At 43.7% G+C, this 67,310-nt stretch overlaps 2 protein-coding genes across 5 annotated transcripts in view; one reads left to right on the plus strand and one right to left on the minus strand.

Annotated features, from left to right (window-relative positions):
• lrrc75a (leucine rich repeat containing 75A) overlaps window positions 1-15,836 on the minus strand; it is a 31,917-nt gene extending 16,081 nt beyond the window's left edge. The window contains exons 1-2 of one of the 2 annotated variants that reach the window (XM_069911681.1): window positions 14,898-15,836; window positions 1-79 (exon numbers count right to left, since the gene is read on the minus strand). The exon at window positions 1-79 is cut by the window's left edge and continues 50 nt beyond it. In XM_069911681.1, coding sequence (XP_069767782.1) covers window positions 1-79; window positions 14,898-15,140 — 322 coding nt within the window. In that variant the 5' untranslated portion in view covers window positions 15,141-15,836. The remainder of the gene's footprint in view (window positions 80-14,897) is intronic. The other variant, XM_069911680.1, reaches the window with a different exon arrangement.
• A 17,121-nt stretch (window positions 15,837-32,957) lies between these two features.
• Window positions 32,958-60,456, plus strand: crk (v-crk avian sarcoma virus CT10 oncogene homolog). 3 transcript variants are annotated; one of them, XM_069911684.1, is made up of 3 exons: window positions 32,958-34,007; window positions 58,023-58,116; window positions 60,292-60,380. In XM_069911684.1, exons 1-2 carry the CDS (start codon window positions 33,237-33,239, stop codon window positions 58,080-58,082), a joined length of 831 nt encoding a protein of 276 aa, XP_069767785.1. In that variant the 5' UTR covers window positions 32,958-33,236; the 3' UTR covers window positions 58,083-58,116; window positions 60,292-60,380. The 3 variants fall into 3 exon arrangements, with proteins under 3 accessions (XP_069767785.1, XP_069767783.1, XP_069767784.1); XM_069911682.1 differs by lacking the exon at window positions 58,023-58,116 and having other exon boundaries at window positions 60,292-60,456; XM_069911683.1 differs by lacking the exons at window positions 58,023-58,116; window positions 60,292-60,380 and adding an exon at window positions 49,360-50,410.
• Window positions 60,457-67,310: the final 6,854 nt, after the last annotated feature.

A 67,310-nucleotide genomic window follows, 5' to 3' on the forward strand; every position in this document is an offset into this window, starting at 1 on the left:
TGATGGGGTCCACCAGGTTACGGAAGCTGGCGTATCGGCACAGTACGTCGTCCAGAGAGGTTGTCTCCATCCCAAGATCCTGCAACAAGTCAACAGTAGCTTGTGGACTGGGAAAGTCACGCAAGAAACAATCAGAACAGGCATGGATTCTTTGGTCCCTCAATGCTAACCCACTGTGGCTGATCGCTCCCCAGGCCTCTCTGCCAGATGCCCACAAGGCAAGCACCTCTGGGTCCCAGGCCCACGGCAGGAGGCCCACAAACATCCCAGGCTGCTGGGATGGAGCACTCCCACATTCCCTGTGGAAATTTTGCACCCGGCCAAGTGGCAGGGAAATGCTGCCTTGGGACTGGGGACCAGCCCTGACATTCCCAGGAATTCCAGAGGTCATACAGGGTGAGGTATGTTCGGGGTGAGAGGGGGGGGAATTACACCATGGATATCAGGTGAATGAGGGGGGGACAGTTTTCATTGAAACATTTTGAATGTTGAAAGGCGTGGACAGAGTCGATGTAGAAAGGTTGTTTTCAACGGTGGAAGAGTCTAGGACAAGAGGGCACAACTTCAGGATTGAAGGGAGATACGGAGGAATTTCTTCAACCAGATGGTGGTGAATTTGTTACCACAGCAGGTTGTGGAGGTTGGGTCATTGGGTGTATTTAAGGCAGAGAATGACAGGTTCTTGATTCGCCATGGAATCAAAGGTGATAGAAAGAAGTCCAGGCAGTGGGGCTGTATGGGAAAATGGATTAGCTGATAATTGAATGGTGGGGCAGGATGGATGGGCTGAATAGCCTATTTCTGCTCCTGTCTTATGAGATGGATGGGTTGTGCACATGTGGCGGACTGGGCATTAAAACAAGTCTATTCAGCCCATTGAGATCATGCCAGCTCTCTCTCGTGACCCAGTTGCCCCATTCCTCACCTTCTCCACTGCTGCAGATGTACTGCCTCCTTCCCCTTCACCCCACCCAGTGCTGATCCAATCTAATTTCATTTTGCCATCACTGACCACCTGATTCCACCTCCCTCCCCACCCCAACCCCCATGGGCAGTGAGTTCAGGGGATGACCCCTACCATGTTTACTCCCCTCGTTATACCTTGCAGTGAGGAGGGTTCTTCCGCAAGCAGTCTAACTGGTTAATTCTCAGCATTCATACAGCTGTGATTTACACAATTGGGTTGATCAAATAGCACCGAGCAGGGGCAGCACAAGGGTGCTATTGTGGGGTTCATTCAAGAGCCTGAAAGGCTGCAACGAAGTAAGCTATCTTTAAGGAGAGAGAATTCAGTTAGGAGTCACGTGATGGAGTAGTGGCCAATCGGGGAACTCCAGTCCTCTCCAGAAAAGTAAAAAAAGATAGAGAAAAACAAAGGCACAAACACAAAAACCAAAATAAAGTGAAAGTAAAAGTGTGGATAAAATGGCAGTGAAGAAAGAAAAGCCAAAAGCAACGGGAAGAAGAGAAGAAGAAAGGTCGTCGGAAGAAGAAGGTGAAGGCCTTACCTGTCCGAGAAGGCCCGCTGCAGAGAGAAAAGCCCGCTCCCTAAGGTCAGTTGAAGCCCCGAACTCCGGACTACAAAAATGGCTCACGGAGCCAAACAAAAGTGCGCAACCGCGCAAGACAAAAATAACACTGACGGGAGGGGGAACCAGCTGAGGAGTCGATCTCCACAGCTGAAATTGACAACCACAACAGAGCAGCAAGAGGAAAACACAGAAAATAACGAGAGCAAGAAAGAGAGTAAAAAGAAATCAAAGAAACAATAGACGACCAACCCAGAGGAAGAAGACCAGTGGCAAGACACTTCTAATAAAAATAAGAAGAACAAAAATACCCAACAAAATAAAACAAACAAACCAACAAGAAAACCAGAAGAGACAGAGGTAAAGGACACAGATCCTGGAGTGGACTCAGAAGAAGAGGAAGAACACAGAGAAATGGAAGTTAAAGAATATATGGAATCAGTAAAAGAATGGCAGTCACAAGAATTCAGTGAAATAAAAAGAAGAGTAAAAAGTACAGAAGAAAAAATGAATAGATTAGAGATGATCATGTCAGATATAGGAAAAAGAGTGGACAAGGTGGAAGAACGAGAAACAGCCGTAGAAATGGAAGTAGAGGACTTAAAAAAGAAATTGGAAGAATCTGATAAAAAAGTTAAAGAGACAAGAGCTGTTAGCTCAGAAGATAGATACAAAAAGGAGAGAGAATTCACCCCCTTCTGCAGCTTCTTCCAATCTGGAGCAGAGGAGCTCCCGTCCTTCACTGAAATTCATCCAGTATAGAAGTCCATCCACCATATTCCTAGAGTAGACCTTTAAAACTGCCCACAGTCCTTGTTCAGGGATCTCCTAGTGGCCAACGATTTAAATTCTGTGCCCCATTCCCACGCTGACATGTCTGTCCATGACCTAATGCATTGTCAAACCTAAACTCCCCGTAAATTGGAAGAGCAACATCTAATATTCCGTCGGGGCAATCTCCAAATGGGCGGCATTAACATCAACTTCTCCTGTTCCTGCTGGCCCACTCCTCGTTCTCCCTCCCTTCCCTCTGTCTCCTCTCCTCCAGCTCTCCACGCCCTTCCCTCTCCATTCACAGAGACATCCCCCTGCCCCTCCCACCATTTAGTTTGGACACCTGTTGACATTTTGCTCATACCTTGATACAAGAAAGCTATTGATAAGATAGAGGGCAGAGAAGATGTTGCCTGGGGACTTAACATAACAATTACAGCACGGAAACAGGCCATTAGGCCCTTCTAGTCCACACCGAACCAAACAGCCCTTTCTAGTCCCACCTCCCTGCACAATGCCCATAACCCTCCATCTTCTTCTCATCCATATACCTGTCCAACCTTTTCTTAAATAATACAATTGACTCCGCCGCCACTATTTCTCCCGGAAGCTCATTCCACACGGCTACCACTCTCTGAGTAAAGAAGTTCCCCCTCATGTTACCTCTAAACCTCTGCCCCTTAATTCTTAACTCATGTCCTCTTGTTTTAATCTTTCCTCCTCTTAACGGAAATAGTCTATCCACATCCACTCCTGTAACGGAGTTACAGGGAAAGGTTAAACAGGTTAGGACTTTACTCCCCGGAGCTTAGAAGAACAAGGGAGGTTTGATAGTAGTTCAAATTATGAGGGTTCCAGACAGATGCAATTTGGTTTTTTCTACTGAGGGTTGGTGAGATACAAACCAGAGGACATCGGTTAAGGGTCAAAGGGGAAAAGTTTAAGGGGAACTGCTTCACACAGAGAGTGGTGGGAGTGTGGAATGAGCTGAAGTGGTGAACGTGGGCTCAATTTTAACATTTAAGAAGTATTTGGATAGGTCCATGGATGGGAGGAGTATGGAGGGCTATGGGATTGGTGATCAGTGGAGCAAGGCAGAATAATTGTTCAGCACAGACTGGAAGGGCCAAAGGACCTGCTATAATGTTCTATGATTCTATATGTGGGAAGTAAAGGGTAATCAATATTTTGGGCCCAAGTCCTGCTTCAAGTATGAGCCAAAACAGGCAGGCGGATGAATAAAATGATGAGGGAAGGGGGAAGGGGGAGGAGCACAGGGCAACAAAGAAGTGGATACAGGGCTGGGAAAGGTTTGCATTTGCCCACCTGAAACCATTCCAGAAAGGTGGCCAAGTCCATGGGCCAGTCTGCATGATCAGTCCTGGCTAAATGCAGGAAGGCAAGAAAATAATAACAGGGTTGGGGAGCATTGACGTGGCCTTGTACATGGGGAAATCACGGCTGATTAATGGATCGTTTAGAAAAGTGTGAGTAGCAGGTAGCCTGGGAGGCTGTGCATTTAGAGCAAGATCTCCTATGATTCTGTACCCCACAAGATATTCTAAAACAAGGTTAAAGTGACTGGTTTGGGGCATTAAATACCCCTGTGGACTGACAACTGATTGACAGATGGAAAACAGAACAAGTCATTTTTGGGTCAGAAAGCAATGACAGTTGAGTTGCTCCAGAGATCAGCCCTGGGCCCCTGCTGTTCACAACCCCCTCACCAAGTCACTGGCATAGTATAGTAATACTGCCAATACAAAACAAGACATTGACTGGCTTGGGGAACAGGCTCAGATGCATGTAGCAGATGCAACGATGCAGAAAGAGGAAAGGTCATCGACTCGAGAGGAAAGTGTTGAGAGGCGGAGATTTAAAGCAAAGAGAGGTGCTGGTGCTCAGAGGGTCCTTGCACACAAACCACTGGAAGTTATTCTTGAGGCAAATGGGATATCAGCCATCATCGTGAGGAATGGAGTATAGGTGCCCTGGAGTAATGTGTGGAGGTGAAGAACACAAAATAGTGGAGAAACTCAGGTCAGGCAGCATCCACGGAAGGCAAAGGATCGCCTATGTTTTAAGCCCTATCCCCTCCAGCATCAGCCCCTTATTTACATCACGTGATGACCTCTAGCTCCTTGGGAAGGTGGGTTTGACCCACGTAGATAAGTTAAGTAGAACAGGAGCTGAGAAGATCTCACCAACACTTTAGAGCTGAATGGTGGTCACAGGGATGATGTTTCCCCTGGCTGGGTCATCGAGAACTGGGTCTTACTTTCAAAAATAAGGGATTGTCATTCAGGGCTGAGACAAGAAGAAATATCTTTTTCAATTATAAATTATTAAATTTTAATTTTAGCACAACTCTGTTCCAGCGCCAGCGATCGGGACCAGTGTTCGAATCCAGCGCTGACTATAAGGAGTTTGTACATTCTCTCTGTGTCTGCGTGGGTTTTCCCCGAGGGCTTCAGTTTCTTCCCACTGTTCAAAACTTACTAGGGTTATAGGTTAATGGAGAGTAAATTGGGTAGCACAGGCTCATGGGCCAGAATAACATGTTACCTGTATGTCGACATTTAAATTTACATACAGCGCGGTAACAGGCCCTTTCGGCCCATGAGCCCGTGCCACCCAATTAACATACAACCGCCAGTATGTTTTTTGAACGGTGGGAGGAAACCTAAGAGTCTCATACCTCAGACTATCTGCTGAGTGACAGACAAATGCAGGACAGCTGGTGGCAAGGAGGGGAGCAGAGGAAGAGGCCATCCTCGCACCACCCATCCTGGGGAAAGATCCCAGAATGAGGAGTTTCTGCCCCCATCAAACATTAAAATCCCAAATCAGGCCTTTGCACAGAGCTCACCCTGCCCAATATACATAGCATGGCAAAGTGGACGGGGGGGGGCGGGGGGGGGAGGGGGGTGGTGCGGTGGGTCAGTTCTATAAACCCCCCTCTACCAGGAGCACCCCTCCATTGGAGGGGAAATCTATTTTGAGCTTTGGACCGAGGAGAAGCAGCAGGAGCCGTCTGTAGAAATTTGAGTGCTTTGTGATAAATTGTGGTAAATTGGATCAGAAAGTTTGCAGATGACACTAAGATTGGGGGCGTTGTGGACAATGAGGAAGATTTTCAAAGGGATCTGGACCAGCTGGAAAAATGGGCTGAAAAATGGCAGATGGAATTTAATGCAGACAAGTGTGAGGTGATGCATTTTGGAAGGACAAACCAAGAAAGGACGTACACAGTGAATAGTAGGGCACTGAGGAGTGGGGTAGAACAGAGGGACCTGGGAATATGATGCATAATTCCCCGAAAATGGCATCACAGGTAGACAGGATTTTAAAGAGAGCTTTTGGCATATTGGACTATATAAATCAAAGTGTTGACTACAGGAATTGGGATGTTATGGTAAAGTTGCACAAGACATCGGCGAGGCCAAATTGGGAGAATTGTGTGCAGTTTTGGTTATCTAACTATGGGAAAGATATCAATAAGATAGAAAAAGTGCAGAGAAGATGACCACTGTCTGCAGAAGACTTCATGAACAGAAATACAGAGGCTACACTGCAAGATACCTGCCTCCTGAAGAGCGTTTCATCTGTCAGACATACGTCTGGGGATTTTTCTTCATTATGATGAGAATTACTCGGACTTCAGGAACTGAGTTACAGGGAAAGGTTAAACAGGTTAGGACTTTATTCCCTGGAGCGTAGAAGAACAAGGGGAGATTTGATAAGAGATATTTAAAATTATGAGGGGAATAGACAGAGTAATTTTCCCCACTGAGGGTAGGTGAGATGCAAACCAGAGGACACAAGTTAAGGGGGAACTTCTTCCCACAGAGAGTGGTGGGGGTGTGGAACGAGCTGCCAGTTGAAGTGGTGAATGTGAACTCAATTTTAACATTTAAGAAGAATTTGGACAGGTCCATTGATGGGAGGGATACGGAGGACAGATCAGTGGGACTAGACAGAATAATTTGGCACAGACTAGAAGGCCCTGTTTTCTATTTTGTAATGACTTATGGTTCTATCCAAATATATTCCATCTACCTCTTCCTCAAAAAATTCAAATAAATAGAAGCCACGTGGACTCTGCTCAATTGGAGTATGACTTCTCTCAACTGTTGATGCTAAAATCTTTCCAATAAAAGACAGGAGTAACCTGCCCAGAATCACATCTGATTGGCTGAGGAACTACAACCACAGAGTGGGGATAAGGGGTCATTTTCAGGTTGGCAACCTGCTACCATTGCAGCCAGATTTGATACAAGAACCAGTGGGAAAATAAACCACTATTGACATGGAGGAAGACAGCAGTGCTCAGGGACATGGGGTTCCCTATGCACTGAGTAAAACACCTCCCACACCTCCATTTTGTTTGGAATGCTTGCCGACATTTCGCTCATACCTTGATGAGGGGCTCAAGCCCGAAATGTCGGTTATGTACTCTCTAATATAAAGTACACGGTTTGATCTGCTGGGATTCTCCAACATTGTGGGGTTTTTTTTCCAAAACAAGCACCCACGTGTGCCAGGCATGCGGAAGGTGAAAGTGGAAACTCCACGAGGTCAGGCTGCAGCTGTGGAGGTAGCGGGATGGGGGACATTTCGGGTCAGGACCATGCCTCAGGAAGGAGGGTGGTCATCCATCAGGTGAGATATTAATCTGCAGCTTCACCTGTTGGCAGTAGCTCCCCAAAGCTGTTTGGAGCCCAGGCTGGTATGTCCTGGCAACACTCAGCCCTGGGGCACACACACTCTGTACCCAGTGCAGTGTACCAATGGCTGGCTGCTTTTCCAGCACCTGGGTCAGTAAAAGACCTCCCTCCCACTGTAGCACTGCAGACACATTTGACCCACATTATAATGAAACTGCAGAGTCTGCAGAAATGTCTGGAAGTCATGATTTATAAGGAGATGGCCGAGATCACGCAGTATCATGCCCTCTCTCCCCAGAGATTTTCTCGAGATCTCAGCTGCATCATGAGCCATCTCAGTCAAGGTGACCCGAGGTTTGCAGTCAGGAGCCCAGAGGGCAGTGGGCAATGGAGCAGAAACTGCAGGCAGCGCGATCCTCGGGGTCAGATCCCAAGGTCAGCCCATGGTGCTGCAGATGAGAGACACTGGTCAGAGCGGAGAACTGTGACATTGTTTCTCTGGGCTAGAGGTGGCGAGGGGAGAGTAAACACTGTGTGTAACTCAAAGCTCTGACGTTCGCCCAGGCTTCTGTGATCCTTGGGGATTAACTGTTAATGTCCTGATGTACAAATCAGCATGTCGTAGAGCACAAAACTAAGCAGTTGAAATGGGAGATCAGTGGAAAGGGTTTAGTGGGGGATACGTGTCTCTGAACACGTTGGAGCGGAGTGCCTGCATTTTCAATCCACCATGTCTTTGAAATCTGCGCTGACTTTCCCTTTGTGAGGAGCTCATTAATGCGCGGATCCTCCTGCGGTTCCACCAGCTACAGCGTTCATGGATGGGCAATAATGCCAGAAGCTACAGGACCCGGGTCTGGAAGGTCACCGTGAAGTTCGCACTCCACTGAGCATTTCAGCACTTATCGTGGAGTTATCACCTTAACATGCACACACAGCCATCACCCCAGCCAGGTCAGCAGGTGAAGTTCATCGTTAGGAAAGTGAGCACCAAGAATGCAACTACACCATGCAGGAGGGGGATGGTGGCCAACAGTGCCCCAGATCTGGGGCCTGGGGGAGGGAGGGAGACTATCATGCACAATGCATCTGGGCACATGTAGAAAGGTTGTTGCCCACGGTGGGAGAAACCAGTCAACGTCCACTCACTACCAGGGACAGGAAGGCAGTCAAACTAGCTCATAGGGCAATCATTCCACATCCCGAGACAGGATGAGGACACAATAAGAGCAGATTAGCAGTGAAGCTGAGCAGATCAAAACAGCTTCAATCCAACAGGGTTCCTGTCTCGATATCAAGATAAGGCAGCTTCATGAAATTGGATCCATTCCTCTACTGCTGGAGTTGTTCAGCAAGTGTGCCAGGACACACACTGTCCACTACAACATCTGTGCAGAGACCAGCTCTGCTCATCTTTAAACCAAGCACTCAGGGGATTAAGGCTAATCCACACAGATCCTCAGCTAGTCCACTGAACAGCTCTGGTATCGGTAGTATGAAAAACATTCTCAGCATAGAGCATCAGAGAGCTAAGAACCTTTAGCTGTGGCCTTTGACCTCTGGGAGACAGGCAGCTGAACACTGACAGGAAAAAGCAAGTCCTAGTTTGCACTCTCCTCCTTACTCTCCTTTATCCAATCTCCCATAGATTGAAACTCAAAAGTCTGCAGACGCTGTGATTGTAGTCAAGAACTGGAGGAACTCAGCCAGTCTCACAGTGCCCAAAGGAGACAAGACATTTCAGGCCTGGGCCTTTCCTCAATTCTATGGGGGGGATTGAATCTGTTCCCTTAATCTGCAAGGGGGTGTGGAAGTGAAGTGGCTGGACATTGGGAGGTATAAAGGCAGTGGGCAGAAATATAGAGATCCAGAGCAGGCAGATGGCCAAAATGAGATATCCAAGTGGAGGAAACAAAGCAGGAGAAGTGCTGAGAGAGAGGTGGAGGATCCTTGATGAAGTATGAACATAGAACACAACACAGTACAGGCCCCATACATTCCTTCAACCCCAGAACCCTCTATTTTCCTTCCATGTCTCTAAGAATCTCTTAAATGCCTCTACCACCATCCCTGGCAAGGCATTCCAGGCACCCACAACTCTCTGTCTAAAAAAAACTACCCCTGATGTCTCCCCTAAAATTTCCTCCCCTCACCTTGTACACACGTCCTCTGGTGTTTGCTGATCCTACCCTGGGAAACAGGTGCTGGCCGTCCACCCTATCTATGCCTCTCAGAATCTTGTAAACTTCTATTAAGTCTCTTCTCATCCTTCTTCACTCCAAAGAGAAAAGTCCCAGCTCCGCTAACCTTGCTTCATAAGACTTGTTTCCCAATCCAGGCAACATCCTGGTAAATCTCTGCACCCTCTCCACAGCTTCCACATCCTTCCTGTAATGAGGTGACCAGAACTGAACACAATACTCTAAGTGAGAGTCCACTCATCAGAGATTTGTAGAACTGTAACATGATCTCTCGACTCTTAAACTCAATCCCCCTATTAATGAAGCCCAGCATCCCATAGGCCTTAACTATCTTAACTGTGCGGCGACCTTGAGGGATGTATGGATTTGGACCCCAAGGTCCCTCTGTTCATCCACACTCTTAAGTAACTGACCATTAACCCTGTACTCAGCCTTCTGGTTTTTCCTTCCAAAATGCATCACCTCGCATTTATCCAGATTGAACTCCATTTGCTACTTCTCTGCCCAACTCTGCAACTTGTCTATATCCTCTTGTAATCTTTGACAACCTTCAGCTCCATCCACAACTCCTCCAACCTTCGTATCATCCATAAACTTACTGACCCATCCTTCCGCCTCTTCATCCAGATCATTTATAAAAATCACAAAGGGCAGGGCCCCCAGAGCAGATCCCTGCGGAACTCCACTAGTCACCGACCTCCAGCATGTTCTGTCTACTACTATTCTCTGCTTTCTACATGCAAACCAATTCTGAATCCACACAGCCAAGGTTCCAGGGGCTTCCTGAATGAGTCTCTCATGGGGGACCTTGTCAAATGCCTAACTAAAATCCATGTAGACAAAATCTACCGCGCTACCCTCATCAATTTCTTTAGTTACCTCCTCAAAAAACTCAATTAGACTCATGAGGCACAACCTTCTCTTCATGAAGCCATGCTGAGTAGACTATACTTCTCCAAATGCTCATAGACCTTATCCTTAAGAATCCTGTCTATTAATTTGACGCAAGACTCACTGGTCCAGAATTCCCAGGGATTTGCCCTATTACCTTTTTTAAACAAGGGAACCACTTGGTATGTTTAGAGACTAAATTATTTCCTTATTCCAGTATAATCTCTCCTGTCTATCTGGAAGGAATCCACATTAACATCTGCCAAGGATAAAGCAAAAATGCTGGCGACAGGAGGTCTGGCCCTGGATTCAGCCTTTCATCCACACCATCACTCTCTTCCCTTCATCCATGACTTCTCCCACCTGCCAAGGACCCAGACATCCTTTCCAGGTAAAGCAGTGATTCACCTGCACCTCTTTACTCCATTCAATGGTTACTGGAGGACCCAAAACGGTCAGGTGCTCACTGTGCTGAGCACCTCTGCTCAGTTCACAAGGGTCACAAGTCACATCCAGTGTCTGTGAACTATGGCATCCTTCCATCAAAGCTCAGTTAGGAACAGCATCTCATCTTCCAATCAACCCATTTCATCAATACAGCGTCAGATTCCCAGCCTCTCCAGTTCATGTCAGAATGTATCACTTCACAGATGCCATCCAACAAGCTGAATATTTCCAGCATTGTCCCTTTTAGTGATCACTGAAATGCTGGAGGATCTCAGCAGGTCTCACAGCATCCATAGGAGATGAAGATGCATAACCAGCGAGGGACTCGGCTCCGAAATGTCGGTAATATTATCTCTCTCCTAAGGACACTGCGAGACCAGCGAAGCTCCTCCAGCATTTCTGTGTTTTCACTACAATCACAGTGTCTGCAGACTTTCAGGTTTCACCTCTTGTCCCTTTCATTTCAGGTTTGATGTCTTCTCAATCTCAATTCCAGCCCTGTTTATCTCTCTCCCTGCATGGTTAATACTTCTCTTCCATTAACACCTCAAAATGGATTAGCTATGATTAATGAGCCTTCCCATCCCATCTGCCTTCACAATTCACAAACTCCATCTCTGCTCCATTTGATCTTTCCTGGAGAATTTGAAACCTGCTTTATTTCTAACTTTCCACACGTGATGTCACCGGGGTAAAACACACAAGTCTGCAGACACTGTGATTGAAGTCAAATAAATCCTGGAGAAACTCAGGAGGTCAAAAAGTGTCCTTTATGTGCCAAAGATAGAGATGCATCACCAACATTTTGGGCTTGAGCCCTGAGAACACAGTATAATATCGGCTCTTCAGCCCTTGATGTTAACTCATGAATTCCTTCAAAAATTAAAGTACAAAACCCTCCCTACCCTGTTTTCCTTCCATCCATGTGCCTGTCTAAGAGTTTCTTAAATGCTCCCTAATGTTTCAGCTTCCACCACCACCTATCACAAGACATCCCAGGCACCCACAATTCTGTGTGTAAAAAAAAAATTATCCCTGATGTCTCCCCTAAACTTCCCTCCCTTCACTTTGTACACATGTCCTCTGGTATTTGCTATTCACATCCTGGGGATAAAGGTGCTGGTTGCCCACCCTATCTATGTCTCTCAGAATCTCATAGACCTCTAGTAACCAAGGTATGAGCAAAATGTAGGCAGGTGCCTGGACCAAATATTCAGGGTCAACCCTGAAACATCAGTTATGAAGCTTTATCTTTGGTATAGAACCAGAATTTATTATCACGAACAAGCAGTGTTTTGTGACAGCATCAATAGTGCAAACATACATATTATAATCATCTTACAACATTTTACTATAAAAAAGTAAAAATAATAGTGGATGAAAGTAAGGCTGTGTCTTTAGTTCATTAATTATTCAGGAATCTGATGGCAGCGGGGAAGAAGCTGTCCTTGTGCCACTGAGTTCTCGTCTTCAGGCTCCTGTACATTTTCCTGATGGTAGCAGCGTGAAGAGGGTGGTGGATATCTGAGGACAGAGGTTGCCTTTTTAAGACACCACCTTGTAGATGTCCTTGATGGAGTGAAGTCTGGTGCCTGTGATGGCGCAGGCCAAGTTAACAATCCTCTGGAATTTATTATTGTCCTGAGAGTTGGCACCTCCATATCAGGCAGTGATGCAACCAGCCAGAATGCTCTCCACAGTCCACCTGTAGAAGTTTACGAGAGTCTTCGGTGACATCCTGAATCTCCTCAGGCACCTCATCAAGTATAGCCACTAGTGAGCCTTCTTTGTGATTATCTCAACATGGAGATGTTGACACCCAGGAATTTGAAGGTCTTGACCTGCTGGGTTTCTCCAGCATTTTTTTTTAAACTTGTGATGTCAAGGTTTCAATTTGATGATCCATCTCTCTCCACCAATGCTGCTGAACTTGAGTACTTTGAGCATTTTCTGTTTTAATTTGCCAATCTTTTCCTTTCTACAGACTTGCTGAAATTGCTGTAGTTTGCATCATGTTAGTTTGCCTCTTCTCTGAAGATCCTGATGTGCATGGTCTGAGATTGAGGCTGAGGGGGACAGTTCACTCAGGGAATTAACAAATGCTTTTGCCATAATCATGTGGCTTTAAACTGCTTTCTCAACCAGTCCGGCTACCGTTACAGATTGGTTTACCCCTCTTTCTCTTCACGTGCGTGTTCCCCATATCCGACCCTTTGGTTTGATGCCCTCCTCCAGAACTCCAGTTCAATAACTTTATCGGTGTGAAGTGTCGCCCTGAAGGTGTGCATCATCCCATCAACCTCTCTTCTTCTTTCTGAAGAAGGCAGAGTTTTGGTGAAGGTACTGGTCTGGTATCCAGAACCCACAACAGTAAATGGATAATATAAAGTCAAAGTTATTTAAATAATCCTTGAATTAACAAGGTCAATCCCGGTAATGGTGACTGCGTGCGCCATCTGACCGGGGTGAGATAGTCTTGGCTAAATGCCCATCCCATGATCTTATACGAACATTTGGGGATAGTGAGACAAATTTAGATGGAAGAGTAGACCAATGGGACATGGTGATGGGAGATAGAAGGAGTGTTGGAAACTCACTGGGATTCCAGTAGCCAATGTCCACTTCTACATTGGGTCACCCCCTACCCTTCATTTCTTGCTCTGCCCAACTTCATGCTTCCCCTCCTCCAATGATCCAGGATCATATCCACTCCTCTGGAGGGTGGGGGAGAGAGGGGGCGGTGACAAGAGCAGGAGAGAATAGACTGCATCCAATTCCACTTGGGGCAGGTGATGCTCAAAGACCCCAGACCCACTGCCTTCTGTTGACTCCCTTCAGTTAAGCTTGTTATTGAGTCAGAGGGCTAGGTGGGGGAGGTCGTGCAGATCCTGTTGCTTTTCTCAACCTTGTCCTATCAGGAAGAAGACTTGAGGCTGAAAGGCTGTTTCTTCCCCGCAGCCATAAGACTCATGGATGAACCCCCTACACGCTGCTTTCATGCTGCTCTTGCTTGGGGCTAAATTGATCTTCCTTTCCTTTATAACTCTACAATCTGCAATTGTGCTCTTGTGAACTTGAGAGGTAACTTGTTAGTCTGCTTGCAGAAGAACCCTTCTCACAGCACTTGGCATTCAGCTACAAACAAACCAAACAAATTTCAGGTGGTCCCAGCAAAAGATTGTAGACACCACCCAACACTTCTCACAGGTTGCATAGTGCCCGGAAAAGCGTTCCATGCCCCCAGTCCACAGGCCATCACAATAATTATCTGTTAGTCTGGATGAGCCCTTTGCCAACTCCGAGATTTGCTTCCTGTTTAATTCAAGCACAGAGCTCATGTTTAACATGACTCATTGGTGAGATCTTAACACAAGATTACAGGAATGTCTCAGTCTTCTCCCTTGAGCTCTCTCTGCACTAACCACCCCCCCCCCCCCCCACCTGTGTCCACAGATAGATAGTAAAACTCCAACAATCTGTGACCGAACTATCCAGATATCCTGATGTGGATGAGATCTGCCTCTCCAGGGGATATTTGCCATGCACCTTCCACTTACCAGGGCCCCAGATTGTGCTCTCACCAGGAAACTTACAACACCAAGTACCAACTAAAATAAAGTGAATTCAGTCATCTGTCCTCAGCTTCAACCATTACCAGGGCAAGGCCAAGTGTAAACTGGAATGAGATAGAAACACCAACATCAAATTTTCCAATTGTAGGTGATCCCAGTTCCATCCCTCCTTTATCTGCCTTTAGTCCTACTTTTCTCTTAAACCTTCACCTCTCCACCCCCTCCCCCCCATCTTGCCACTTTTTCTCAAATTATTTGGCCAGTATTCTCCCCTTTGAAGCCCATTATCCCACCCATTCTCACACAAACATCCCTCACCTCCACAGACTCCATCCGCACCTCCCACTCCCTGGGAAAGGCAACTGACACACTGAAGGACCCATTGAACCCCAGCACACTCTCTTCTCCCTCTTCCCATTGGGAGAAGGCCCAAAGCATGAACCAACAGGCAGTTTCTTCAGCAGGCTCCTAAATGAGCCCCGCCCACAACAGTACCCTCATTGTGGGGATTGCAAAGTTGGGGGAGGGGGAGGGGGGAGAAGGGAGAAGGAGGGGGAGAAGGGAGAAGGAGGGGGGAGGGGGGAGGGGAGGGGGGAGGGGGGAGGGGGGAGGGGAGGGGGGAGAGGAGGGGGGAGAGGAGGGGGGAGAGGAGGGGAGGAGGGGGGAGAGGAGGGGAGGAGGGGGGAGAGGAGGGGAGGAGGGGGGAGAGGAGGGGAGGAGGGGGGAGAGGAGGGGAGGAGGGGGGAGAGGAGGGGGGAGAGGAGGGAGGGGGAGGGGAGGGAGGGGGAGGGGAGGGAGGGGGAGGGGAACCCTCACCTGTCGAAGACTTCTGAGGAGCCGAGCGGCCTCCTGCTGATTGCCCTGCTTGGCCAGGCTCACCATGTCGTGGATGAGGCCGACCCTCCTCTGGTAGGGGGCTGGGGGCCCGACTTTCCCACGCCCGTCCTCAGCCAGTCCAGGGGACGGCGGGTCGCCTCTGTTCCTCCTGCCATCCAGACCGTGGTGCGGGGCCTCAGCCGAGCCTCCCCGCTGCCTCCCCTTCGTCTGCTTCCCTCCCATGGCCGGAGTGGCGGCCGCACACGGTGGCACAGCCCCCACACCGGGGGCAGGGAGCAGCCCCGGGACCCTGCAGCCTCAGCCCCTCGACACACACCATCCATCCGCCACCCGGGCCGCCCCTGCCCCGACAGGAGGCATGGAGGGGGGAGACCGCTCGGCCCGAACACCCGCTCCTAACTCTGTCAGCGCGATCCAGCTACGTGCGCGGGCGAGGGGTCCCAGGCTCGGGCGAGAGATCCCGTACAGGACGAGGTCTCCGACGAAGGGTTCGGGTTCTGGCGAGGGTCTCTGGCCACTGGAACACTGGTTAAAGGCGAGCGGCCGCGTTCTGCAGCGATTTAAATTCGGCCACAACATAAACCCACCCACCCCCCTCCCCCTGTGCTCTGGGGCCGGGCGGGACTTGTACGTTAACCCTTTGTGAGCCAAGGACCTGGTGCCAGTTTTCCCCCATCCTCTCCCGGCAGGGACGTGGTGTGGGGGTCGGGAGGGACAGCCGGGAACGGGTTACAGAGAATGAACTACATGTGGTCAAGAACAGCCAACCCCTGCACAGGAGGATCCCATGATCAGTGTTGGGTCACGGCCGATAATCTGTGGGTCCTGGGTTAGTTTGGGTCTGGTCACGCTGGGGATCCCCTCACCCCGACCTGTCCTAAAAATCCTGACGGCAGAATCTTTCAATAGAAGGTAAAGTCTGTTTTGTGTTTCCTCCCAGATCCCACAGTGACTCTCCTTCAGTACTACCGGTCCCACAGGGTGACCCCCCCCGCCCCCCCGCCCCCTCTCAGTACTGCCCCTCCCACCATTGCCTCCTACAAAATGGGAGTTCTTGGATTTAGACTCAGTGATAATGAGCAACCAACAATCTCTTTCCAAATCAGGATGGTCTTGAACTGGGGGGGCCTGCAGGTGGTAATGTTCACCAATGTCTGGAATGCTCCTGGGTGACAATGGTTTGGTTTGGGAGGTGCAATCACAAAGAAGGCTCATCAGCGGCTATACTTCATGAGATGTTTGAGGAGACTCCAAAATTTCTACAGATGTACGTGGAGAGCATTCTGCCACCAACTCTCATCAGGACAAGAATAAACTCAAGAGGGTTGTTAACTTGACATCACAGGCACCAGACTTCACCCCATCGAGGACATCGACCACCCAGGCCCTGCCCTCTTCACACGGCTACCATCAGGAGCCTGAAGACAAAGAGAAACAGCTCCTCCCCCTCCATTCTCAGATTCCCAAACGGGTAATAATCCATAGACTACACCTCGCTTTCTCCTATTTTTCTTGCACTATTTATTTATTTTTGAAATGTAATTTATAGCAATGTTTGTAGTGTTTTCTTTGGCTTGGCTTCGCGGACGAAGATTTATGGAGGGGGTAAATGTCCACGTCAGCTGCAGGCTCGTTTGTGGCTGACAAGTCCGATGCGGGACACGCAGACACGGTTGCAGCGGAAAATTGGTGGGTTGGGGTTGGGTGTTGGGTTTTTCCTCCTTTGCCTTTTGTCAGTGAGGTGGGCTCTGCGGTCTTCTTCAAAGGAGGTTGCTGCCCGCCAAACTGTGAGGCGCCAAGATGCACGGTTTGAGGCGATATCAGCCCACTGGCGGTGGTCAATGTGGCAGGCACCAAGAGATTTCTTTAGGCAGTCCTTGTACCTTTTCTTTGGTGCACCTCTGTCACGGTGGCCAGTGGAGAGCTCGCCATATAACACGATCTTGGGAAGGCGATGGTCCTCCATTCTGGAGACGTGACCCATCCAGCGCAGCTGGATCTTCAGCAGCGTGGACTCGATGCTGTCGACCTCTGCCATCTCGAGTACTTCGACGTTAGGGATGTAAGCGCTCCAATGGATGTTGAGGATGGAGCGGAGACAACGCTGGTGGAAGCGTTCTAGGAGCCGTAGGTGGTGCCGGTAGAGGACCCATGATTTGGAGCCGAACAGGAGTGTGGGTATGACAACGGCTCTGTATATGCTTATCTTTGTGAGGTTTTTCAGTTGGTTGTTTTTCCAGACTCTTTTGTGTAGTCTTCCAAAGGCGCTATTTGCCTTGGCGAGTCTGTTGTCTATCAACGAGAGAGTTTGTAGTGTAATGCAACCACAAAACAACAAATTTTTATATGCTGTTAGAGTGGCCAGTAGGCCAGAAGGGCTCCTGAAGGGAAGAAGGGTTCCTGAAGGCCCATGGGTGCTGAAGGCTTCCTGATCGTGTTGGAGGTTTGGATCAGAAGCTTGTGCTGTTGATGAATCAAACAGGAGTCTGTGCAGCTGCAAAGGCTGCTGGAGCACTGGAGGCAAATCCACGGACATTCTGAAGGGACTCTCTTTTGCTTCTCTTTCTCGATTGTAGGGGGCGCAGGGCGACACTAATGGCAAATCTTTGTCTTCCTTATGGCAGGCATAAGGCAATTTTGTGTAATATTACATGTTCTGTACTATTACATGATAATAAAGAAATCTTGAATCAGAGGAATGAATAGATATCGAAGGTCTCAAACCAGATTTGATGCCCACCTTTGCTACTGTGTGTGCTTGTCTCCCTTAAAACTTAAATGTGCACATACAGCACAGTAACGGACCCTTTTGTCCTGCTTGTTCATGCTGCTCAATTACACCCAATTGACGTCCAAGGGTGGGAAGAAACCAAAGCTCCCAAGGGAAACGCACGCAGACACGGAGAATTCCTTACAGACAGCGTGGGATTCAAACCCTGGTCCCAATCGCTGGCGCTGCAACAGCATTCCGCTGACTGCTACACTACCCTGTAAACATCTGGGCTTTCCTGGTTGCATCAGATTCCTCTCTCATCCCAGAGACATACAAAGTTATAGGTTAACTTACCTCTGTGGATTGCTCCCAGGGAAGGTGGTTGGGAGCAAGTTAGTGTCATTTGGGAAACATTACATTGATTCACGCCACGTATACCAAGTGAGAAACTTTGTGTTGTGTGCTAAACAGAGAAGTCAACACATACAATGAGTCGTGCAAAATGAAAGTGCATGGTATAGTGTTACAGAGAAAAAGTTCAGTGAAAACAGTAATGACAGGTCTGTTCAATTGCATGATACTCGCAGGAAATGATGTCCTTGAATCTGGAGGTCTGTGTTTTTAAGCTCGTGTTTTTGCTGCCCGATAGGAGGGGGTGTGTGACTGGGGTGTGATAGTTTGGCAGCAGGAGCTGTACATGGATTTGATGGAGGCGGGGGTGCAGTTTGTGTGACGGGCTGAGCTGAGTTCAACACACTCCACAGTTCTATGAGCTCTTGGGCAGAGTAGTTCCCATCCCAAAGCTGTGAGGCATCCAGACAGGACCCTTTCTGTGGTGCCTCTGTAAAAATCGGTAAGACATTAGGCACATTCACATTTCTTGTCAGACAACATACACATCTCATATAACCCTGAGATTGTTTTTCCTGTGGGCGCAGCAGAATTACCACTTCTTGGTAGTGCAAAAAAACACTGCACACAACACACACGTTTACAGGTAATGAATATAAACAAACTGATCGTGCAATACAAAGATAATTTTAAAAATCAATAAAGTGCACAAGTCAGAGTAACTTAAACAAGTCCCTGATTGAATTGGTTGTTGAGGAGTCTGATGGTGGAGGGGGAGCAGCTGTTCCTGGACCTGGTGGTGCGAGTCTTGTGGCACCGAGACCTCTTTCCTGATGGCAGCAGTGAGAACAGAGCGTGTGCTAGGTGGTGGGGGTCCTTGATGATCGCTGCCTGCTGAATTTTCTCAGGCTTCTGAGTTGGTAGAGGCATTGGTGTACCTTCTTAGGTATAGCATTGACATGGTTGGACGAGGATGGATTGTTTGCAATGTTTACTCCAAAATAGGGTTCAAGGAAATAAGTGGTGGGATTGGTCCAAGAGCTGGTCTAGACTCAATGGGCTGAATGGCATCCTTTTTATGTCATAAGGAAATCCTATATGAAATGTACCTTTCAAGCCTACCTGGACTGGTTTGCCATCAAAGAAACGTGGTCACTAGTGATTGGTTAGGGAGTGGAGTGTGGTCACTTGTGATTGGTTAGGGAGTGGAGTGTGGTCACTAGTGATTGGTTAGGGACTGGAGGGTGGTCACTTGTGATTGGTTAGGGAGTGGAGTGTGGTCACTAGTGATTGGTTAGGGACTGGAGGGTGGTCACTTGTGATTGGTTAGGGAGTGGAGTGTGGTCACTAGTGATTGGTTAGGGACTGGAGGGTAGTCACTAGTGATTGATAGGGAGTGGAGGGTGGTCAGCTGATGAACCTCCATACCATTGGGACTGTGAGCCACAAGACAGAGCAGGAACAGAGGAACAGCAGGTCCATCAGGGAAGGGGTTTTAAGTACGGTTAGAGAGGAGAGGTGAGGGCAGGCATCCAGGTGAGGGCAGGCATCCAGGTGAGGGCAGGCATCCAGGTGAGGGCAGGCATCCAGGTGAGGGCAGGCATCCAGGTGAGGGCAGGCATCCAGGTGAGGGCAGGCATCCAGGTGAGGGCAGGCATCCAGGTGAGGGCAGGCATCCAGGTGAGGGCAGGCATCCAGGTGAGGGCAGGCATCCAGGTGAGGGCAGGCATCCAGGTGAGGGCAGGCATCCAGGTGAGGGCAGGCATCCAGGTGAGGGCAGGCATCCAGGTGAGGGCAGGCATCCAGGTGAGGGCAGGCATCCAGGTGAGGGCAGGCATCCAGGTGAGGGCAGGCATCCAGGTGAGGGCAGGCATCCAGGTGAGGGCAGGCATCCAGGTGAGGGCAGGCATCCAGGTGAGGGCAGGCATCCAGGTGAGGTAGGTCCCGCATAAAGTAAATGCTTCCTTTGTGTTCAAATGTTTTAGTACACCAAGACCAGGAGAAGAATGGTGTGAGGTGATCATTTCCCACATTACTGCTGAATCAACAGAAAAGGGTAGGATCTTCTCACTGCTTCAGTTGCTGTATCACACAGGAGGTGGTGGGGAGAGGAGAGACAAGGGCAGACTCCACAGCCTTCACCTCCACACCCCCATAAACCCTGTAGGTTTACAACGAGGAGTGGACAACCAGTCCTCACACTACAAGAAATGGGCAGGGGAGAGAGCCATTGGTGGAGCAAATGATGAGGGATGGGGAGAGGAGGGGAAGGAATTTGGAAGAGGCTGGAGCAAGTAGTGGGAGGGAGAATGAGGAAGAAGAGAAAAAACACAATGCTGGAGAAACTCATAGAAAAATATATAATCAACTTTTCGGGCCTGAGCCCGTCATCAAGGTATGGAAAAATGTCGGCAGGAGGGTGGGGAGAGGTGGAATAGGGGTGATTGAAGGCAAAAGGAAAAGGCTGTGGGATTGGGGAAGGGGGAATGCTTGGGGATGGTGGGACTGAGCTGGGGACTCCCCAGCACTGGTTAACCATCCATCAGCATCTGACTGGAAAGGGAAACCGTCAGTGGGATTTTGGAGCAGGATTCCCGTGGGGACTACTTGGGAGTCCCAAAACCCCTTCCCCCATTTTTGTGGAAATGTTGCTGATTGGCGGACAGTGGAGTTCCTGTGTTGTGAAAACTTTTCCAGATGTTGAAAATTGTGTCAGTGAAATTAAAGGGGAGGTTGATTCAGCCAAGACTTTGTTGGCATGCTCCTGAACTGAGCTTCACTCCCAGCCCCCAGGACATAAACAGCCTCTCAAAAACATCTGCACTCATTACAGCTCAGAATCACTTTGTGTTTCTGTTCCTGAAGCCAAATCCCTTCTCCTTCCTCACCTCCCCCTCCTACACTTACTACATCCTCTAATCCCCATTTCCTGCTCTCCCATATGCCTTCTCCACCTCTCTCCCCTTCCCCAAATCTCTCCTCTTTCCCCACCTCCCCCCTTTCCCCAACTCTCCCCCTTCCCTACCCCTCTCTCCATTCCCTAACTCTCTCCTCTTTCCCCACCTCTCCCCTCCCCGTCTGTCTCCCCTTTCTCCACCTCTCTCCCCTTTCCCTCCTTTCTCCTTTTTCTCCAACCTTCCCTTCAATCTTTCTGTATCTCTTCCTTTCCCCCTCATATTTTTGTCCAGCTTTCCCGTAAATTTGTTGCCACAACCAGTTCCTATTCCCTTTCTCTGAGAAAATGTATCTCAGCGCTGTCTGAAAGTATGTTCTCCCTGCGTCTGTGTGGTCCCCCCACTGTTCAAAACATATGGGGGTTGCAGGTTAATTGGGGCATTTGGGTAGCACAGGCTCATGGGCCAGAAGGGCCTGTAACCATGCTGAACAATTACATTTTAAAAAATTAAAAAGAAAAACATTCAATTTATTAAAACTGCCTTTGTCCTGTGACCGGTGGAAATAGTTCCTCTTCATCAGTTTTCAAAAAAATTATTTCGGCAGGAATTCAATACCAATTGAGACATCTTGCTTCAATTATATCTGGCCCTCCTGAGACCTGCCTCTGGAATATTGTCCATAGGTCTGGTCTCCTGACAGAGGATAGAGCTTCACCGGATTGATTCTGGGACACGGAGTTTGCCACAGGGAGTGTCATGTCCAAGAGGGAATAAATTTGTGAGAGGAAGGAGTTTAAGAGGGATATGTGGAGAAAGTTTTTAATGGCAAGTGGCTGATATCTGGAACATGCTGCCAGAGGATGTGGAATTAGATACAGTCGGTGTGTTTAATAAGTGTTCAGACAAATTATTCAATGGGCAGGGCAGAAGATGCAGTCCTCATATGCGCATACGGATTTGTGTAGATGGGTGAAAGGTCAGTTGTTCACAGCATGAAACAGGCCCTTCACCCCAACTTGTTCATGCAGTCCAAAAAATAATGGTGGCATTGCTCAAGCTGCATAATGACACCTCTGCTGCTGGTGTGGACCTGGGGAGAGCAGGGAGCAGAGACACAGTGCTGCTCCACAGGGTCCTAGACCAATGGCTCCGTACTGGCATTAAATGGCCTGTTAAAGGAACTAACATTGTTTTATTTACAATCCTACAACTGCATGATGTAGGCCCAAGATGGGGCAGCTATTCTCAGTAGCAGCCTCAAGGATTGCAGACACCGGGGGAGCAGTGGACAGGTGCAGGGCACCAGAAACAGGGAGAACATCCCCCCCCACCCCGTGGAGAAGCAGAGGAGATGACCCTACAGGACAGTGACCATGGCAGTGGACCAACGAGGGGATCAGTGGCTGAAGGACACCCATAGGTGACGGACTGTTCTTGATGAGATCAAGGGACTTGCACCTGGCTGCTGGAGGCTGAGTCATGGGAACCAGGTGTCGGGGCCATCGCTCGAGAGGGTGCTCAAGTCAAGGAGGTCTCCCAAAAGGCACTAGATGCTGAATGCTTCCTCATCGTGTCAGAGATTTGGATCTGGCCTTGGGTTGCCGCCGATGGTTTGAAATGAACTGGAGTCTGTGTGTCTGCAGAAGTTGAAGGAACGCTGGTGATGAATTCATGGATACTCAGTGACTGTGGGGGGATTCTCTTTTGCTTCACTTTCTCTGACTGAAAGGGACAACGGGCAATGGGTGGCAAAGTTACCACAACGCTGTTACAGCGCTAGCAACCAAGGTTCAAATCCAGAGCTGTCAATAAGGAGTTGGCATGATCTCCCCATGTCTGTGTGGGTTTCCTCCGGGTACTCCAGTTTCCTCCCCCCCCCTTTAAAAACATACAGGGGTTGTAGTTAATCAGGGTATTTGAGTGGCACAGGCTCATGGGCTGGAAGGGCCTGTTTCTGTGCTGTGTGTATGTATGTCTGAATGCTAATACTAATAGCGAATATTATATTTCTGTTTTATTACATGACATTAAATAGTATATCATGCAGTTTGTCTACCTAATCTCCTCCCAGTTTCCTTGTTTGGGCTCATTGTACTGCACCAAATTGGGCCCATTGCCCACCAATGTGACAGTTCTGGTTGCTCAGTTATAGGTAGGATATTAATACAGGAGGATGTGTTTCTGGGGCTTGAGGGTTTGAGATGAACGGAGAGACCAGAGGACTGGGATATTTTAGGAGGCTGTGGCCGGGGGAGGGAAGGTGGTGGGGGGAAGGTTGGACACCTTAGGGAAGAATGTAAAATCACGAGGTCTACAAATAAGTACATGGTCAGGATTTTCTCCCCAGGGTAGGGAAGTCTAAAGAGGCACAGGTTTAAGGTGAGAGAGAGAGATTTAAAGGGGACCTGAGGTTCAGGTTTTTCCGCACAGGGTGGTGGGTGTGTGGAACTAGGTGCCAGAGGAGCATTTACAATCTTTAAAAGACACTAGAACATGAGATGGATACATGGGCAGGGATAGTTTTGTAGGATAAGGGCCAAACTCAGGCAAACGGGACTAGCTTGGCTGGGTAACAGCAGCATGAAGGAGATGGGCCTGGGCCTTTTTTCTATGCTGGAAAACTCTGTGGCTCCATGATTCTTCTCTGACCTCTGCGGCCTGGATCCTGATAACATCTCTGCTCAACAGTGGCTCATGAGACAGTGTCCAATCTTCCAATTCTTTTCCTCTCCTCTCCCCCTCCCCCCCCCCCCCCCCCCCCCCCACCCACACCTTCCTCTAATCCCAGGGACACGGGATCCTCTCCCACAAATTTTGTTCATTTCACCTCTCCCCCACTGGCAGTCACACCTTCAACTAGAGTTGCAAATGACTCCTGAAACCTCTCTGCCTCTTGGAAGGATCCGTTTTCCTGAACTTTGTGTGCCTCATCCTGCTATCTCCTTCCACGGTCAATGTCAACTTTGATTGATCGGGTATCGAGTGATGTTTACGGAGATGAGGGATCTGTAATAAGCACAGGAGGTTGTCTGAAGGACAGAGTACAGCTCCATCCACTGGCTGTAGATTTGACTGCAGCAGGCAGATCTTGTCACTTTATCATGGCACCCCTTTCGATTTTGGATCAATCCCTGCTGAGTGCTGTGAGCCGAATTAAACACGAAAATCTGTAGATGCCGTGATTGTAGTAAAAAACACACAAAAATACTTGAGGGACTTAGCCGGTCTTCCAGCACCCATAAAAAGCAAAGATATATTATTGACATTTTGGGCCTGAATCCTTCTTCAAGGAATAAGCAGAATGAACCAGAAACTGGAAATCTCAGACAATGCTGATGGGAGACAAATCCAGATCAACAAAAGGTGTTAATTGGATCTGATATTGGTAGAGGTGAGAATTTATCATGTCTGTGCAAAAGGAGACAGGGAAGGGAAAGAAAGAGCTGGGGGAAGGTGATGGAGAAGAAATGGGGGGGGGGGGAAGGTGGGGGTTAACGAAAGCTAGAGAAATCTGGCAGTGCAAACTGGACAGACATGTCAGCAAGGGAATGGGATGAGGAATTGAAATGGGTGGTAACTGGGAGATCTATGAGCCGGCTCTTTGAATACCCGCCACTGTTCAACCATTGACATGTCTTTTTGCTTCTTTCCCCAAGTCTACCTGAGGCATTTCCAACTTTATGCCACTGTAATTGGCATTATTTAAGTTGAAGGTGAAATTAAAGTTGCACCTGGAATTCTATCACCCTGAACTACAAGCTCTCTTACTAATCCTTCCTCATGACCTCTAAAACAGCCTGTTCCTGAAAGTTTCCAAAGCACACAACCCGATGAAGCAATCTCTGACGTACTTTTTTTAAAAAAAATTATTTTTTACACTGTGAAACATATCAATCAAAATACATACAAAAATTTCCCTCTTAAATATACCTAGGTATCAGATTGCTTGTATTTACCATTTAAATGGTGATTCCTTTTTAAATTCTGTATAATCCGCATTACTCATTGGCATCACTTCACTTTTATTGGCATTGATCTTGTACCCCGATATTTCTCCATTCTCCTTCAATTTCTTATGTAATTCTTTTATTGATATTTCTGGTTCTGTTAAGTATACTATGATGTCATCTGCAAATCAGCTGATTTTATACTCCTCCTTTATTTTTATCCCTTTTATTTTATTTTCTGTTCTTATCAGTTCTGCCAATGGTTTTATTGCTAAAGTGAACAGTGAGGGAGATAGTGGACAGCCCTGTCTAGTTGACCTACTTAATTAAAATTGGCTCGATACATATCCATTTACTGCTACCTTCGCCAATGGTCCATTATATAATGTTTTAATCCAATTAATATATTTTTCTGGTAGATTGAACCTCTGTAATACTTTGAATAAATAATTCCATTCTACTCTGTCAAAGGCTTTTTCTGTGTCTAAAGCTACAGCCACTGTTGGCTTCTTATTTCCTTGAACTGCATGAATTAGATTAATAAATTTACAGACATTATCCGTTGTTCGTCTTTTCTTAAATCAGTTTGATCTTGTTTTCCTATTTTTGGTACACAGTTGGCCAATCTCTTTGCTAATAATTTTGCTATTATTTTATAATCTGAATTAAGTAGAGATATTGGTCTATATGATGCTGGTGTTCGTGGATCCTTCCCCGTCTTTGGTATTACTGTAATTATTGCTGTCTTACATGAATCTGGCAAGTTTTGTGTTTCTTCTATCTGGTTCATTACTTCCAGGAGAGGAGGAATTAATAACTCTTTAAATGTTTCATAGAATTCTATTGGGAGTCCATCCTCTCCAGGTGTTTTATTCTTCGGCAGGTTTTTTAATATATCCTGTACTTCCTTTATTTCAAATGGTTTTATCAGTTTGTTTTGTTCCTCTTCTTGCAATTTTGGCAGTTCAATTTTAGTTCAAAATTCTTCTATTTTATCATCTTTCCCCTTGTTCTCAGTTTGGTGTAATTGTTCATAAAAATATCTCTGGCATACTTGATGCATTCTTCTTCTTGCCACTTATCAACCACCTCTCCCTCAATGTCAACAAGAGTCTGGTCATCGACTAGGAAGTGGGTTGGAGACAATATCCTGGTCTGTACCAACAGTGTTGAGGCATGTACAGGATCAAATTTACAGGTGTAATTATCACTAACAATCTGTCCGCATCCATTAATGCTAAGGCCCGAGAAAGTGCACAGTGGCCTAATACATCTACTTCCTTAGAAGTATAAAGAAACTTGGCTTGTTTCCAATGTCTTATCATAATTTTTATGGATGCACCATATGAAGTATCCTGTCTGGATGCCTCATAGCTGGGAACGCAGGGGTTGTGAACACAGGCCATCACACAAACAAACCTCACCTCTACTGACTGTCAATGCTGCCCATTGTCTCAGGAAAACTAACACATTAAAGAGGCATCTCATCCCTCTCTTCTTCTCCCTTCTGTTGGGCAGAAGATAGAAGGGTTTGAAAACATGCATCTCCAGAACCAAGGACAGTTTCTCCCTTGAAAGAACCCCTCATTGGTAAAATGATGGCCTTACAGTGCTTTAACTGAACTTTCTCTCAGTACATTTTCACTTTTGTTTTATTTTGCATTCCCTGTTGCACATGGATAATACACAGCACAAAGTTTTTCCACTGTATCTCAGTACAAGTGGAAATATTTCATTAACCAAGAGAGGTGTCAGGGTATCTATCAAATTTTTATCAAACAAGGGAAAAACCAGATTGGACCAAGATAGAGCTAGATAAAATAGGGGAGAAGGTACCAGAACATATACTTTATAAGTGGGATGAAAAGGTGTTGCAACATAGAAGTTCTCCATCTGCTCAACATATTGAAGAAGATTCACGTAGAAAGGAAAAAAAAAATTACCAACTACCAAAATTATTATTGATGCAAAATCAACTAATCCCTTTCACTATAGATAACCTTTCCTTTTGAGAATGGGAGAGAAAAGGAATTAAAAGAATAGAATATTGTTTTTTGGGAAATAATTTATTATCATTTGAACAAATGAAGTACAAATATGGAATAACTCATGGTACAATGTTTGCAGACCACCAACTGAAAGCCTATTTAAAGGACAAATTGGGAAGCAGACTGAGATTACCAGAAGGAAGCAGCTTTGAATATGTGATTACAGACACAATGATAATTAAAAGATTTATAACAAACATGTACATCAAGAGATCAGGAAGCCTTCAGCACCTGAGGTCCTTTGGGAGTCCACCTTACCTTCAGCATCCTCTTGAATCCCGATTCCCATGAGCCATCTGCAGCAGCCTAGTGTGAGTCATTCAGCCGCAGGTTGACAGCAGCCATCTGCCCATATGAGTCCTCCGATCCTGTCACTAGCAGCCCACAGCCTGTGTGAGTCCTTGACTGCAAGCTGCCAACAGACTGCAGCCTGCGTGGGTCCTTAAGCCATGGTCACCTTCCTGTGGGTGTAACAAGCCATTAAGAAGGTAAATGGTATGTTGGCCTTCATTGAAAGATGTTTTAACTACAGGAGAAATAGATCAATTTAAGCCACTAAATTCCCTTGAGGATGTAGATGATCAGTGGAAGCTGATGGCTACATGAGGAGTTTCGATTGATTACCTTGGTTGGTACAGCGCTTTGGTCAATGCAAGTTGAAAAAAATGTGCTATATAAATAAATAATTTGAACTTGAGAATAGTTTGCCAGAAAATTAGTGGAGGAATGAGTTTGGTGTCTGAGCCAGTTAAAACGCTAGAGGAACTCAGCTGGTTTCGCAGTGACCATAGGAAGTAAAAATACACAACCAATATTAAAAGGCTGGGGAAAAAGGGATGGAAGAGTACTGACCAACGGACAAAAGGTGCTAATTGGATATGATAAGAGGGCAAGAAAGAAAGAAAAGGGGGGCTCTATGAAAGGAGACAGAAGGAAAAGGGGTGGAGAGAGAAAAACAGACAGAGTGCAAGAGGAAAAATCCATCCCAGATTTTTTCAGAGATCTTCACTGCTACAGAATCCTGTCACCAACTGGCCCTATTCACTCGGTGTGACACCAGGAAACAGCTGAGAGTGCTATCTACAGCCAAGGCTACAAGACCAGGCAACAGTCTGGCTGGATGAAAGACCTGCAATTCCAGAATATGCTGCATGTCTTGTCAAGCTGTTCCAGCCCAGCTGCAACACTAGACTCTGCCTGACAATGGGAAGTTGCCCAGGTACATGGTGTTCACCAAGAGGGGGACAGAGCCAAACTGGTTAATTATCACCCAACCAATGCACTCTTGATCATCCTCATCCGGGGTCACCATTGAAGGCCCAACTATCTTCTGCTGGCTTCATCTATGACCTTCCCTCTATTAGAAAGTTAGCAGTGCAGGTGTTTACTGGAGATTCCACGACTCAATTCCATTTCCAAGCCTCTGAACGAAACAGTCCGTGACTCCGTGCCACAGGACCTGGATGACAATCAAGTTGGGGAGGGTAATTGGCAAGTAACATTTGCCCACAAGTGCAACCAATGACTATTTCACAAGATAATTTAACCATTTACTTTGTCTTTTGATAGCATTAGCATTGCTGAGTCCTCCACCATCAACCTCCTGGTGATCTCCATTAACCACAGTGGTAAAGCAGGTCAGAGGCAGGAGATTGACACATCTCCTGATGCCCTAGTCCTTTTACCATCCGTTCAGAAGATGCCAAGAGATGAGGAATACCCTCCACTGGCCTGGATGAGTGCAGCTCCAATTCTGCTGTTTCTCACTGAGGCAACTCTCCAAAATACAGGAAATATGGGTCCCCCCCACCAGCAATAGGAAAAATGCAGCATCAACACCAGCAGGTTCCCCTCAGGGGTGGTACAGTTAGTGTAGCAGTTGGCCCAACACTGTTATAGCGTCAGCAACTGGGACCGGGGCTCAAATCCCTCGCTGTATGTAGAGTTTGCATGTTCTCTCTGTGTCTCTGTGGGTTTTCCCCAGGGGCTCCAGTTTCTTCCCACCATTCAAAAATGAACCAGAGGTTGCAGGACAATTGGGTGGTACAGGCTTGTGGGCCGAAAGGGCCTGTTACTGTGATGTATGGCTACATTTAATTTTTTTTTAATGTAAAGCTAAACTTGCAGATTGAGTCAGTGGTAAAGAAGGCAAATGCAATGCTGGCATTAATTTCAAAAGGAATAGAGCAGGGATATGAGGCTTGATAAGACCTCACGGAGAATTGTGAGTAGTTTTGAGCCCCTCATTTAAGAAAGGATTTGCTGACATTGGAGAGGGTTCAAAGGAGATTCACAAGGATGATTCCAGTAATGGAAGGGTTATCATATGAGGAGCATTTGATGGCTCTTGGTCTGTACTCATTGGAATTTAGGAGAATAAGGGGGGATCTCATTGAAATATTTTGAATGTTGAAAGGCATGGACACAGTCGATCAGGGGTGGCCAACCTTTTAATTTTATATTTTTAATTTAGACATACCTCACAGTAACAGGCCATTTTGCCTATGAGCCCAAGGTGCCCAATTAACCTACACTCCTGGTACGTACACGTGGCCTAAAATGGTGCTGAATGTCTAAATTAAAGATTAAAAATTAAAAGGTTGGCTACCCTGCAGTAGATGTAGAAAGGTTGTTTCCCACAGTGGGAGAGTCCAGAACAAGAGGGCACAATCTCTAGGGTTCCACTAATTACCAACACAGGATATTCAACCGTGAGTTGAATATGGTGCATATTAGGTCATGTTTGGCACTGAACACGAGCTTTGGTGTGCAGGCAGCGTCCATGAAAAAAATGTTCAGATTTCAGAGGTCTTCATTTACAGAATTTCAGATAAAAGATGACCTACACATCAGCATTCAGGGAGGAGAATGGAACATTGGCCTTCAAAGATGGAGGGATTGAATTTCAGAGCGGGGAGGTTCTGGTGTAACTGTACCAGGTCCTGATGAGGCTGCATCTGGAGAACTGCGTGCAGTTCTGGTCTCCTTACTTGAGAAAGGATATACAATAAAACCCTGATATAAAGAATTCAAGCAATCGGCCAAAAAAAAGGAAATTGAATAGACAAAAAATAGGCAAGTTTAACACTGGTGCACTTCACCTTTAATTCCCCAATCACACAGCGCACAGTCTCAAGCAACCAGAAAATTTAATTATCTGGCATTTAGCAATCCGCATAGCTGTCAGATACCAGCAGTTTTTACTGTACTGGCTTTAGAGATAAACAAGAGGTAAACACTGTATTAACTGCATAAAATAAAATCAGATTTATCAAAAATGAGTTTTAGGTGTGGTGAGGATGAAGTACTTTTTTTGCATTCTACATGGTTATGCCCAAAAGCAAGATCTTTTTGAGTAAAAAGTAAGGGAACCATTAGAACAAATTACTGGTATTATATTTCCGCAAATCCTGATTTATTCTCATGAGGGAACATAGAAGGAATGAGAGCGAAATTGAAGTTGTTACTAATTCAAAAGAAATTTGTGAAAATAGTACTGGCAGTGGCGAGAAAGCATATCACAGTCACTTGGAAATCAGACTCTCACTTAGGAATAGATAGACTGAATGCAGAAATTCAACATTGTTTTCCATTAGAAAAGATTACATATAATTTAAGGAAAAACTATAATACATTTAAACAAATTTTACAAATATTGTTTAATTGTATCTATTTCAATCATTGGAACCTACGATGACCCTCCGTAAGAAGAGTTATGGAATTACAGGTTGATGGGCATCCTTCAATCTTCAAGTTGTGCCCTCTTGTCCTAGACCCCTCCTACCACGGGAAACAACTTTACCATAACTCCTGTTTTCGACATACAGAATTATTTTTGAGATCCCTCCCTATCATTTCTCAGTTTTTTATCTCTACTACCCTCCCACCTGTATCCACCTGTGACCTCTTACCTGTTAGCCTGTGCTCCTCCTTGGAGTCCCGTACACTATCCTAGTACAACCCACTAGTTCTTTCTTAGTTCTTTCTTTCTTTTTCTTTTATGTCACTATATAATCTGAGAATATGCAACCATTATTATTATTGCTAATAGGGGGTTGGGGTTAGGGAGGGATTATTGAGGGGAAGGGGTACTATTTTTTTTTGTGGACAAAATTGATTTGTTTCAATATGACAAATGTATAAAGATGTATATACACTGCATGTATGGAAATTTGAAAATAAAGTATTAAAAAAAGAGAATCTGCAGATGCTGGGGTCCAGTGCAATACACAAAAGTGTTGTCAAGAGACTCAGCTGGTTGTGCAGCATGCAGAGGAAGTTAAAGGACATGCAAGCTGGAGGAACACCACCTTATACTCAGTCCCCTCAGCATCAACGATCAATGTCTCCAATTTTTATTTACACTCTCCCCCATCTCTTTCTTTCCGTACCCTTTTGTCTCCTTCCTCGAGCTGCTCTCTCATTGCCCTTTCTTCTATCAGAGGGCTCTGCCCACCCTCTAGAAGATATAGGAGCAGAAGTAGGCCATTTGGCCCACCATGAGCTGATCCATTCTCGCACTCAGCCCCACTCTCCTACCGTATCCCCAGATCTTTTGAACCCTGACTATTCAGATACCTATCAATCTCTGCCTTAAATACACCCAATGACCTGGCCTCCACAGCTGCACCTGGCAGTAAATTCCACTGCTGCCTGGCTAAAAATAATTCTGTTTTAAGATCCATCAATCTTAAAAGTTGTGCCCTCTTGTCCTAGACCCCTCCTACCATGGGAAACAACTTTACCATATCTCCTGTTTTCAACATTCAGAATTATTTTTGAGATCCCTCCCTATCATTTCTCAGTTTTTTATCTCTACTATCCTTCCACCTATGACCTCTTACCTGTTAACCTGTGCTCCTCCCCTGCCCCTTCACCTTTTTATTCAGGCACTCCTGAAGAAGGACTCAATGCCGAAATGTTACCCACTTTCTTTTCTATAAGTGCTGTGTGAATTGCTGAGTTTCTCAAGCACACTTGAGTCCTGCCATGTCTTTGGAGTCAGTGCTGAGGAGATTCACCAGGCTGATTTTGGAATTGAGGAGATTAGCCTATGAGGAGAGATTGCATATCCTGAGATAATACTCAATGATATTTAGAAGATTGGGGGGAAGTATAGAATCATTTACCATTATAAAGGAAAGGATAAGCTAGAAGGTGTGAGACTAGAATAAGGAGACATTAGCCTCAAGATTCTGGGGAAAAGATTTAGGATGAGGAGGCTCTGCTTCTCCCAGAGAAGTAAATCTGTAGAATTCTCTGCCAAGGAAGCAGAAGTGGTTGCTTCACTGAATGTATTTGAAGGCACAAATAGATAGATATTTTAATACTAGTGGACTTAAGGGTTCTGCGTGACAGGCAGGTAGTAGAGGCTGAGTCCATGGCCAGATGGCCTTCTTTTTTCTTGTCCATGAGACATAGGAGCTGAATAGGCCATTCACCCCATCGAGACTGCCCCACCATTCAATCATGAGCTGATCCATTTCCCCACTCGGCCCCACTGCCCAACCTTCTCCCCATAACCTTTGATGCCCGGGCTCATCAAGAACCTATCAATCTCTGCCTTAAATACACCCAATGACCCAGCCTCCACAAATGTCTGTGGCAACAAATTCCACAGATTCACCACCCTCTGGCTGAAGAAATTCCTCATCATCTCTGTTCTAAGTGGACACCCTTCAATCCTGAAGTTGTGCCCTCTTGTCCTTTCTACATCGACTCTGTCCACGCCTTTCAACATTCAACATTCAAAATGTTTCAACGAAACCCCCCTCATTCTCCTAAATTCCAATGAGTACAGACCAAGAAGCCGTATTAATCGCCGCAAACCCTCTCCAACGTCAGCACATCCTTCCTTAAATGAGGAACCTAAAACTGCTCAGAATTCTCCAAGTGAGGACTCACCAGGGCCTTTCAAGCCCTCAACATCCCATCCATGCTCCTGCAGTCCAGCGAATACAGGCCAAGGGCCGCTGTGCGGCGCTACAGAAGTGCAGGTCACCTCAGCTGTGGCTCCAAGCCCAATCTGACCTTCCCAACATGACGACCGCTCCCGCCCTCAACTTCCGGCGGGTGAGGTCATAGTTTCCGGCCGTCTCTCCCCCCGAGTTCGGAGCCTCCGCCATTTTGGTCCGGCGGCGGCGGCGGCGGGGAGAGTGGCGGCTCCGTTTCGATTCGGTCTGCGGGCGCTGGGCGAGAGGAGGGCGGCCGCTCATTCTCCCCCCCCTTTTCGAGGTGTAGAAACCCCGCGCGCGGTTCCATGAGGCGAACCCCGCGCCCTGAGCACCGCCCTTGAGCGCCGTGGGAGGAAGGCGGCGGCCCTGAGGCCTGCGGCCTAGTGGTGGCGGCCGGGGGCTGAGGCGATGGCGGCGAACTTCGACGTGCAGGACCGGGCGAGCTGGTACTTCGGCAGCATGAGGCGCGACGAGGCGGTGTCGTTCCTCCAAGGCCAGAGGCACGGCACTTTCCTGGTGAGGGACAGCCGCACCATCCCCGGCGACTACGTGCTGAGCGTCAGCGAGAACTCCAAGGTGTCGCACTACATCATCAACAGCCGCCCACAGGCCGGCCCGGGCTCAGGCCCAGGCCCGGGGCAGGACGGCGCGGCCCCCCCGACTCGCTACCGCATCGGCGACCAGGAATTCGAGCACTTGCCCGGCCTGCTGGAGTTCTACAAGATCCACTACCTGGACACCACCACCCTGCTGGAGCCCGTGGCCAGGCCTCCGCACCCGGCCCCCGGCCCAGTGGGGCCGCGGCCTCGCCCCGACGCCGAGTTCGTGCGGGCCCTCTTCGACTTCGCCGGCAACGACGAGGAGGACCTGCCCTTCCGTAAGGGCGACCTGTTGCGCGTCGTGGACAAGCCCGAGGAGCAGTGGTGGAACGCGCAGAACGCCGACGGCCGCTGCGGCATGATCCCCGTGCCTTACGTGGAGAGGTGCCGGCCCGGCTCGGCGCTGGGGCCGGGGCTGGGCAGTCCCGACGGCCCCCAGCATCAGCACCAGGAGTTCGGGCCCTACGCCCAGCCCAATGTCAGCACCCCGCTGCCCAACCTCCAGAATGGGCCGGTGTACGCCCGGGCCTTCCAGAAGCGGGTCCCCAATGCCTACGACAAGACGGCGCTGGCCCTGGAGGTAGGTGACTTGATGCCTTCACCCATCCCCGTGAAGAAAGAACATCGGTGCCTCGACCCCCTCAGGAGTTTGGCATGACATCGCAAACCCTGGCAAAATTCTACAGGAGTGTGCTGATCAGCTGGATCATGGTATTTTTTGGGGGACACTAATACCTCCAAATGAAACACGAAATTCTGCAGATGCTGATTGCAGTTAAAAACACACCAAAATGCTGGGGGATCTCAGCCTGTTTTTCAGCATCCATAGGAGACAAAGATATTGTCACTGAAAGACTGGCTGACTTCCTCCACCATTTGACCAATACCCTTGACCAGAAAGCCCTGTAAAAAGTTCAAAAAATAGTGGACACCACCCAGGACATCACAGGTAAAAACCCTCCCCACCATAGAGAACATCTACAGGGAACACTGCCGTCGGAGAGCAGCAGCAATCATCGAGGATCCACACGACCCAGCACATACTCTGTTCTTGCTGCTGCCATCAAGAAAGAGATAGCGGTGCCATGAGACTTGCACCTTCAGGTTCGGGAACAGCTGCAACCCCTCCAAATCAGACTCTGCAATAAACTTAATCAGGGACTCATTTAAGGACTCTTGTGCACTTTATTGATTTTTTAAAAAAAATTCTCTTTATATTTTGCAGTTGGTTTGTTTAAATTTCTTTATTTGATACATGTGTATGTTGTGTACAGTTTTTTTTTTGCACTACCAATAAGTGATAATTCTGCCTGGCCCACGGGAAAAAGAATCTCAGGACTGTATGTGATGTCTCTGACAAGAAGTCTGAAATCTATCTAAATCTATGCCATCACACACTCCCCACTTAACACGTACTGTACTTTAGTCAAGGTCTTGGCTCATGCTGACAGACTTCAGTAACAGTAGTTTCTGGTGTGGATATGTCTAATGGTGGAGTTATTCCTGAACCTGGTGGTGTGAGTCTTGTGGCACCTTCACCTCTTTCGTGATGGTAGAAGGGAGAACAGTGTGTGTTGGTGGTGTGGATCCTTGATGATTGCTGCTGTTCTTTGATGGCAGTGCTCTCTGTAGATGTTCTCAATGGTAGGGAGAGTTTTGCCTGTGATATTCTGGGCTGTGTCCACTACCTTTTGTAGTGCTTTCCACTGAAATTTGCCACAGTTTCTGCTGTCATACCAAATCTCTGCAAACTCCTGAGGAAGTAGAGGGGCTGACATGCTTTCTTCACAATGCTATTAGTGTGTTGGAAAGATCCTCTGAGATGGTGCCTCTCAAGAACTTGCATTTGCTCACTCTCTTTGCCACCCTACTCCCCAAGAAGTTGCAGCCTTTGCACACTCTCCACATCACATCCACCCTGAAAGAGGTTGAGATTCAACAAAGATCTAAAGAAAGACACTGTCCTCACAATTTTTGACCTCATCCAACTTTTGTAATAAAGCATCACCCGTATAGTAAACATTTTAAGGGAAATAATTTATTTCTCCCAAGGAAGTCGAGTGCATACTTCACAATGCCATTAGTTTGATGGGTCTAGGAAAATCGTCCAAGATAGTGACTCTAAAGAACTTAAATTTATTCACTCTCTTTGTCATCCCCTCTCCCCCCTCCAGAATTTGCAGCCTTCACATACAATATCTTTGCACAAAAGGTGAACTCTCTACAAAGTGAAGGGAAGAAAGTTTAGGAGAGATGTCAGGGGTAAGTTTTTTTCAGTGGGTGCCTGGAATGCCTTGCCAGCGATGGTGGTGGATACTGAAACGGGGACTTAAGAGATTTAGGCACATGGATGGAAAAAATAGAATGATATGAGGTAGGAAGTGTTTAGATTTTTTTTGGTAGGAATATATAGGTCAACACAACATCGAGGGCCAAAGGGCCTGTACTGTACTGTTCTGAGCATTTTTATTGACTGAGTAGTGTTTCCAACAGCAGGAATAATTACTCTTAGATTCAGATTTATTATTGGCAAGGCAGAATTACCACTGATTGGTAGTGGAAAAAAAAAACCAACATATACATTTAAATAAATAAATGGTAAAGAAACTGCAATACAGAGAGGAAAAAAATAAAGTGCAAAAGTAAGAATCTTTAAATGAGTCCTTGATTCAGTTTATGTCTTAATGGTGGAGGGATTCCTGAACCAGGTGGTGTGAGTCTTGTGGCACCTTTACCTCTTTCCTGATGGTAGAAGGGAGAACAGTGTGTGTTGGGTGGTGTGGATCCTTGATGATTGCTGCTGTTCTTTGACGGCAGTTCTCTCTGTAGATGTTCTCAATGGTAGGGAGAGTTTTGCCTGTGATATCCTGGGCTGTGTCCACTACCTTTTGTGGTGCTTTCCACTCGGGTATTGGTGTTCCCACACCAGACAGTGATGTAGTCACATCTGTAGAAATTTGCCACGGTTTCCACTGTCATACCAAATCTTTGCAAACTCCTGAGGAAGTAAAGGGGCTGACATGCTTTCTTCACAATGCTATTACTGTGTTGGAAAGATCCTCTGAGATGGTGACTCTCAAGAACTTGCATTTGCTCACTCTCTTTGCCACCCAACTCCCCAAGAAGTTGTAGCCTTTGCACACTCTCCACATCACATCCACCCTTGTCAAGGTCTTGGTTAATGTTGAGAATCTTCAGTCTTGTAGTTGCACTCCCTGAAAGAGGTTGCGATTTAACAAATTAGCTTTTGAGCATTTTTATTGAATAAACAAAGTGTTTCTAACAGCAGGAATAATTCTAGATTTACTAGTTTTAGGGGGTAAAAAATCAAATAGAAATTGTTTTGGCTGTGAGGTTGCGATGGTGCAGAAAGCTTTGCCTAAATATTTGGTGGGTATGTGGAAACATCTGTTGGATAAATTATTTCCCTAAAAATGTTTAATATGTGGGTGTTGCTTGATTACAAAAGTTGGATTAAGGCAAAAATTGTGAGAACCAAGTCTTTTTTCAGAAGTTTCTCCTCAAATAGCTGTGGAACCATTCCCTCAATATTTTAAAAATGCCTAGTAGATTTTTAATAAGTAAGATTAAAGTTGACCACAGGTGAACAGATTAGCCATTGGTTTATTGAATAGCAGGAGACTCTTGGAGTTGATTAGCCAGGCCATCAAAGGTAATGGGGAGAAGGCTGGACAGTGGGAAAATGGTTCAGCTCATGATGGGCTGAATAGCCTGTTTCTGGTCTTATCATTTCACACAATTAATATAAATTGAATAGATTAACGAAAAGCCAGCAGGTATCTATGCAAGGAATTTTAGTTATGTACAAAAACCACAGTGTTTGGATTGCAGTTCTTGGACATGGGACTGTTAAAGTAGTCATTAAACCAAGATGTTCAAAATGTGTATGCATAAACAGCGCAAATGTAATCGATAAGCTCTCAAATATTGGAATGAATTGGTAAAAGCAATGATGGGATCAGAACTTGCCTCTTCCCAACGTTTCTGTAATTTCCTCTCACAGTTTCCTATTGGGTTCCTCTTAAGTTTCTTCCATCACACCCTAAACCTCTGTCCTCTTAATTCTACCCTGTGAAGAAGACTGAATGTATTCGCTTTATCCATGCCCTTCAATTTTATACACCTGTGAGGTCACGCGTTAGTTCCTGCCCTATAACCCAAGCCCCCGAGTTGTAGCAGCATCCTGGTGAATCTCCTTTACACCTCTTCCAGCTTATTGATGTTCTTGTAGTTGTGGGGCAGAACTGCTCACAGTATTCTTAAGTGTGGTATCACCTACTCTTTCTACAGTTGCATCTAAAAACCATGCCCAATGAGGATGAATATACCAATCACCTTGTCCACATGAGTTACAACTTTTAAAGAACTCTGCACGTGTCCCTTTGGGTCACTCACTCTCCAGGATACCCTGCTTTGACTTGCGAAAGTGCAGCACCTCACACTTCTCAATTAAATTCCATTTGCTGTTCCTTAGCTCTCCTTCCCATCTGATCTGGATCCTGTGGTAAAGTTGCCACTGCTTCATGTCTGACCATTACAGCACCAATTTTATCGTCTGCAAATTACTAATCATTTATGAGCTCAGAAACTCGAGACAGCCAACTTACAAAGAGGAATGTCCACAAACGAAGTATTTGACTAATTGGTTGATAATCCAGAAGAAATCAGAGCTGCTCTGCTTTTAAATATTCATGTATGTCATTTTATAACTCACCTAAGAGGTTTAATTGGCCTTGGGTTGTAAATGGGAGCCCAAAATTGCAACCTAACTTGTGAGTTCAATTTATTGGATCAAGACTGGAGTACATAAATGAGAGAATTGAGTGTTACTATTAAGTTAACACCTTGGAGAAAATATAGAGTAGATTTGTACCTTTTGTGTAGTAGAAGCTGGGATGTACTATCAGCAGGTCTAATGTAGCAGATGATGTCAATATGGGACTTGTAGACTTTTTCAAAGATGGGATAGGAAGTATCTGTTGTGACTGGTGGATAGTTTGCAAGGTGTTTCACCCTTTCTGATATTTGTGCTCTACTTTTGCTGTGTTCAAGATGCATGGCCTTAAGGTTTCTTGTGCCATCATGAATGCTCCTTCTCCACTTTGTGGTATCTTGGACCAGGGATTCCCAAGAGTTTGTGGGAATGTTGCAATTTATTAATCCTGAATTGTTTCCCATCTGTGTGGTAATCGCATCCTGTCACACAGCTTCAAATAGAGTGTCTATTTCAGAATGTTGACATGACGTGCTTATCAGTCCTGACACCATGTAATTAAGGCCACAATGTTGGGGATGTTGATCTCAGAAAGGACAGTTCACAAGTTCACTTGTCATTCAGTGGATTTGGAGTATTTTGCAGAGTTGGCAATATCACTCCATTACAGTACCTCTAAGAGCATAAACTAAAGTAGCAAAAAAAAGCACCCCTGTTTCCAGCAATGTTTTAGAGGACGAACCCAGTTAACCCCTCAAGCCTGCTTTGGCATTCATTAAGATCGAAGCTTAGCTGGCCTTGGCTTCCCAACTTGCCTGCTCTCTCACATACCCTTGAGTTCCTTGAGATTTAATTGTCATTCTCTGCCTCAAACACATTCAATGAGTCTGATGTATAGTTGAGTGCAGGAACAGGTCATTTGCAAATGGTTAATATTCCTCTGTTCACGTGTCTAAATACCTTTTAAACCTTGCTTATAGTGTTTGCTTATGCTATTACCTTTGGCAGGGTGCTCTGGTTACTGACCATTCCTGTGTTTTTTCAAAAGACATATTTCAAATTTTTACTTTCTCCTCTTGGCTTAAACTTATGTTGTCTGGTATTTGACATTTCCACTCTTGGTAAAAGACTCAATCCATGCATCTCTTAATTTTATGCACTTTAAATTTTAAAAATTTTAATTAAATTTAGATATACAACACAGTAAGAGGCCATTTTGGCCATGAGTCCATGCTGCCCATTTTACACCCAATTAACCTACAACTCCCAGTACATATTGAATGGTGGGAGGAAACCCGAGGCCCCCCCCCCCGCCCCAGGGACAACCCATGCAGACTTGGGGAGAATGTACAAACTCCTTTCAGACAGAACGGGATGAACCCTGGTCCTGATCACTGGCACTGTAAAGACATTATGCCAACCATGGTGCACTTCTATTGCATCGCCATTCAGCTTCTGAATCTCCAGCTAAAACAATCCAAATCAGAATTTATTGTCATGGGCAAGTCATGGAATTTGTTGTTTGCAGCATCATTAGTGCAAACATTTCTATAAACTGCTTGACAAAGAGTAGGTGAGATCACACTTACTGTGAGCAGTTCTGCCTGCACAACAGGAACATCAATAAGCTGGAAGAGGTGTAAAGGAGATTCACCAGGATGTTGCTATAACTATGGGGCTTGAGTTAGAGGGTGAGGTTAAATAGGCAGGAACTGAGGCATGACCTCACAGGTGTATAAAATTGAGGGGCATGGATAAAGTGAATATATTCAGTCTTCTTCCCAGGGTAGAATCTGAATGACAGAGGGAAAGAAGCTGTCCTTGTGCCGCTGAGGGGTCATCTTTAGGCTCCTGTACCTTTTTCCCGATAGTAGCAGTGTGAAGAGGATGAGGACTGGGTGGTGGGGGTCCTTGAGGATAGAGGTTACTTTCTTAAGATGTCACCTCTTGTAGATGGAGTGATGTCTAGATCCCGTGATGTTGCAGGCTGAGTTAACAACTCTCAGGAGTCTTTTCTTGTTCAGAACTTTGGCACCTCTGTACCAGACAGTGATTCAACCAGCCAGAATACTCTCCACAATGCACCTGTAGAATTTTTCAAGAATCTTTGGTGTCATACCAAATCTCCTTTAATAATTTACAAAATATAGCCGCTAACGAGCCTTCTTCGTGATTGCAACGACGTGGAGGCTCTAGGACAGATTCTCAGACATAGTGACAACCAGGAATTAAGTTTGAAGGTCATATGTTGACATGGATAAAGGGAGCAGCTAACGAAAACAGTCTTTTCTGAATAGCTAACAGATACTAGAGCCATGACTGAGGTAGAAATTTCCAGAGGATCATGAGATTCAATAATTTCTCTTCCTCTGTATGAAACCTAATCCTTTTGCAGAAACTCTGATATCTCATGCAAGATGTACCATGAGGGGAAGGATCCTCTCAGTGTTATCTTGTCAGTGTTTAATCCTTCAGTAAGGTCTAATGAGTAGATGGCAACCTGCTTATTCTTTTGTACATCAAATCCTTCATCCAAAGAGTTAACCTAGTGAACCTTCTGCACTGCTTCCAAAGCAAGTGTATTCTTAAGAATAATCCCAAAGGGGAGTCACGTGATGGAGTAGTGGCCGGTCAGGGAACTCCAGCCCTCTCTGGAAAAGTTTAAAAAAAATACACAAAACACAAAGGTACAAGAATAAAAATTAAAACAAAGTAAAAGTAAAGGTGGGAAGAAAATGGCAGCGAAGAGAGAAAAGTCGAAAGCAACAGAAGAAGAAAAGAAGAAAGAACGTCGGAAGAAGAAGGTGAAGGCCTTACCTGTCTGAGGAGGCCCGCCGCGGAGAGAGAAGCCCGCTCCCTAAGGTCAGTGGAAGTCCCGGGCTCGGAACTACAAAAATGGCTCGTGGAGCCAGTCGCGCATGCGCGATGCGCATGAAAAAAAACACTGACGGGAGGGGGGAACAGCTGAGGAGTCGATCTCCACAGCTGAGGATGACAGCTGCAACACAGCAACAGGAAGAGAACACAGAAAACAACGAGAACAAGAAAGAAGAGAGTAAAAAGAAAACAAGGAAACAACAGATGACCAACCCAGAGGAAGAAGAAGAAGAACATAGAGAAATGGAAGAAGAAGGGAAAGGCAGGACAATGGATATATATTTTTTTAAAGAATATATGGAATCAGTAAAAGAATGGCAATTACAAGAATTTAGTGAAATAAAAAGAAGAATTAAAAGTGCAGAAGAAAAAATGAATAGAATAGAGATGGTCATGTCAGATATAGGAAAAAGAGTGGACAAGGTGGAAGAACGAGAAACAATCGTAGAAATGGAAGTAGAGGACTTAAAAGAGAAATTAGAAGAATCTAATAAAAAAGTTAAAGAGGCACATGAGCTGTTAGCTCAGAAGATAGATATAATGGAAAACTATAATAGAAGAAATAATATAAAGATAGTGGGCCTTAAGGAAGATGAAGAAGGCAAGAATCTTAGAGAATTTATAAAAGATTGGATCCCCAGGGTCCTAGGAAGACCAGAATTAAAGGAAGAAATGGAAATAGAAAGGGCACATAGAACATTAGCCCCGAAACCACAGCCACAGCAAAAACCAAGATCCATTTTAGTAAAATTCTTAAGATATACAACAAGAGAAAATATATTGGAGAAAACAATGAAGAAAATAAGAGAAGACAAAAAGCCACTGGAATACAAAGGTCAAAAAAATTTTTTCTATCCAGACATAAGTTTTGAACTCATGAAGAAGAGAAAGGAGTTTAATACAGCAAAAACGATCCTATGGAAAAAAGGATATAAATTTATGTTAAAGTACCCAGCGGTACCTAAAATAGTTATTCCAGGGCAGCAAAACAGACTATTCTCGGATCCGGAGGAAGCACAAAAATTTGCAGAACGACTACAAAACGGGCAGAGAGATGAAGACATGTAACGAGAGTAAAAATGACCATGAACTATATGTATGTGTGTATATGGGTGTATATATATATATATATATATATATATAGGTGTGTATGTATACATACACCTGGATATGTGTGTACATGAGTGTATCCGTATTTAGAGGAAAATATATAGAGTATAGATAAGAATTAATAAGGGAATGAAAGGGAACGGAGGAAGTAAGGAGGGAATTTAAAAAGTGACCTTTGTTATATATGAAAATTGAATTTTTTTCTGGGGGGGGCTGGGTGGGGAGGAGTTACGGTCACTGCAAAATCAGTTGATGCTTGCGAGTGAATTCGCAAATCCAAATGGAGAGGGGAGATGTGGTTGCCCGACAAGGGATAAAGGGCAACTCAGGAAGGGGAGGGGGATAATGGGGTTAAAGAAATTTTAGATAGGAGAATAAGGAAAATGTTTGATCTTTTAGAAATGTTGTCTTATAAAGTGTTCAAAACAAGAAAGCAGAAATGGTTAAGAAGGAAAGGTGATGATGAGGAAACGGAAAGCGAAGATAAACAAAGTATGAAAAGGCTACGTTGAACTATATGACTTTAAATATTAACGGAATACATAACCAAAAGGAAGAAACTGCTAAATTTACTGAAAAAAGAAAAAATTGATATAGCATTCGTGCAAGAAACACATTTAACTGAAATGGAACATAAGAAATTAAAGAGAGATTGGGTAGGACATGTAACAGCAGCATCATATAATTCAAAAGCTAGAGGAGTAGCTATATTAATCAGTAAAAATGTACCAATCAAAATAGAAGAGGAAATAATAGATCCAGCAGGGAGATATGTAATGATAAAATGTCAGATAAATTCGGAGTTTTGGAATTTACTCAATGTATATTCATTCACCTAACGAAGAAGATCAAAAATTTATGCAAGATATTTTTTTGAAAATAGCAGACACGCAAGGGAACATATTTAATTTGGATTCAAACATGAATAAAACTGGGAAAAAAATTAACAGAAAGAACAAAGTAACCAAATTTATAATTAAATTGATGCAAGAAATGCAACTTTCGGATATATGGAGGAAACAACACCCAAAGGAAAAGGAATATTCATATTATTCGGGTAGACACAAAACATACTCAAGAATAGACCTATTTCTGTTATCAGCTCGTATGCAAGATAGAGTAAGAAAAACAGAATATAAAGCTAGAATATTATCGGACCATTCACCCTTGATATTGACAATAGAGTTAGAATGTATAGATGGAGATTAAACTCCATGCTACTTAAAAGGCAGGATTTTAGAGAATTAATTGGAAGACAAATTAAAATGTACTTTGAAATAAATACGGAATCAGTGAAAGATAAGTTTATACTATGGGATGCAATGAAAGCGTTCATCAGAGGACAAATAATAAGTTATGTAACCAAGATGAAGAAGGACTACAATCAGGAAACAGAGCAGTTGGAAAGGGAAATAGTAAATATAGAAAATGAATTAGCAATGAAGGAAGACACAACTAAAAGAAGAGAATTGGCAGATAAAAAAATAAAATATGAAACACTACAAACATATAAGGTGGAGAAGAACATAATGAAGACAAAACAGAACTAGGAGAAAAAACGCACAAAATTCTAGCATGGCAGCTTAAGACAGAACAAACTAAGAGAATGGTATTGGCATCAAGGAAAAAAGACAAACAAATCACATATAATCCAACGGAGATTAATGAAAACTTCAGAGAATTCTATGAACAATTATACCAAATTGAAAACGAAGGGAAAGAAGACAAAATAGATGAATTTTTAACTAAAATTGAACTACTAAAATTACAAATAGAGGAACAAAATAAATTAACAGAACCATTTGAAATAGTAGAAATACAAGAGATAATAAAAAAACTACCAAATAATAAAACACCAGGAGAGGATGGATTCCCAATAGAATTCTATGAAACATTTAAAGATTTATTAATTCCTCCCCTCTTGGAAGTAATCAACCAGATTGACAAAACACAAAACTTACCAGATTCATGCAAAACAGCAATAATTACAGTAATACCAAAGACAGGGAAAGATCCACTCGCACCAGCGTCATATAGACCAATATCTTTACTTAACACAGATTATAAGATAATTGCTAAACTATTAGCAAACAGATTAGCCGACTATGTACCTAAAATAGTAAATCTAGACCAAACTGGATTTATTAAAAAAAGACGAACAACAGACAATATTTGTAAATTTATTAACTTAATTCATGCAGTAGAAGGGAATAAAGCTCCAACAGTAGCAGTTGCTTTAGACGCAGAGAAGGCCTTTGACAGAGTAGAATGGAATTATTTATTCAAAGTATTACAAAAATTCAGTTTACCAGAGAAGTATATTAATTGGATTAAAGCATTATTTCGCCATTGGCGAAAGTGACAGTAAATGGATATATATCAAAGCAATTTAATTTAAGCAGATCAACAAGGCAGAGATGCCCACTATCACCCTTATTGTTCGCGTTAGCTATAGAACCACTAGCAGAATTGATAAGAACAGAAAATAATATAAAAGGGATAAAAATAAAAGACAAGGAATATAAAATCAGTTTATTTGCGGACAATGTTATAGTATACTTAACAGAACCAGAACTATCAATAAAAGAATTACATAAGAAATTGAAGGAATATGGAGAAGTGTCGGGTTACAAGATTAACGCAAATAAAAGTGAAGCAATGCCAATGAATAATGCGGATTTCTCAAAATTTAAGAAAGAATCACCATTCAGATGGCAAATGCAAGCAATAAGATACCTAGGTATACAAATAAATAAAAATCTCGGCCATCTATATAAACTCAATTATTATCCACTAATGAAAAAATTACAGGACGAATTAGAGCATTTGAAAGACTGACCACTAACACTAATAGGAAGGATAAACTGTATTAAAATGAACATTTTCCCAAGGATACAATACCTATTTCAGACATTGCCAGTACACATGACGGAGAAATTCTTCAAGGAGTTAAAGAAAATAATAAGGAAATTTTTATGGAAAGGGGGGAAACCGAGGATAGCACTAGATAAATTAACAGAATGGTATAAACAAGGAGGCTTACAACTGCCAAACTTTAAAAATTATTATAGAGCCGCACAATTAAGATACCTATCAGATTTTTATCAAACAAGGGAAAAGCCAGATTGGACTAGATTAGAACTAGATGAAATAGGGGAGAAGATACCGGAACATATATTATATAAATGGGATGAAAAATTGGTACAACGTAGGAATTCTCCAGTATTACATCATCTGCTCAATATTTGGAAGAAGATTCATGTAGAAAGGAATAAAACAAATTACCAGAACTATTACTGACGCAAAATCAGTTACTCCCTTTTACAATAGATAACCTTTCCTTTAGAGAATGGGAGAAAAAAGAATCAAAAGAATAGAAAATTGTTTTTCAGGAAATAAATTACTATCCTTTGAACAAATGAAGAATAAATATAATATAACTCAAGATACAGTGTTGGCATACTACCAACTGAAATCCTACTTGAAGGACAAATTGGGAAGCAGTCTGAGGTGACCAGAGGGAAGTAATTTTGAATATGTCATTACAGATACAATGATATTCAAAAAAATTATAACAAATATGTATATTAAACTGCAAGAAAAGGAGAATGAGGAAATAAATGGTAAAACTAAACAAAAATGGGAACAAGATTTAAACATAAAGATAAAGAAGGAAACATGGGAGAAGTTATGCTCTGAAACTATGAGAAATACAATAAACACGAGGTTACATATGATACAATATAACTGGATACACAGGCTATACATTACACCTCAAAAGTTAAATAAATGGGACCCAATAGTATCTGACAGATGTTTTCGTTGTAAAAAGGAAATGGGAACAACAATTCATGCAATCTGGATGTGTGAGAAAGTGAAAAAATTTTGGGAAGATCTAAACCAGATATTAAATAAAATTACAGAAAGCAATATACCAAAAAAACCAGAGATCTTCCTCCTAAGTAACATAAAAAACAAAGAATTTGGAATTGATTTGGATGGTGCACAAAAAAGATTTGTTAGGATAGCCGTAGCAAAAAAATGTATTATGTCAGCCTGGAAATTAGAAGATAACTTGAGAATACAACAATGGTATATAGAAATGAATAAATACAGATACAGCAATGAGCTCTCTGAACCCTTCTCCATTAACAATGGCGTGAAGCAAGGCTGTGTTCTCGCACCAACCCTCTTTTCAATCTTCTTCAGCATGATGCTGAACCAAGCCATGAAAGACCCCAACAATGAAGACGCTGTTTACATCCGGTACCGCACGGATGGCAGTCTCTTGAATCTGAGGCGCCTGCAAGCTCACACCAAGACACAAGAGAAACTTGTCTGTGAACTACTCTTTGCAGACGAAGCTGCTTTAGTTGCCCATTCAGAGCCAGCTCTTCAGCGCTTGACGTCCTGCTTTGCGGAAACTGCCAAAATGTTTGGCCTGGAAGTCAGCCTGAAGAAAACTGAGGTCCTCCATCAGCCAGCTCCCCACCATGACTACCAGCCCCCCCACATCTCCATCGGGCGCACAAAACTCAAAACGGTCAACCAGTTTACCTATCTCGGCTGCACCATTTCATCAGATGCAAGGATCGATAATGAGTTAGACAACAGACTCGCCAAGGCAAATAGCGCCTTTGGAAGACTACACAAAAGAGTCTGGAAAAACAACCAACTGAAAAACCTCACAAAGATAAGCGTATACAGAGCCGTTGTCATACCCACACTCCTGTTCGGCTCCGAATCATGGGTCCTCTACCGGCACCACCTACGGCTCCTAGAACGCTTCCACCAGCGTTGTCTCCGCTCCATCCTCAACATCCATTGGAGCGCTTTCATCCCTAACGTCGAAGTACTCGAGATGGCAGAGGTCGACAGCATCGAGTCCACGCTGCTGAAGATCCAGCTGCGCTGGATGGGTCACGTCTCCAGAATGGAGGACCATCGCCTTCCCAAGATCGTGTTATATGGCGAGCTCTCCACTGGCCACCGTGACAGAGGTGCACCAAAGAAAAGGTACAAGGACTGCCTAAAGAAATCTCTTGGTGCCTGCCACATTGACCACCGCCAGTGGGCTGATAACGCCTCAAACCGTGCATCTTGGCGCCTCACAGTTTGGCGGGCAGCAACCTCCTTTGAAGAAGACCGCAGAGCCCACCTCACTGACAAAAGGCAAAGGAGGAAAAACCCAACACCCAACTCCAACCAACCAATTTTCCCCTGCAACCGCTGCAACCGTGTCTGCCTGTCCCGCATCGGACTTGTCAGCCACAAACGAGCCTGCAGCTGACGTGGACTTTTTACCTGCTCCATAAATCTTCGTCCGCGAAGCCAAGCCAAAGAGACAAAGACCAAAGACATTCCATTAGAAAAAATAACATATAATTTAAGAAATAATATTACAATATTTGAACAAATATGGGAGCCATACATGAAACACAATAGAGAAAACCTACCGGGGACATCTACCACCTAAAATGACAGAAGGAGAAGGAAATGAAAAGAATTGACTCAGTGGAACTACTTGTTTATTTTTATTGAGTGACAACATTGTTTGACTGGTTTAATGTATCTAAGATTCTGTATTTTAAATGAATGGGAGGGGAGGTAGGGAGGGTGGGATGGGAAGAGGGGGGGGGGGGAAGAAAATGACACTGTATATATTTGAAAAGGAAAATGTATGTATCTTGATCAGTGTGGTTTATGGTGTGAAAAATAAAAAATTTTTAAAAAAAGAATAATCCCAAAACTATTTGCAATATCCCAGGTATGGTGGCCTCGTGGCGGGGGGGCTATAAATTTGCATCCAAATTGCAGTACCTTTAATCATCATATCCTCTTTAATAAAGGCAATTGTGTAGCTAATCTCTCACAATTTACTTTGATTGTTTATTCTTCCAAAGTGACATTTGCATGATACTTTATCTGTCAACTTCTTGCCCATTCTTTTAATCTTTATATCCCTTTTTTTCTGTGTCATCTTCACAACATGTTAACACACATTTTTGTACCATCAGCAAATTTGACTACAGAATACTCGATCCTTCATCCAGGTCATCAGTATTTTAAATTTAGACATGGCATGGTAACGGGCCCTTCCAGCCCACGAGCCCATGCTACCTAATTACATCCAGTTGACCTACAGCTCTTGTACTTTTTGAAGGGTGGGAGGAAACGAGTACCTGGAGGAAAACCGCACAGACATGGAGAGAACGTGCAAACTCCTTACTGACAGTACTGGATTTGAGTGCCAATGGCTGGCGCTGTAACAGTTGTACGTAATGGAAGCCCCTGCTGAGCTGTGATGTGCCACTATGCTATTTTGGAAATGGTCCATTATGTCTTTTTTTTAGTTAGCTGCTCTTACATGCATGTTAATCTATCATCCTTAACTCTGTGTGGCCTAATCTTGTGAAGTATGTTGCACCTTAAATCCTCATTCTGGTTCCCCTTTTGCACTGTCAAGAACTCCAGTAAAAGTAACTCCAAATTTCAGGACATTAGAGTGCCTTGTAAAAGATCATAGACATTTTGTAAGCTTTAAGATGCTCCATTATAGGCTTGAGAATGAAGAGTCAGGATGTCGCACCTGAAAGGTGTGCAGTAGATCAGTGGAAACATTGATGCTGTTCATAAATTGCACAGAAAATTTAGACCCTGTGACACCATTACAGCGCCATGGACCTGGGTTTGAATCCAACACTGTGTGTGGAGAGTTTGTACATTTTCTCTGTGACTGCGTAGGTTTCTTCCAGATTCTTTGGTTTCTTCCCACCCTCTAAAAAATGTACTAGGTTTGTAGGTTAATTGGGTGGCATGGACTTGTGGGTAGAGATCTCTGTAGAGATTTATAAAATCATGAGATGCATGAGTATAACACTCTAGAAGATACGGAGTTAAAGTGAAGTTTAAGGGAGATGCGCAGAGCAAATATTTTGAGTGATGGGTGCTTGGAACAGGCTGCCATGAGTAGTGGTGGAAGCAAATAAAGAGTAGTGGTTCTAGATGGATACACAAGTACGAAGGGAATGAAGATGTATCTATCAGGTTAAGACAGCAAATGTATAGTTTGATTTGGACATATTCAGCACAGACACGTGGGATGAAGGGGCTGTTCCTGTGTTCATCATGATGTTTCCATTGTCACAATTATTTCTGGTTTATTGTGATTGCATTTTGAAATGTGTTAAAGATTTTCTCATCATTTTAGAGCAGTACACAAAATCCTAATTTACCAGACCAGCTATGGAAAGATGATACATGGAGGAAAACTAACCTGTCAGGTCTTTACAGCATTTTCTACTTCTCAGTTATGTAAAGTTCTGATTTCTAATGCTTACCCCGGTAATAATTTGTTAGTCGAGCTGTAATTACTAATTGTCTCATTTCTTGTCTTGAATTATGAAGAATTCTATGTTTCTCTAAATGAAAAGTTAAAACTATATCCTTGTTGATAAGACAATCCAAATCGATGGCAGCCGTGGCAGAGGAGGTTTTTAAGGTGAAGGAGAGTTGAAATGTGTAGGGCAAGTTTGTTTTAACACAGTGGTAGGGAATGGTTCCTGAAATGGTCCATTTCCCATGGAATCTGTACCACCTCGGACTGCAAGACTCTGCAGAGGATAGTGAAGTCAGCGGAAAAGGTCTGTTACTGTATACGTCTTAATATTTTAATGTTTCAATGTGTTTAACTTGTATTTATGTAAATATGTTCCATGGTCCTGGAGAAACACTGTTTCATCCTTACTGTGCGATCATGGTATGAACACTAAAAAAAGGTGACTTGAAATGTATTGCCATGAGTAGGGGTGGAAACAAATATGCAAGGAATAGAAGAGACATGGATCGTCTAGAAGCAGCAGAGATTTAGTTTAATTTGTGACTTGTTTTATGCAGACATTGTGGGCCAAAGGGCCTGCTCTTGTGTTGTTCTGTTCCAAAAATAGCATCCTGTCCCCTCCTTCCAACCTTCCATTGTCTTCTACATTACAGGAATCAATCCAATGAACCATTTTGAATTCTCTCCTAAGGAGATGAAAACTGTATATGGTACACTATAAATGTGGTCTCACTAAAAAAAGAGTCTGATGAGTCAGACTTCATCCAATTTTCTTTCTTGTTGCTGTCCTCAAATCATTGGGGCACTACTTCAAAGAAACTTGTCTTGCTACCTAAACCATCCCTTAATCTTGCATTTCTATCAATGCTGCATGAACTGAATTTTTCTCTGTCTTTTGTGCATTGCTTCTGCAGATCTTGTTTAACCCAGATATTTTTCATCTTCCATATAGATGGACAAAATCTTATATGAAGCTTGGGTCAAAAACATGATTCCGAGCATGGAGAGGCTCTTTTTTTAAAAAAAATTTTTTAAATTTTTTATTTTTCACACCATAAACCACATTAACCATGATACATACTTTTTCCTTTTCAAATATATACAGTGCCATTTTCTCCATCCCCCCCTCTCTCCTCCCATCCCACCCTCCTACCTCGCCCCTCCCGTCCATTTAAAGTACAAAATCTAGGATACATTAAACCAGTCAAACAATGTTGTCATTCAATAAAAATAAACAAGAAATTCCACTGAATCTATTCTTTTCATTTCCTTCTCCTTTCGTTAATTTAGGTAGTGAATGTCCCCGGTAGGTTTTCGCGATTATGTTTCATGTAAGGCTCCCATATTTGTTCAAATATTTCAATATTATTTCTTAAACTATATGTTATTTTTTCTAATGGAATACATTTATTCATTTCTATATACCATTGTTGTATTTTCAAATTATCTTCCGATTTCCAGGTTGACATAATACATTTTTTTGCTACGGCTAGAGCTACCTTAACAAATCTTTTTTGTGCATCCTCCAAATCAATTTCGTGGAGAGAGGCTCTTGATGATCAAATATCTCTTCACACAAATTCTATTCCAGTTCCATTTCATCATTAATTACTCCTAAATTCTACCAGTTGCCCAATATGAGGGGGTAATTTACAGATGCCATTTACCAATCCCCGTGAGTGAGGAAACTGGAACTCCTGGGAGAAACCAGGAGGAGAATGCAAAATTCCGGACAGCATTTTAAATTAGGATTGAGGCTGGACTTTCAAAATTAATTTCTGCATTAAAACAGAATAGAGAACTATACATTAAATTACTATTCTTAAAAGTTTAAACAAATTTGAGCTGTTTTCAGAACTACATTTTGACCACTGATGACTTTCTATTAGTGTCCACAGAAAGAATGAAGTTAGTGGGAGTTCCCAATGATATCCTCCCTTCTCATGCTGCAATCTTAAAAAATGTAGCGTGCTGTCTGGTTTTCTTGGCTGCTATCCACTGGATATCGGTGGAAAAACCCAGAGGATATTGATGTGAAAGAAAAAAAATCATGCGTTGGAATAGATCATTTGTGGAGGATTTATTTGCATGCTTCTCTTTGAGGCAATGATAGTGAATTAATTGCAATACAGGGAGTTAAATATTTTGTTAAATTCAGGAATGTCCAAAAAATTTTTTTTTCACCCGAGCTTCCGTGGATTTATGAAGGCAGTGAATTGAATTTTAACATTATTTCCTGATATAGATGACCCCTGCGTTATGGCCTTTCAAATAACTGGAATTTACCCTTGCAGAATTCACAAATCACCAGCCTGAAATTTGAGATCTAAATTTTTCTCTTATTGGATATGGGATGGGTTGGCTCTTCCTTTTAACTTGCATTTCTTGATGTGTGCGCGCGCAGATGATGTGGCTTCATGTTACAGAAAATGGGGACTGTTTAATAGCCACATAATCCCTCTCACATACTCGCTACCTAGTGTGAGCGCAGATGTACCGGTATATATTAAATTGCAGAATGCAAGACATTGGAGGAAAACTAACGCTCGATTTTAATAGCAGCAAGAGTACGTGTTGCAGTACTAGAACACTCTTCCCAGAAAACTGATGATTTAGATATTTATAATCAAGCAGGTGAAGTAAATCACAACATTTTGTTAGAGATCAGGGTTGAAGTAAAAAGCACACAATACTGGAGAAGCTCAGTAGGTCAGTGTCCTTTATGTAGATACATAAAGATATATAACCAACCTTTTTGGCTTGAGCCTTTCATCAAAGTATGAGAAAATACCAGCAAGCGTTCAAACAAAAAGAGTCAGGGAGGGGTGGCAAAGGCAGGAGATAATAGGTGGAGAAAGGAGGGAGGGGACAGCAGTAATGAGAGGGTGGCTGGATGGATGGAGGAAATGGAAAGGTAGGAAAAGGAGGAAAGGGGAGCAGGTTTAGAAGAAGGCAGTAAAGTTAATGTTAATGCCATCTGACTGGAAGATAAGGTGGTATTCCTCCAATCTGCAGGTGGTCAAGGTGGGATAGAACACAAGGCCATGGACAGACGTGAGCGTGGAAGTGTGACTCGGAATTGAAAATTGAAGTGGTTGGCCACTGGGTTGCGAATGGAGCGGTGATGCTGAGCAAAGCAATCTCCCAGTCTGCGATTGGTCCCTCCAATGTAGTAAATAAGTCTTTGGATGTACAGGTGTTGCTTCACTTGAAAGGCCTGCTTGGGGCCCCAGTCTTTGGTGAGGGAGGAAGTGTGGGTGCAAGTGCGCACTCATCCCTCCCCACCCATCACACCTCTGGCACCTTCCCCTGTGCCCTCAGGACATGCAACACTTGCGCCCTCATCTCCTCGCTCACCAAGGTTTGGGGCCCCAAACAGGCTATCACGTTTCTTTACTTTGATTATACAATTCAATAATGGAAGAGACGAGGGAGTTAACCACTTAATCAGAATTGCAACAGTAGGAGCTTGTGCTGTATTGTTAATTAGTTACTATAAATTATCAAAAAGAATTAAACATTTGATGGATGTGTGAGAGAGAAAAAATGGCAGAGGTATGGGTTGATAATGGGACTAATATAATTGTTCCTTTGGAGTCTGTATGGACCCAGTGGGCCAGATGGCAGCCTCTTGTTTCATTACAGGTGTGAGAAATACAAAATGCTAGCCTGGTCTACAAGTCATTGTTTTTGTGAATAAATGTAGAATTTTGAAGTTTATGAAGTTTGGGGTGGAGCTTTCATGCAACCAACCAGTGAATGGTGTGAGAGATGAACCTGAAACCAGGGAGAAATGAAGTGCACACGAGCCTGTGATGAAAAGTTTGAGAGTAGTGTGATGGCTCTTCAAACATTTTACTTTCTCAAATATTGGAAATTCTGATCCAAATTGGCCATTCTCAGGAGATTAATCTAGTTAAAGTGAGCAGCCATGCTTCTGAAGATTGGGCGGCAGAGTTAACAGTAGTGATTAGCGCCACATACTATACAGCAACAGTGACGAGGTCCAAATCAGCTGCAGTCTGGAAAGAGTTTGTACGTGATTCCAAAGAAAGTGGGGTTAGAAGGTTAATTGGTCACGTGAGTGTATTCGGGCAGCAGGGACTCAGAAGGGCCCATTACATGCTGTGTTTCTAAATTAAAATTTAAAAATGAATCCATCCTTGGAACTGTTGCACCAGCATTTTGTGGTCCAGAACACTGAACTCAAACAGCACAGGAACAGGCCCTTTAGCCGACATCTGCATCAAACATGATGCCCAAATTGAACTGAAACTCTGCTATTTGCACATGATGCACGTCTCAATTCGATTCAGATTCATATGCCTGTCTGGAAGCCTCTTCAGTGTTTTACTATCATGCCTGCTTCCGGACAGTCTGTTCCAGACACCCACCCTTTCCTGATTTTTAAAAAAAGAAATTGTCCTGCACATCTTTTTAGATCTTTCCCCCCCCCCTAATAATTTTATAAACTTGTAAATTTGTCAAATACATTGCACAATACACAGATACACTGAAATTCTTGCTTGCTGCAGCCAACAAGTACTTTGTGTATTATACATTATCTCTTTAAATTTAAGGTATAGTATTGAAATAATAAATACAAAAGATTGATTAATAATTTTTTAATTACCCTAGTGCAACAAAAACCGGTGAAACAAAAGTTCAGACAGGCCTTTTTGTTGTATCTGACTCATTTGTGTTTCGTATAGTAAGAGGAGGTTCAAGCACCTGATAGCTGTTGGGGGGAAAAACTGTTCTTGAATCGAGAGGTGCTACTCTTCAGACATCTGTACCTTCTACCCAAGGTTAGCAGTGAGAAGAGGTTGTGACCAGAGTGATGGGGATCCTTTATGATGTTGGCTGCCTGCTTAAGGCAATGCCTGGAATGTATGGAAGATGAACACCTGTGATGGACTTACCACAGCTGCCTCCATAGAAAACAGCCCAGTTTGTCCAACCTCCCCTCATAGCTGATGGCCTGTTCCTTGGTTTGTGTTCCCACATAATTTGCTTTTAAAACTGTCAAGTAGAGAGAATGGCAGTGTCCAAGATGAATTGCAGAGTTTGTGTCTAGCCTTCATCATTTTGCATTTTTGTGTTTTTAAAAATAGAGAGCAATTGAAAGACGACAGGCCAAAGACAAAAGCCTCAGGTGATATAAGTGTGAAGTAAAGCTCAAGATGATGGTGCTATTCAACAGGCTAAACAGCAGCAACTTTGGAAAGAGGAACAATAATTTCAAGTTTAGTTTTGGAATTTAAGTAATCTCGGCCATTTAACATAACATAACATAACAATTACAGCACGGAAACAGGCCATTAGGCCCTTCTAGTCCGCACCGAACCAAACACCCCAAAGGGTTATCCACATTGTCTGGAGGTAGATATTGACCAGAAGGTAAATATGACAGAATTCTTCCGTTTTAGGGAACCAGATCATTTCCATGGCAACCTCAGTAGTTTAGTGATCCCCATTCCTGCTGACCTTTAGTACAAAACTAGATTATTAAATGAATTTGTCTGTGCCGTCATTAGTTGTTTGATAGTTAAAATCCTGGCTATGGTTTAGTGTAATGTTTTCCTGCCACTGTTTGAGGGAGATAAATGGTTAAAGCCAAACAGCAGAACAACTTGTTTGAGCTTTGCATCCCTGAGCTATAGGTCAGGCCCAGGTTTGTGTAAAATGTAGAGATCGGGAGGTCAATAACACCAACTCTTTTGCCCTGCACCCCCCTGTTCCCAAAGAAGTCATTGAAAAATCCAACTTAAGTGTTCAGGAGCAAAACTAAATGGAGGATTTCTTTAGTTTTTAGCTGCAATTTGTGACTTCCTCAGCAGCAGGGTGTTGCCCTTATGGTTGCCTACTTTGTGGAATGATTCACATTTTAAACGGCTGTGCCTGATGGCGGCCAGTGCCTGATGGCGGCCAGTGCCTGATGGCGGCCAGTGCCTGATGGCGGCCAGTGCCTGATGGCGGCCAGTGCCTGATGGCGGCCAGTGCCTGATGGCGGCCAGTGCCTGATGGCGGCCAGTGCCTGATGGCGGCCAGTGCCTGATGGCGGCCAGTGCCTGATGGCGGCCAGTGCCTGATGGCGGCCAGTGCCTGATGGCGGCCAGTGCCTGATGGCGGCCAGTGCCTGATGGCGGCCAGTGCCTGATGGCGGCCAGTGCCTGATGGCGGCCAGTGCCTGATGGCGGCCAGTGCCTGATGGCGGCCAGTGCCTGATGGCGGCCAGTGCCTGATGGCGGCCAGTGCCTGATGGCGGCCAGTGCCTGATGGCGGCCAGTGCCTGATGGCGGCCAGTGCCTGATGGCGGCCAGTGCCTGATGGCGGCCAGTGCCTGATGGCGGCCAGTGCCTGATGGCGGCCAGCCTTCATGCAAGTCAGTGACTCAATGTGCAAGGACATATTAATAGCTGAGTGACTTATCAGTCTGAACCTGCTGGATTTCTAGCATCGAACTCTCTTCCCTGAAAGAATATCACCAGATAAACATACTGTTTCAAGTCTTGGATGGGCTTTGCTTAATTATTGGAGTAAGATCATCTAACTCATGCTGTCCTGGCCTGGTTTTGGTGCTTGTTACGAGCCCAAAGGACCCCAAAACCCAGCAGCAATACACATTTACCAAGACAAGTGGTTTTTAATCAACTTTAAACATCAAAATAGAATCAAACATTAACTTAACTCTATACTTAACTAACCCAAAGTGCACGTGTATGTAATGTGTGTAAATTCAAGAAAAGTTCTTGGGTTCACAGTTCAATCTCACTTTTCCTTCTTCCAAGTTCTCTCGTTGCAGGCCATCACCATACTGTGCACAGAATTTAACATGTCTAAAGTTCACCAGGCTTGGTGCTTGAAAGGTAAATGTTTACCACTCAGGAAGGTTCTTGTAGGGTTTGCAAAGAGAGATATTTGTTGCTCCAGGATTTCCACAACTGAGGTACCACCACTAGTCACCTCAGGGTCTTGCTGATGAAACTTGCCCCATCAGCGTCTTCTAGATGGTAACCTCTTTCTTCAAGCTACCACAGAGATCCATTCTTTATTTCAAGAGAAAGATCAGACAGATAGCACTTCCAGCCATCTCCTGCTCTGGAACTTGCTTTCATCAGTTTCAAACTGTTTTCCCTCGATTGCACTTTTCAGTTACTTGTCAGTGTCCCAAACACTGACTGACAGACTGAGCTGTTAACTCAACTCTCTCTCTCTCTTCCAACTGAAACTCCAAAGAGAGCATGTGACTCATGTCTTGCAAAACCCCCACTTTCCTGAGCAAAACAACAGGAGTTCTTTCTTCTGTGCCCATCTGTTGTTAGATATACAAAATCCAGGAGTGACCTTTCTATAAGCACTTTGCAGAAAGGGTACTGATGGACAGCATGACTCCAGCAAGACAATGGTCAAGCATTTTATGACCAATTCAATTAACACCTACTTGTGAAAGGCATGAGATCCTGCAATGTGAATTCTTCAGTCTTTCAAATAAGATCTGTTTTAAAATGTGTGTATGTGTGTGACCTACTCTAAATCATAAATTCTCCCCAAATATTAATATTGTTACATGCTTAACACAATGACTAAACTGTAACTTCCAGTGGAGTGAAACACGAAAGTATGCAGGTGCCGTGATTATAGTTAAAAACATAAAAATGCTGGAGGAACTCAGCAGGTCTTGCAGCATCTATAGGAGATAAAAATATATAACCAACATTTTGGCCTGAGCTCTTTGTACATACTGTAACGAAAAAGGACTCAGACATCTCAGGCACCTTTATCTTCTATAGGCGCTGTGAAACCTGCTGAGTTCGTCCAGCCATTTTGTGCAATTTCCTATGTTTGATCTTTTCTCTCCTCATGAAGGATTAATGTTTCTCAATGTTAGGAGCCTGCTGGTACTTTTTCTGTGAATGTTCTGCTCTGTGGGCTTTGCAGGGAATATGATCAAAAGCTTGGTTAAAGAGGAAGATTTTATGGAAAATCTAGTAGAAGGGGATTTCAGAACTTTGGACCTTGTCAACAAGACGAGGATGGTTATAGAGAAGTTAATGAAGGAGGCTAGAATTGGAGGATTCATGCCGAGAGGGTTGCAAGGCAGGAGGAGTTTATAGAGGTAAGTGGAATACCAATAAGGCTTCCACCGTTGGAAATTATAGGACATTCTCCCCACGGGTCTGTGTGGGTTTCCTCTGGGTGTTTCTGGTTTCCACCCACCCATCAAAATGTACAGGAATGTAGGTTCATTGGGATATTTATGTGGTACGGGCTCGTGGGCTGGGAGGGCCAATTTAAAAAAAAAATTATTTCTTGCATAGAAAAATAATCAGACCAGGTGAAATTGTGGTTTAAAAAATTTACATAAAATGGAGGCTCATCCAAGGCTTGGTGTCAACACAATGACATGGTATGAATTTACCTGCTCCCATTGCATTGTGCCTCCCTAAATATCGTCATAGTTCCCAAGTATAGTAAGAGTCTTATTAACACTACATTTACCTGTTGTTTATCTCTTCCATTCCTACTTACAGTTCTGGCCTTTGATATTAACAACTCCAACTGTTGCTGTAAGATACAAAGCTAGGTGGTGATGTGGACCTTGAGAAGGATGCAGAGAAGCTTCAGGTAGGATGTAGACAAGCCAGGGAAATGGGTGAGGAAATTATGCATGGGATAACATGTTAAAAAAAAGATCAAGTTCTGTGAAAACAAATGTTTTTAAATGCTGAGATTGAAAGGTTTCTTTGTTTGGAGGGGACCAAGGTTTCCTTCTGCAATATTGAGTAAAAGGTCACATGCAGCTTCAAGCAATTAAGAAGGTAAATGATTTGAATGGCAGGAGGATTTCAATACAAGATTGGAAATCTTATGGGACCACTCCTTGCTTCCTTATCTTCTAAGAATGGATATACGAGCAATAGAGGCAGTGAAGGTCGTTAGGTTTGCCATGAGAGGAGAGTCCATGTGGATTGGACCTATACTTTAGGAATTAGGAGGGCGGATCTTTTTAAAATAAAATTGACAGTTGATGTATCCTCTGGCTGGAGTTCTAAAACTGGGCGTCACTAATAAAAAGGGTAGATGATTTGCCCCACTAATCGCACCTGGGTCCCAGGAGGGCTACCCAGGTGCTGCAGTTTAAAAGAACATACTGAAGACTCTCGTCAACTTCTACAGGTGTACTGTGGGGAGCATTCTGGCTGGTGGCATCACTGTCTGGTATGGAGCTGCCAACTCTCAGGACAAGAATAAACTCCAGAGGATTGTTAACTTGGCCTGCGGCATCACAAGCACCAGACTTCACTCCATCGAGGACATCGACATGAGGCGGTGTCTTAAAAATGCAGCCTCTATCCTCAAAGACCCCACTGGCCTCTTCACTTGGGGAAAAAAATACAGAAGCCTAAAGACGAGCACTCAGTGGCACCAGGACAGCTTCTTCCCTGCTGCCATCAGATTCCTGAATGATCAATGAACCAAAGACACGGCCTCACTTTTCGTGCACTAGTATTTTTACTTTTATATAGTAATGTAGTAAGATGGTCATAATATGAACATTTGCACTATGAATTTCATAACAAATAAATTCTAATTCTGATATGGTGTGCTGGAGGACTAGGTTCGAGAGCTGTATGGTAATGTTGCAGCTCTATAAAACTCGTGAGACCACACTTGTGTTCAGGTCTCGTCACCCATTATTGGAAAGATGTGGATGTAGTGGAGATTTACCAGGACGCTACCTGGATAACATGTCTTTATGAAGAAAGGCTGAGTACGCTAGGGCTTCTCTTTTTGGAGTGACAGAAGATGAGAGGCAACTTAACAGAGGCACACGAGAGGCATGAAGAGAGTGGTCTGCCAGCACCTTTTCCCCAGGGCAGCAGCGGCCAATACCAGAGCACATCTATTTGATAAGTGGGGAGAAGCTTAGGGGAGATGTCAAGGCAGATCTTTACAGTGAACGTGATGAGTGCTGGGATGCATTGCTGGAGTTGGTGGTGGAAGCTGATAGAATAGGGACATTTAAAAGACTCTTGGGGCACATGGATATAAGAAGATGGAGGATTATGGGCTGTGAGGAAGGGAAGGAAAGTTTCCATAGATCAACCATTCCATGGGCTGAAGGGCCTATGCTTTACTGTCCTTGTTCTATGTGAAGCATAGCTGAAGCTTTATCTGTTTTTGTTAGCAGAAATGGTTAACAGTAAAATACCTTGAAGTTTATAATTACCAAATGAAAATATGTTGCAAAGAAACATTGATAACAAAATAAGTCTGATTAACATGTTCATTTCAGTATGCAAAGCATACTACTGATTTTTGGTCCGTATCATGTCCATCTCGTGCAAGATGTTCACTTGTTTTAAGTTTTGTAGCCTGTTGCAGAGGCAAGGACAGATTGGGTTGGTGAATTTCCCCCACCTCCCCGGTTTATAATTGCGAATGTACTTGCAGGATTTTAACATCGGGTCATGCCCAGTAGATTTTAAAACGTGTGGTTGTCATAAGCAAGTCTGTGGAAGATTCTTTGGCCAGTTCGCCAACTTTATTGCGTAACCTCTTTCATCTCATTACTGATAGTAGTTGGGGAATTTGAGGGCAAATCAGGAAAAATAGGTTTCAAGTGAGGGAATAAAATTAGGATTGCACTGGGAGCTGGTATAAACTCAAAAAATCAGTTTAATGCCCCCTGTAGCATAAGAAAAAAATTACGCAAGGGATATGAACCTTGTGTCAGCACCTTTACATTCTTTTGATGTTTTTGACTTCTATTGTGACTGATTTTGTTTCTTCTTATAGGTTGGAGACTTGGTGAAGGTAACTAAGATCAACGTGAGTGGCCAATGGGAAGGAGAGTGCAATGGTAAACACGGTCACTTCCCTTTTACCCACGTCCGGCTTCTGGATCAGCAGAACCCTGAGGAGGACCTAAGCTGAGTGGAGATGTTTTGGGGGGGGGGGGGGGGGGAACAATGATATGAATTACAGATGTGAACAGACTTTATACAGTGCCATTTCCTGACAGACTTCTTCCCACCCATCCTGGCACCCAAGACTTTGGTCCTCTGTTTACACAAGCCCAGTAAGATTGCAGTTAACTTGACTATTGGAACACCCTGACTTTGAAACTGTTTGCAGTGACATTCCTGGTGTATGATTTTGTCACATTTGTTTTTGATTTAATGGTTAGTTGGTATGTAATGTTCACATGATGGGCACCTTTGGAGTTGAGAACAATCTATCAAAGAGCTTATTCCCCAACTACATAATGTTCCCGCAAGCACTGTGGATGTATGTGTGAGATAGGTGAAAAGAGCAAATGCAACTTCCCTTATTGTCAGTTGAGCAATGATGACTCTAATGCAACACTAAACCATACAGACCACCTGCTCTGGTTGAGATAGCTGGGGAACTGAAATTATCTCTGGTGCCCCTAAAATGGAAAAGGGACTGAAGAAGAGAGAATCTTCCCAAGCTTCTGTTGCCCAGTGCATCTGTTGGAAGGCCCTATTTGGCTACTTTGGGTGAAGATGGGATAGTCTACAGTGGAGCAGCCACACAAGAGTTCTCACTTGCATGAAGTAGGAGAGCAGAGAGCCATTTCTAGCAGTAGGAAAGAACAATGGCTTCTTCGACATGATCTTGCCTAACTTCACTGTTCATGGTTGTAAATACTGAACACTACAGCATAGGGTTGGTTCTAGCTAAATAATAAGCAAGTAATTGTTCAAACTCACTAACAATCATGGTAAATGATTTTGCTTTGCAGCATCCATATAAAAATGACACTACTTTTGCCTGGAAATCTGATGGGTCCACCTTGGTGGAACTTGATGGCTCTTTGGACATATGAACTTCATACTGCCACATTTTGCTTTTGGCAGACTCTCAACAATTAATTTGGAACATTTGGCTGTGTAATAAAAGAAAAATCAAATACCACAATCTTTTCGTAGCCCTCTTCCATGACGTTTTTTGCCAAATAATCCCTGAAAAATGCTAGGAATTTTTAAAATGCAGGAGTAGATTGTGTTCTAATTTGCTGCCACATAAAATAGGAAACACTACAAAAAAAATAAGGCTACTTGATGGGAGGGAAGGGATGGTTTGAGCAAATTTTGATCCAGTTTCTGATGATGGAGAAGGGCAATGAATCGAGTTTATCTTCCGATTAACCTGTGCTTAGTGTCTGTTTATTGATCTATACTTTGGCATTCTACCAGTTTCTCAGCGGTGGCAATGAAAATGTGCTCCTTTTATATACTACCGAAACACTGGCACATTCCGTGGACGATATCTTCCTACAAACTGTGAAACAGATCCCAGGATACTTAGTCTTCCAGTTAGTACATCAAAAGAAATCTCATTGCTCTCCTGAGGCAACTGCAAGTTACACAGCACAATAAAAATTCAAGATTTATATAGAATGTTGTAAGAAAAAACAAGTTCAGTACTTCATATTCTGAACTGACCCGGCTGTCTTAATCTTTTGTTACATTTGGCATGTAGCACAGTTAAATGTAGCAGGTTATACTAACATTTTGCTAATGTTTTTCTGAATTGATTTTCCTTTTAACATTTCAATTTGTTCTGATTTCAGGTTGTATTGAAGTTGTGTAAAAAGAAAAATATTGCTATGTCTCAGAACAAGTAACAAAACCAGACCTGTATTTATTGTTTAAGGGTTGCTGTGACCAATTTTCCTTGGAACCTAATGCTGAATGTTTAAATAAGCTGCAGTTTACACCATGGAATAGGTAGCTGATGGCAAAAAGGGCTGGTTCTGAAGAGCTTATAATACTGATTTTTGGCAAAGGTTGGAAGTATCCATAAGGAGGGATGAGAGATGATTCTGTTCAAATGATGCAATGTGCATCCAATCTAAACACTTAGTGGTCCAACAGTTCTATGCAATTTGAGACTTGGCAACCTTGCAATAAGTGGATTTCTTTGCTTCCTTGCTCTACCGCAAACACTGTGATATTCAATGGAATGAGGTATTATTCCACAGTGGGATTTGTGACGTCCCTTTGCTTTTTATTCACTAACCATCAGCTTTAACTTGCCTGTTTGTGCTGCTTTATTGTAAGATAGATTAGAAAATGAAGATTGAACACCGATCTATACTTTGTATCTCAGATCTGCCACTACTATTTAGCAGATATCGCAAACAAACCCTTGACTTTTCCCAAAGATGTCTCCGGTTCATAATGTGAGTATTGAAACATACCTTCCCCCATCCCAAAGACAGGAATTTTTGATTTCTTTGGAAACTCATTTGATCTCAACAGACCGACATGACATCGCATGGAGTGGTATGAAAGTTCAATTTCAGATATTGATTTCTCTGGGTCCTCGGGTGCCAGTGGAAAGGGGAACACAATGTGGATGTAGTTGAGGTGTTCAGGGTAGGCATTAACTTCCCATACTTAAATTCATTTTATTAAGCACCAAAAGCAAAATATGCACTTGTTTAAAAATAAAAGTCTTGGAAATAGCTGCAACTAGCGAGCAAACATCAAATTGGGGATCTGGGCGTGGGGAGGCGATAAGGCAGAAAATTGAGGTGACGGGAGAAATTGAATTCTTGGGGCTAGGAGGATGTACACTTTAGTGCCCACCAGCTTGTCTATTTATCTTAACCTCGCCCTGCTTAAAAAAACCAGATATGCCAAAGCTGGAAAAGGCCAGGTATGGTGAAGGTTTAGTTTCCTGTTCTTTCTTTACTTATCCTTGTTGTAAAAATGCTCTCCTTTGGTTTGTAATGCATCAGTGATTAGCAGTATTTTGAACTTTATTAAGTCATGCTTGCCTTCAGTCTATCAGTTACGATTGTGTACAAAATTTTCACCCAAAATGCAAATCCTTCTACAGGGTAGCAATTCTCACTAGTTTGAAGTCTGATCATTTAAAAAAAAAACCGACTAGATAGTTTTTATAATGGGGTGCTAGTTGAGCAAGCTTCTGAACTGCAGCTACCTTTTCTACCTGGCTTCATTCCACACAATTGGTTGTAATTGCCATGTTCCTTCAACTTTCGGTGCCAACCTCTGACTTAATCAATTGGAAGCTTCATGGAAAGTCGAGATAGAAGCACTCTCTATAGCTAAACGAGCTGAATGAGAATCTTAATCTGTAATAATTCATTCTTCTTAAAAGAATGGTAACTTTCCCAATCTGGGCAAAGAGATTGGCTTTTTTTTCCCTTGTTATCCTGTCGATAATTTTTCATTGTTCTTGTGCAAGGTGGTCCCCACCATAATATTCACTTTCCATTTCCCAGACAGTTGAATAGGAAAGAAACGTGTGTGTTCCTGTGCATCCAAATGCTCTTGGAGGTCAAGAAAATGCACAGCTTTAGTTTTGTTGGATACAGCGTCTATAATTGGACTACTAGATTCTTTCTGACATAAGTCTGTCAGCGTGCTAATGGAGCTTTCCAAGTGGTAAGCCCTTGTAAAATGTATTTGGCACTAAAGAGAAAAGGGTATGTTGTGATCAAATTCTTGGATAGCCTGTACAGTGCAGTGATTCATTGGTTAGGAGTTTTAAATGTAGTTTATTTCACATCCAACTCATAGAGTCCTTGTTATTACAGTTTTGACGATGTCTTGTGTTTTCAGTTGCAAGGTCGGCAGCTCAGGCAAATGCAAATTTTGCCCAGGTCTCTTTCATTGAGGTTACTGTACCAAATTTTTAATGCTTGGAATGGACAGAGAACATCAGTAGGGTGGGAACATTAGACTGCTACTGTTCTCACGACATACCTGTGGAACTGTTTTGCCATGAAAGTCAGGCTATGTGAATACCAAGAGAACGATGAAAGGTGGGAGGAAACCTGGATACATATTGCAGATCAGAACTGTCATTTGATTAGCACAGATGTGGAGCCAATACTTCATGAATTTCTGGTGGCATCTTCAGTCTACAGATTTAATTAGTATTTTAATATGCAACGGTAGAGCCAAAAAATAAATCTGCTTGCTGAATTACTCGGGGTAAAGACCGTTGGACATTTGCGGTGTGTTTTACTTGTGGGAGAGTTTTTAAGGTATTATTGTTGTTCCAGTGTTACTCAACCTCGTGACTGAAATATATTGCTCTTACCTGTATTTGAAGGTTTGTTTTTCTACCCATGAACACATTATGCATCTGCTCCTGGTTTAGTGATCAATAACGTCACCTCTGTACTTCCTCTTGCAGTTCCTGTGGAATAAGATCAAACTTTTTTAAATGTAGAAGTGAACTGAGAAAGTAGAAAGTCTCTGCTCTTGTATTTTTCTGTATTTATCCTTCAATTCACTTCACCTCAAGCAAAATAATTTGAGCACTGGAGCCCTTGATTTTTTTCTAACCTACAGTATTTTGTGTTTTTGCAAAATTTTCATTTTAACAAGTTTCGGGATGAGGAAGACATAATTTCCTTTCCCTGCTTGCCCTTGTATATTTGATGGATGAAAGTTAATAGAATTGGAGTTTATTTGTGTAAGATAACAATCCCAAATAAAACGGATGCAAGCACAGCCTGTGTGCAGAGTTTGATGTTATCAAAGCATTGTGAGGAGTCTAGGATGGATTGCAAGAAGATTGCATGAATCTAGTCCTGTGGATAGTTTTCTGTAATCCACTTGGTAAATTCCCAAGTATTTAATGCAATTCCATTTTAAGTTCCCCAGTCACTGTCTAAGTTATTTCTCTGCACTTTTTGCACCTCCTGCATTACTTCACATTTTTCAACACTAAACTGTGCTGTATATACATTATTTTTTTTAATTCTAGTTTTGATTATGGTATTTCAGAATATTTTCCTGTGGTTATCAAATTTTAAGAAATGTTGGGACAAAAAATTGGGCTTATGTCTTTACTGCAAATATTACAGTAAGCTCACAGCCACAAACACATTGATCATTATGTTTAGTAACTTTTCAGCCATTGTAACTTACACTGCTAATAAAAATGCTTATTTTGAATTTTTTTTAAACACTATTTTTCTGATAGTTTAATAACAAATCAAATGCCCATCATTATTAGCTGACGAGGAGAACCAAAGTCCTGCCTTTTTGTTGCTGTTTCTACAGTACCCCCTGCCACAGATGTTGGACGTGGCGAGGTACTGATTGTAACCCATGTAAAGTTTTGCTGCTGACGGGGGCCAATGGAAATAAAGGCCCACACTCCGGGCAGCCTCAGGGGCAGTCCTCAGGATTTCCAGTGCAGCTGCTTGGGATGTGCTCATCTTATATTATGTGGACTGGCAGCTTGAAACCAACAAAATGGTTGGTGAACAGTCACTCCCTGTATCGACCTTCCAACTTCCTCTCATAATGAATTGTCTGGGGTGAAACACGAAAGTCTGCAGATGCTTTGATTGTAGCAAAAACACGAATGCTGGAGGAACTCAGCAGGTCTTGCTGCATCCACAGGAGGTACAGATGTATGACTGATGTTTCGGGCCTGGGGCCTTCAAGGTGTGAGAAGGTTCAAACCTGAAGAGTCAGTTATAAATCTTTACCTTTTATGGACACCGTGAGGCTCGAGTTCCTCCATCATTTCTGTGATTTTAAATTAATTGTCTGATCTATTTGCAAGATGTGGAGCAGTAGGTGAACAGTATTAGAGGACAGGGTTTGGTGGAGTTTCAAATGAAAGTCTTTCAGCTGATGGAGAGATTTTGAGTCATCTTGACATTGTGGTGCTTCATTGGACTATTGTGTTTGCAGTGTTCTATAGGTGCCCCTCCATTTACAGCAGTGGCCATGTGACTTGTGGTCAGACATTCTGATACCGGTGATTATCAGAGACTTGTGGCACAAAATATTTCTGGCCCTCCACTAGATTCTTAGTTTGGAAGTACTTGGATCTTGATGCAGAGAAGTAACAGCATGGACATTATTCCAACTCCTTCAGGCACAGCCTTGTCTCTGTCTTTTTGGACTATTGTTCCCTGGTGGGTCTATTTTCTGTTCTGTGAGATGGAAGACTGGGCCAGTCCTTGCTCCACCCATCCTAAACTCTGCATTTCACTGGGTGAGAGCATTTCCTGTAAAGGCACTAAGTGATAATATTTTAAAAATCATACAGAATCCAGTCTAAATCTTAGAGCAAATCTTGAGATTAGAAAAGGAAATGAAACAAATCAAATTTCCATCCCCCCATCAACTTGAAGGCACATGTTAAATAAGGCTAGGCTATCTATTAATACCATAGAATAATTACAGCACAGAAGCAGGCCACCTCAGCCCCTCTAGTCTGTGCTGAACCTTTTTTTTCTTGTCCCAATGACCTGCACCCTGCCCATAGCCCCCCATACCTCTCCCATCCATGTACCTGTCCAAATTCTTCTTAAAAGTTCAAATTAACCCTGAATTTACCACTTCAGTGGCAGCTTGTTCCATACTCCAATCACTCTCTGTGTGAAGAAGTTTCCCTCACATTCCCCCAAACGTTTCCCTTTTCATCCTTAACTCATGACCTCTTGGTTTTATTTCAACTACCCACAGTGGAAAAAGCCTACCTACATTCACTCTGTCTATCCTCCTCATAATTTTAAATACCTCAAACAAATCTCCCCTCATTCTTCTACTCTCCAGGGATAAGTCCTAACCTGTTTAACCTTTCCCTGTAACTCAGATCCTGAAGTCCAGGCAACATCCTAGTAAATCTCTGCACTCTTTCTGTCTTATTGTTATCTTTCTGGACACAATCCTCCAAATTTGACCTCACTAATGTCTTATACAATTTACCATCACATTCCAACTCCTGTACTCTGTATTTTGATTTATGAAGGCCAATATGCCAATTCATGTCTACCTGTGATG

Source organism: Narcine bancroftii, chromosome 14 (genome assembly GCF_036971445.1).
Source record: "Narcine bancroftii isolate sNarBan1 chromosome 14, sNarBan1.hap1, whole genome shotgun sequence".
NCBI lineage: Eukaryota > Metazoa > Chordata > Chondrichthyes > Torpediniformes > Narcinidae > Narcine > Narcine bancroftii.

What these genes read in the sequence shown, in the direction of transcription:
- crk (XM_069911682.1), top strand. Translation starts at nt 33,237, where the DNA reads ATGGCGGCGAACTTCGACGTGCAGGACCGGGCGAGCTGGTACTTCGGC. An exon ending in AGACGGCGCTGGCCCTGGAG is followed by an intron (nt 34,008 to 60,291) that starts GTAGGTGACTTG and finishes TTCTTCTTATAG; the next exon opens with GTTGGAGACTTGGTGAAGGT.